The sequence below is a fragment of the Callorhinchus milii genome, unplaced genomic scaffold (assembly GCF_018977255.1).
Source record: "Callorhinchus milii isolate IMCB2004 unplaced genomic scaffold, IMCB_Cmil_1.0 Scaffold6, whole genome shotgun sequence".
In the NCBI taxonomy this organism is placed as follows: domain Eukaryota; kingdom Metazoa; phylum Chordata; class Chondrichthyes; order Chimaeriformes; family Callorhinchidae; genus Callorhinchus; species Callorhinchus milii.
In genome coordinates, this window is record NW_024704747.1 from 23,526,023 (window position 1) to 23,598,111 (window position 72,089).

The 72,089-nt window shown below is 39.0% G+C and overlaps 1 protein-coding gene across 1 annotated transcript; it reads right to left on the reverse strand.

The window, feature by feature from the left end:
- Window positions 1–1,903: 1,903 nt before the first annotated feature.
- LOC103176588 lies at window positions 1,904–57,024 on the reverse strand. The gene is made up of 6 exons (XM_007890220.2): window positions 56,922–57,024; window positions 49,361–49,437; window positions 47,486–47,571; window positions 45,436–45,507; window positions 17,884–17,960; window positions 1,904–2,103 (listed from the first exon to the last, which is right to left on the reverse strand). Exons 1-6 carry the CDS (start codon window positions 57,022–57,024, stop codon window positions 1,904–1,906), a joined length of 615 nt encoding a protein of 204 aa, XP_007888411.2.
- Window positions 57,025–72,089: the final 15,065 nt, after the last annotated feature.

Genomic DNA, 72,089 nt, shown 5'->3' on the forward strand with positions numbered 1-72,089 from the left:
CAGGCTGCAGATCATCCAGAACTCTGCAGAGCGTGTCCTCTCCCACACTAGGCTCTCTGACCCTATAACCCCCATCCTTGCCCAACTCCACTGGCTTCCCATCACACAGAGGATACAGTTCAAGATCCTGGGCCTCACCTTCAAAGCCTCCATGGTCTTGCTCCCCACTACCTCTCCGACCTCCTAGCCCCCTACCATTCTGTTTTGCTCCCTCCACTCAGCGGGCTCTGGCCTGCTTCACGTCCCCCACCTTGCTCATCCCACTATCGGCGGTCGGACCTTCCACTACTCTGCGCCCACCCTCTGGAACGCCGTCTCGCAGACCCTCCATTTCGCCCCCTCCCTCGCCACCTTCAAGACCCACCTCAAGACTCTCCCCTTTACCGTGCTTTGAATCTCCCTGCTTCCCCCCCTGCCCTCCCCCTCCCCTACCCTGACCCTCAACTCGGGTCCGTAACTCTGTCTGTCATGCGCCTTGGGATGTCCTCCCGACATGAAAGGCGCTATGTAATTGTAATTTTGTTGTTGTTGGAGCTCAGCGGTTAGAGCACTCACCTCGCAAGCGAGAGGACCTGGGTTCGATTCCAGGCAGGGCGAAACATTGGGCAACTTTCCTTACTCCACACGCCTCTGTTTACCCAGCAGTGAGCAGGAATCCGGTTGTTAGTCGATCAGCAGAAAAGTGCTTCACAGAATATATTGTAAAGTGAATTGACTGTATACTTTGTGGGCAAAACACCAGCAGCCAATTACGCACAGCAGGGTCCCACAAACAGTCGTGGATTGAAGTAACCAATTTATTATAAGGTCACAGTAATCCTGCAATCTACATCTGATGCCTAGGAGCAGGGATCCCATGAGTCAGCCATGACACACTGCTGGTTGCCAACAGGATTCGCCACAAGGGATTTGGAGATGCTACTAAAAATAGTGAACTAACAAAAAGTTGAACCGCCACTTTTCCACTCCCCAACGGGAAAAAATAAAGAGGTGTAATTATTACAACATAGAACTTGTCAATCTAGGACTGGAAGGTTGCAGAATATGTGAAAAAGCAAACGTCAGAATGTAAAACTGTAAGAATTAAGATTTGTCATTGTTGTAATGATCAGTGAAATGCACCAACACGTTGACAGCAGAACCTTTTGATAATCTCAGCATTTTAAAACTAGTCTCCAGTCAATGCAATGAATGATGACTTAAAAGGGAAAAATTTTGCTCTGTCTGCAATCCTGCTTCTCCTACAGTGTCATTGCTAGCTTTCCCTTTCCATTGATTGCCCTAGAGAGATCCCTGCTGTGGTATCTCTCCTTAGAAATACAATCAAGAGATAGATATTTAAGGTATCTGTACATTCCAACTAAGATCAATAATCTTTTTGTGTTTCATCTAAACTTTTAAACTCAATCCGTGCAATCTAACCTTGCATATCTCATCAGAAACCAGGTGATGCTTACTCTATGCATCGAAAACTAATACATGAAGGATTCAGAAGGAATTTATGTTAGACTGAACTTACATTATAGATTTTGGCTAAACTCTTTCATTGTTTGATGAACAGAATTGAAGTTCACGCAGTGCAACAGTAAGACATATTATTGTAAGACACCGTCTGGCGTGGAGGGCGCTATATAAATCCAAGTTGTTGTTGTTGTATTGTAATGTCAGTGGCATCAAGGACACTTGTGAGCTAAGCCACAGGTGCAATCTGACGCCTTTATGAATCAAAGCCCAGGACAGAAAGACATTATGGTCATTTATTGTATCTTACAAGGCGTATCTGTGCGTGTGTGTGTGTGTGTACGCAAGTGTGAATATATTAAAGAAGGACAATAATTACCAGATAAACTGCTTTTGAAACAGTTTTAATCATTGTGCAGTTATTAAAATTAACATCAGCAAGTTAAGAGGAAAAAGTCTGATATCTTATCCAGACAGCTGAGGAATTGATCTCATCAGATTTTATAGCACATTTGTGACCTCTGTAATAATAACAACATGTACTTTGGCAGGTCCTCACCAGACCTAAATGTGGCATAGCTTGATGTGCAAATGTCAATGGCACTGTTCCCAGTTCTGATTGTTCAGAGATCCTGGATGGCCCTTGAAAAGATTGGACGCATAAACAAGAGCAGGGCTTTCAACACTGACAAAAATCTTAAATAAGCAAGTGACTGAAATCTCACTTCGTTCTGCTCAGCAAAAAATACGGAAAAAAAAAATTTTGAAGCGTGGGATACATGCTTTGCTCAGCAAAAGGAAATGTCTCTTCAGCAAGGCAAAGAGATTGTTTTTTTTAATGCAGCTTTATCTAAACAAAGTACTGAAACAAACCAATATGCACTCATGAAATGAGAAGAAATGCAACACAAATGTGTTTGGGTTAGTTTGAGTTCAGGCTCAGCTGAATGTTTAATTCCTGTTGGAAAACAATCTTAAATTTTGTTAGAGCAACACATTGCATTTATTTTAAAATGGAAATAAATGAAATCAGAGAAGTAGCAAGATAAATAGTTCCAGTCACACCCACAAAACACACTACACTTTTACAGTATATTGTGTGAAGTGCTTTGAGATGTCTCAAAGACGTGATAAGGCTCTATATCAAATGTAAGGATTATTATTATTATTTGTGCATTATCAATCCAACAGATGAGAGAAACGGGTTTTATCATATTATACCTTATCGTACAATTTGAGGCTGTGATGACTTAGTTTCAATGCTTCAGAAAAGATTAACCATGTTTACAATGTGAAGGACTAATGTGTTTAAACAATAGGCAGAGGTACTGCAGCAGTAACATTCGGTTTGCGTGCCGGAAACCACTCTCTACTCATCTGTCAGCTGAGGTGTTGAGTTATTTCTTGAACAGCAAAGGTGGGGTAGCAAATAGGACACACTCCACCTCAGTGAGAAACAGCCTTCATTTCCTCTCTCACAAGTTTCCCTTCTATTGGCTGATCGCAGAACAGTAAGTGGTCCATGCCATCTGCCAAAGAAGGTTGTGTAGAGACAAGCAGAAGAATGGAGCAATGTTGATTTAATTAACAGCAATCTCAACTCACTACAGAGCTGTTAGGTTTACGCTGGACTTAAGTGCAGTGTCTTTTAAAATCCAATATCCCGTCAATAATGAGGATAGAATAAACATAAGTAATGTTTAGTTGTATCTTTACAATTCACCCTGCGATATTCAATAATGCAATTGAGATTTTAGGGAGTGTACTTGTCACACTTCCAATTTCTTTAAGCAGCTGCATCCCAGGATTACAGAGAACCGGCTTCCTTAAAAACTGTGCCAGTATCAGTCTCTGCTACATGTGAACGCGTTGTGCTGTATTCCACTTGATCATTCGTTCAGCAAATATTGTGCCATCAGAAACGAAGATCGAAAATGTTTAACAAAAAATATTTCAAAGCAAACGGTATGATTAATGTGGCTTGTTTTATCCTACTTGGTATAATATCCCAAAATACAATCTTATTATAGCTGAGTCTTCCTTTATGCATTAGTCGGGAATTAATCAGGTGAGGACAGAATTTGAGCTTCACGCACCTTGTTTGTTTTCTTTTCCTCACACACCACAAACATAACCAAGATCATGATAGTTCAATAGCTGAATAGCTCAATAGAAAATCGACATTCTGTCTAATAAATAGGAAACACAGACGGTATGGTAATCTCATGAAGGGCACTGGCTAATAATGATATCTATTTAAATCAAACAATGCTAATCTTTGCTTGGTTTTAAAGCACATGCATTTCTATTCACACTTATTACATATATATTGATGAAATTGATTGCCTTGGACACCACAGTATTACAGAAATCTCAGAGGATCACATACACAGGTTATGCATGATTGTTTCTGAATGAAGATTAACAGCACAGATGTTTTTATATGTACTCTGATTCTGTTGTGGGAATGAATTTTAGGGATTACAGAACCTTAGTAACTTTTGCTCTGTAAAATAAACTAAATACACAAATGTACATATTTAGATACAATATTTCTATTGGTCTTGCTTTGAAACACAGTGACCCAATCATTTCCGTGTATTGTGTAAGGCCAAATAAGGGGTAACATCATTCAGATATGTAGCTACACTTGAATGTTTTGATGTTCTTTTGCTCAAACATTACACAACAATTATTTTCTTCTTCATTTTTCTTATCTTATTTAGCTTTCTTATCTTTCCTATTTCCTTTTGATTCTCACCCTTGAATAAAATGCTAAGCAGGAGATCTATTCCTATCTTTCTCCAATGCTTTCAAGGACATGTGTGAGATTAACCCAAGATGGCAAGCTTTCTGATGTATTCTATGTGAAAATTCTTAGCTTCCACTCAATGGGCCTCCCGCGATAGGATGGCTAAGATCCGAATCTTACTCTAAAATCTCAACTGACTCATATACACAGCATGCACCCTGTCACATCAATCACCGTGGGTTCCATTTCCCCAGGGCAGATGGAACAGTGAGCACCATAAAACTAAGTATTCACTCTTTTCATTATTCACTTCTGTAAGTGTTACACAAAAGATTATGTTCGTAATATTAATGTGAACTTTTAGTTTAGACTCACTTGAAAGCAACTTTTGAAAGTCTCTCTTTTCTATACAAATGTTAACCCTGAAAGCGAAAGCCTTAACGGGTAGGGTGGTCCAAGCAGCGGAAAAGGCAAGCTATGTGTTTTTAGTTGGTTAGGCTCCAGCAGTGCCCCAATGCACACTCTGGGGTCCCCAAGCCCTGGTTCTTGTCGAACTGCGCATAATACTTTGTGGAATTAGGTAAGCAGGATGTGTCCCTCCAGGGAGAGAGTGTGCATACTGTTCCAACAATCTATCTCTGGAAATCTCAGCTTGGTTTGGATTTTCTTAAGCATGGTAATGAGTTTCCACAGGTGTCAGACACCTGGCTGACCAAAGGAAAGCCAATGTTGGACCCTGATGTTGGCTGGTATGTCTCTTATGTTCTTATTGGAATCCTTGAGCTTGGGAAGAGGAAAAAATAGTAATAATAATAAGTCATAAACACGATAGTTTCTAAATTCTCAATATATTCCCAATATATATTTGTATTGCCATTTCAGGTGATTTCATTCATACAACGTCAACTTTAAAGTTATTCATATGGCTATACGAAGATATCATTTATTTGGATATTATTAAAAACGTTATAGTGGTAATTTGTGTTCTACTTTTATAGTGATGTGATCTTAACATTGATCTGAATAGGCAAACAGTATCCCAGTTTAGCATATCTTCTGAAAATTATACCTCTCCAACAATGAGACGATGAGCTGAAGTCCTGATGTGGAGCTTGAAAAATGCTACTACCTACGACAAGCTAACACCTTAAGCAACATTATAAACTTTATTCAGTGATACTGCATTATAAGATTCTCAGATTCCCTTCCTTATGTTTCGGATTAATTTGTTATGATTGACACTGCTATGTAAGTTAAATTTTTCTTCAAATCCTATATCTGTACAGCAGTAATTACAGGAAGGGCATAGAGTGTCGAGGGATCACTGTATTGTTGGATATACTGTCCTTTGGATGTTAAAGATCCCATGGCACAATTTGTCAACATTGGCCAGTTAAAAGTAACTGTTTGTGGGGCATTGCTGTGCGCAAATCAGCTGCTGGTTTTGTCTACAAAATACAGCCACTACACTTTACAGTAAATCCTGTGAAGTACTCTCGATGTAAAAGGCATATATATCAATTGCAAAGATTATTATTAGAAATCAGAACTGCTTGTAGCATAGGCTATAGGAGGGGGGATACATTCAGTTGAACCAAGTTCCTCGAAGCAATAAGAAAGAAATGAAATAGGCTTTTACAATTGTATTGATTGATCTTTGAGTGTGAAGAAAAAACACAGATTGTTGAATCATGGCGAAAAGTACCAAATGAAACATCTTATCAAAAGATTTACAAGTCATTACAAGTAATTGAGGATTTGAAAGTAAGAAGGGGCTGGGTACTCAGCAGTGAAATTAATGGTCAAAGCTGCAGTAATACGCTTAGACTTTTAGATGAAATGGATGTTCCTGGCATTTAAAGCGATTTGGATCATGAGATGCAACTGACACAGCTCATTGGTCATTAATGTAGCACATATCTAGGAATCTGGAGGGAATACAGCGAGATTAGCAGAGATGAGCCAGAAGATTTGTCTGCCTGCAAGGATATAGATTTTCATCTCAAAAGCAATGATGCTTATTGATTTGGAAATAAATAATCACAATGATATGACCAGGAAAAAGCTGCCCTTAGAGAATATAAACAATGTCTCAAATGTTTCCTATAAGCCTTTATTCCCCTCTCGAACAGCAAAAGTCATTGCACTATCAATTCTGTGAACTCCTACGTTACTCTAAGCAGGTAGGTTTTCGGCAAGTATAATGAACCAGCAATACGAGCGCTGAGTCCAAGTTTTCACCACATAGCAAGGATTCTACCTAACATAGATCATAACCTTTATTCTGTTACACTATCCAAAATTCCCAAATTGTCACAGAAAGATGAACCCAAATTTTACCATAATATTTCTGATATGAAATATTGTGATAGTGAAAGGCACAACAGGCTGTGTGAAGTGTTCAGAAGTTTGGCCTATTTGACATAAAGGTTTTATAATGGGCCATGCGGTTCCGTGAAGTGCTTTGAGGCATTGGGACAACTTGGTAAGGCGCTACATCAAATGTAAGGATTATTATTTTTTATAATAACGTATCTGAAAGTGCATTTTTTAATTTAGGGAAGGGAAAACAGTAATTCCTCAAGGAACTGCTTCAGAATCAATACTATTCATTTGCCTCATACATGTTCTCCCTAAGGTGTGGCCATGCTCCAATGTAGTTTTGTCTGAGGAAGCCATTCTGCTCGGACAAGACAACAAAATATTAATGGAGGAAACAATACAAGCTTAACATTTCCCACTTGAAACATGAATAATATTAAACCCATTTAAGTCTCTTCATTACAAACTCTTCACAACAAGCTTAAACAGACTCCGCCACTGTGAAGTGCTTTGGGCCACTAATCCGTGTGAAGAGTGCTGTATAAGTGCAAGTTGGTTTTTGGTAGGACTCTGCAAATAATAGCAATGAGAATCATCCAACAAGGCACTCCTTCCAAATATTACTCTATATTCTTGGAATTATTCTTAAGGGACTTCAGTGATGAAATGTGTATTAATCGAAGAAACTGACTGCAACAACAACAACAGATTACACTTGTATAGCACCCATCACATTGGAAAGATGTCCCAAAGTGCTCGGAATACCTAAGCTGGACATCTAGCATTTGTATCAATTGAGTCCATATTCTTTTGATTATTACAAGTACAGAAAGACAAACACAAGGTAAATTACCAAAGAAAGCCTGTTTACTCGCTGTCAGCTCAGAGGCTGCAGTTTACCTGCAAATTATAGGACAAACATTGCTCACAGAGAGATTGCCTCGTGCTTTTCAATGAACATGTCAGGATTAATAACTGTCAGATGACAGTGTAAGAGAATGGTTTTGACCTGGTCATGAATCACGCGGATAGAAGTATACAGGAGGAGGACTATAAGTCATGACACAAATGTGTTGCAAAAACAACAATTAACCCTTCTTAAAAATATTCTCAGGACTTTTGCGACCTGGAGTAAAATTTAATTAAGGATTATATATCTTAGACATTTAAACGGATGTGAAGATTCTGCGCTAAATTAGCTGATCCCAGGGTCACTAACTCAGGATTCCAGGTTAGACTGGGTCGAAATCAACCATGTGGGCCGAGGCAAATGTGATGCATCTCCTATCAAAATCCTGCCAACATTCACTTTCCCATCTTACACATGAAAATTAGCAGCAATGTATGGGATGTACACCTGTAAATTAATTGTGTATTACGGTCAAACATTGATTATACTGCACTCCCTTTTTGTTAACAATTGCTTTGCTAAGCCTCGAATGGCAATCGATATGAATAAGTGTGAATTAATGATATGATTTGCACCAGTTAATGTACAGAATGCATTATGCATTTACATAATACTCAAAAGCATAAAACACCGGCTTTGATTTATCAAAGATCTGAATCAACAGGGCTCTCCTCAATAAATTAAAGCAGCCACAGGGAGTGTGACTTTGTAGATATAGAGGAGAGTTAGCGGTTGAACTCAGCAAGCATCATCTGGGATATCCTCACATAGTAATAATGTTTCCACTGGTTTGGAGTTTATTATTGCTCTGGAATAATGTGGCTAATTCCACCTTCCCCCTTATCCCATCTTATCTCATAAAATGGATAATGGATCTGATATTATTGTTGCTTTGGCCCCATCTCAATTAGCTGCAGAAAGGGAAAGCAATATCTGTTAAATTACTAGTGTGCTTTTATAATAGGATCAAGTGCACTGTAATTCTGGGGATCTCTCTCAGCTTAATGCTTAATTAGACTGACTCAAAGAAAAAGATAGTGGAATTTATGTTCGGTGGTTACCAGAGCAGGACTGGAGCTGACTTTCATAGCGCTGCAGAAATGTTGTAAGATAAGAATTGCCTTTCATTTTCCTTCATTTAATTGACTATAAACAATATCCTCCGCCTAAAGGCATCTGACTAAAGCATCCGACAGCAGAAGGCCAACTACGCTGCTCATCATCCAAATGGTGCAGAGATCACAGTTGATAATTAACTGCTGGAACAGATTTCCAGGGAGGGTGGTAGAGACAAGACATGGGCTCAAAAAGAAGTGCAATGGGAGGACAGTAGGGAAGGATAAGACGAAATGGGATGGGCCAAAGGGCCTTCTTCATCTCAACCTGCAGTGTAAACTTATGAGTTCTTGGCTTCCAATCTTACTTTGTTGCTGAGAATGCAAAAGCTAAGATTTTGATTAATTTGCACTCTCCACATGCTGTTCTTTCTAAATTAGTTTGAATTCAGCATCCAGCAGCCAGTAAAAAAAACAATGGCATAGCTGATTAATTTGTATTATTGAGTCACTAAATTATACATTAAAAACAAAGCTGTTGACATCCAGTGTTCCAGTTTATGTCGGAGAAGATCAGACCTATGGTGTTAGCATGACAAAATATTTAAAATGGTAATCATTCTATGCCTATATTTGTGAAATGGAGTGACTGTGCATTTGTAGGGAAATGTGATAGCACAATTAGGCACAGCAATGTCCCATAAGCAAACCCAAAGTGAATGACCATTTTTTTTTATTTGGGGTATTTTTGGATAGGAGTATATGCAGAGATGGGTGTTTTACTCTATGAGGATTTTCATAGCAGGTTTGGCTTTTGCTGCCTGGCTGGCGCTGTAGCCTGAAAGGCAGATCGATTATAGGACAAGTACCCGATGTGGTTATATTAATTAAACCAAAACAGGAACTGCACTCCAAATGGAGGCTCAGACAAAATGAAGACTGATGATTTCAGTGGAAAATAACAGAAATCGTAACTGAAGATGTGTAGGAGGACATATGTACAGGGGACTGAAGGCAATCGAGTATTGAAGTAAAATAAAAAGGGTATAATTATAATGTTAACTGGAGCAGAATGACGCATCCAATTCAATGCGGCATGAAATCAAAATAGAAAAATAAAATCATGTTTTATTGATTGGCGCAAAAAAACATTAAATCCTTGTGATGAGTTTGAATCTTCTATAATGAATTTTCTGTGCATGATCCCAACTGATGGATGTAATCTCTTCTGCCTCCCATTATATGCCTATGTCAAGAAGCTTCTTTTTATTAAGAATTGTGGATCGGTTATCAGATCAAATAGCTTTTATGGACCATAAATTATATGCGTCAGAGGAAAAAAATCTAAAATATTCTTCCAGTTTTACTGTCAATGGAACATAGACACTATAGGCTATCTGGCCTGTTGGGTCTATTCTGCCATTTTGTTCATTATGGCAGACCATTTATTAACATAGTCTATCTCTCTTAAACAACCCAAATAAATCAGAATCTACGGCTTTCCGAGATAGTGCATTCCACATTTTCACAACCTACACAGTCACTAAGAATAATACTAATCTTGCATTTGATGTAGCGCCTTACCACATATTCGAGACATCTCAAAGCACTCCACAGAATATTCTGTAAAGTGAATTGATTCCACATTTTGTAGGCCGCAGCCAATTGCGCACAGCAATGTCCCACACACAGTCGTGGATTGAATAACCAATTTATTATTTTTTTAAGGAATTATTATCCCTCGAAATGTGATCTGCCAATCGACTAACAACCGAGTTCCTACTTACTACTAGGTAAACAGAGGCATGTGGAGTAAGGAAACTTACCCAATGTTTCGCCCTGCTGGGTATTAAACCCAGGTCTTGAGTGCTTTAACCACTGAGCTACAGGACTCCACTACCCTTAACAGTATATCCTGTGAGGTGCTGAGCAATGCCTCAGCAACGTGATAAGGCGCTCTATCAAATTGCAATAATTATTATTAACCAAATATTAAGACCATGTCTCCTCGTTTTGGATTCCTCTACCAGAGTAGTTTTTAAGGCAATTTAAAAAAAAACATTCTGGATACTAATGGATCTTAATATAGAAGTTTTCTCTCATCTCTGGTTTACTGTCACATTTTGTGTGCCCATTTTAAAAATACTTATATAAAAGTACACTGGCAGCTTTCTGTGGAAAAGCCAGCAGATTGAAACTAAGTGTATTCAGGCATATTTATGATGGTACAGATCAAAAGCTTCTTGGATCATTCTATTTTTAAATTAGTTTGGAGTTTCTTTGATATCTACTACTCATTTGGTAATTTAGGAGCCCAAATATCTGTAAATAACGTGAAGTACAGTGTTAGGATGGTATCAGGGATGAGGCGTTACAGTTCTGTGAAGACTAGAAAAGTTGGGACTGTTTTCACTGAATTAGAGAAGGTTACGGGGAAAATCTGTGTTTTTCAACACTATGAATAACAAATAGACAGTATGATTACTTTAATGAGGTAAGTGATAGCAATTTCCATCAATTGAAAAGTCAGTAACAATGAGGCTTCAGTAGAAAATAGAACAAAAGGAAAGGAGGTATGCCTCATCACAAATGATGGATATGGGAATTTAGGAAGTTGGTTTGGAGCAGAAAGCTCCAGTTGAGGGAGCAAACATCAGCAGACAGTTTGGATGATTGGCCCATTTCCGTGCTGTAAATATTCTGTGATTCATTTTTGATAACTTTCTGATAAACTCTTGACAAACTAGGCACATGAGAGAAATGTCAACTTAGAAACATGAACTGGAAAAAAGTTCTTCATGTTTGCTTCGGGTCAAACAAACTCCAGGTTTCTCATCACCTACAAAGGTTCTTGCTAAGAGCAAGCTAGTTATACAGTTTTTGGAAGAAAGACAAACCAAGGAATCCACTGCAGACATTATTATGTTAAAGCAATGAATAATAATAATAATAATCCTTGAATTTGACATAGAGCTTTTCACGTCTTCTAGACGTCTCAAAGCACTTCACAGCATACACTGTAAAGCGAATTGACTACATTCTTGTGGGCAAAATTCGGTAGCCAATTGCGCACAGCAGTGTCCCACAAACAGTCGTGGATTGAAGTGACCAATTTATTATTGTTTTTTTTCTTGAGGGATTATTATCAGGCGTGTGGAGTAAGGAAACTTGCCCAAGGTTTCGCCCTGCCGGGAATTGAACACATATCTTTCGCTTGTGAGGCGACTGCTCTAACCACTGAGCTACAGAACTCCCCCTCCATGAATGGTGAAACCAGTTATAAATCATGCCTCATGAAAGAATTGACCATAAATTATTACTATTTTACAATGCAATCTGCTAGTCTGTACAATAGTAGCCATCTTCTGAAAGACAAAGGCAAGCAGAAAGTATACATACTTGCAATAAAACACAGGTTTATTTTTCCCCTGGATTTAAAACCATCTGTTGAAATATGGACACAGATTTTAGATGCCTAACAATCGTCCAATCATAGTAAATTAACCGGGGAGACAGGAGAGGAAAAATAATATTAAAAAAGACTGGAGTATTTAGTATTCAGAAGGCAACAGTATATGTTGTCAGAACTAGGCATCCTCATTTTGCAAACAAGACATTGCTTGTATTATTAAATTGATAATTTCTAGTAATTTCTCTTCTGATAGGAACTATTTAATTTCACTTGTTTAGTACCTGATTAATAGCCTTGGTTGGTGCAGATCAGATTGAACTGAGTATCAAAAACTAATGTTGACTGATTTATCTCCCACTCATTTTCCCTTGCACTTCTGTACACAGGCTGGTTTATTGTGAATACTATAATTCCTTTCGTAGATAAAATAATTCTCCTTTCACAGTTTGCAAAACAGCACAGACATTTCAGTAAATTTCTGAGAAAGGATCTTTAAGAATAAATCCCCAAATCTAATTTTAATACCCTGAACTGTTTAATAACATCTAGTTTCATTACCATACCTTGAACAGAAATTGGCATAAAAGATGGATATCTGAGGCAGTGGATGGAATACTGATTAAGTTTTGCGTGACACTACCCCGCATGAAGGGCGCTATATATATGCAAGTTATTGTTGATGCGCTATGCTATGATATGGAAATGATTGCCGAGTTTCCCTTCATGGGGAGTTTATAGTCTCAGCCCACCAAGACAAGCTACTCTACAGGTACAGAATAAACTCTGGAGGATTCTTCAACTGATGGTATTGTGGTCAAATCTAAAGTTGCTTTGTTGAGACAAGATAATAGTTTCACTTGCACATCATCTTAGTTGAAAAGGCACACGACAGACAGTGGCATAAGATGAAAAAAGTGCCATTAATCTGCAGAAAAATGTCTGCAATCAAACCATTTGCATGTTCTACAGTGCTGTGTGCAGTCTTCAAATATCCGGCTCAATTGAAAGTTTTTCTAGGACGAGTAGATATTTTCCCCTTGGCAGCGGCAATCTTTGAGTCAGTAACAGATTTAATTTGCCTTGATCTTAGCCCGTACATGTTGCAGTATCGACTTAATTGAGAAATAGCAGATAGTCTCAAAGAAAATAAACTCAAAGGGTAAGACTGTGCAGTTTGGACGTACTATGCACAGTTTCTGTGTAAGTTGCTTCAGTCAACCCCTTGGGTCCTGATATGTTACAGAATTGAGTAAAAGGAAGCTGCTGGAAGGTATGAAGATTGAAAAACTTTTGAAACATTCCTTTAGTAACTGAAGACAATACATTAAGTACTGCCCAAAATTGGATTACCTTTTTACATAGATATAGAATCACTTGGGCTCAGTGATTTATTTATTTCTATGACTTGAAAGGCCAACTATCAAAACTGTCCAAGACCTTAAAGGCAGAGTTTCTTTGGGTACTCTTGTATAGTATTCGCTCAGGACTTTAGACTCTACACGAAGATGACACAATTGCCAAACCCAATTCTATAGGAATTATAGTCAAATATTGCCAGCAAAGCAGGAAACATTTCTGCTAATTGAGTCTATGCCGGTTAGGTCCTCTATTGCAGCTGTCCACTTCAATCCTAATTCCTTGTTCTTTCCGCACTATTTTTGTTCTTCCTTAAATACTCATCTCATTTAAAAAAAACATTATGAGCTTCAACATTTGTTGCAAAGCCTTCCATATTTTAACAAACCTTTGACAGAGAAGTAATCATTCACTATTTATCCTCCCAAAACCTTTCAGAATGATTACATCTCCAATTAAATGTTTCTGTTCCCTCTCCTTTTTTCCCTTCTCTGTTCTCTCCAATCATTCATTTCCCCTTTCCAAAATAGAGGAGAAGGAGAGCATCCCAGCCTTGCCTTTTGCACCCCAGGTTCCTACTGACAGCCAAGCAAAGCCTGTTGTCTAATTATCACTTTACTCTAGTCAGATGCTTTACCTCCTACTGCCATCCCTACTCTGTTTGCAAATTTGCCAAGTGAGGCTATTAACCCGTAAAGTAGCTCTAACTTTGAAAATGAACACATTTTCAAATTGAAACCACCTTTAAGAACTGCAACAAAAAAAACAGCTTCCAACTTAAGGCTGAATTTAAGAATTTGCATTGATTATGGCAATCCCAATTTTTAATATAAAATGATCTTACAGACTAGATTGAATTTCGGGCCTTTTTTCAGATGAACAGTGAAGCAGGGATCAGGATACATCTACTCTGTTAACTTATTCCCAATTGATCTTACCCAAGGCTGAAGAGAGCTCAACGCACGCACAGTTAATGCTACTTTTACATAACATTGCCACCACCAACATCACTCATACAGTAATAAGTAAATAATCCGTACATTTATCACCTTTCATGTCAGAAGGACATCTTAAAATGCTTCACTTTTATACTGTAAAACACAATGTATTTTGTAGGTGAGCAGAGCAGCCAATTTAAACATATTAATGTTTCACAAACAGCCATGAAGTAATAACTAGTTATATTTTGGGGGATTGTTGGCCAGGACACCGGGAGAAATTCTCTTTTCTTTTCAAATATTGCAATAGGATCTTAAATGTCCAGCTGAACAGATAGACATTACCTTGGTTTAAAGTCTCATCCAAAGGACTTCATTCATATGTTTCACATTGAATGATCCTGGTGTTTTACTTCGGGCATGAACAGATCCTGTGCTCCTTCACACGTATGATAATGTTGCATGTTCTGGTGCTCAGCTACTAACAGTGGAGGGATCAGAAGAGAAATCCACTTTAGGATGACTCCAGCTCTGAGCTACAACAAAAAGAATAATGCACTCTACTTCAGAAAACTGAGCACTAAAAGCCACTTGGATATACTTCAGGAATCAAAATAACATGTGGCTAATGGGAAGCCCTGCAGAACAGAAGTTCAGCCAACCATCCCTGCTTCTATTACACTCAGTTCCATCACAGAGCCTGAATTTTTTTTTAACGCAGAGTAACAACACTCACCTCTGCTTCTCACAGTATAAATAAATAACTTAAATAAATAGAATAAATGCTGAATTTGTACATTTGTAAATGACACAAAATGACAGATATTTGCAAGGACAAATATCTGTCAGTCTCTAAAATGGAAGAATTCAGCAGTTGGATTATTTAAGTGCTCCGAGACACCATCCAGTGTGAAGGGCGCTATATAAATGCAAGTTGTTGATAGAGTAGGGACACAGTGGCTGAAAGCTCGCTCACCAATGTCGGGGTGGAGCAGGTGGAAAGCAAGAAGCATGAAGCAGGAAACCTGAGGCAGTGGTGTCATTGTCGTACTCTTATATTGCAAATGAAATGAGCTTCATGATTCTTAATATTTTAGCATTCATGCCCTCTTCTGACCATGCAGTTAGCTGGAAGCGTGTACTGAAGTAAATTGCTAATGCCTTATGAGTGCCAGGTAACATAAAACGATAAAACGATGCTGAATGCATTTTCTGTGGTGATGGTTGGAAATTTGATGCAAAAAAAAACTGCATGATTTGTGACAAATTCCGTATCAAAACCGCTGAGGTTATTTACCAGCAATTATACATCGGAACATCATTGTAAATGACAAACTGCATTGTGCTGAAATACTGTGATTCATCTCGACTGCTTGAATATAAAATGAATTCAGGTTGTTATTGTCATTGCATTTCGACATTTGTGCTCTCCCACCCACATTTCAATCTACCGAGTTAATTATATTTGGGGGAATGGCTGGTCAGTAGCTATATTAAGTATTTTTGGCTGATACAGTTTAGTGACTCATTGGAGACTATACGTACTCATTAATACAGCACTTTGTTGTCCATATGATAAGAAGGAAGATTCCTTCTGAGGTCTTTCTGATAAACCAGTGATACATTTAAATTTGATTTGACTTGAATCAGATACCACCGCTTGCTTAATGTGGCATGGAATCAGACTGGCTTCAACGTTTCGGCTTTTCTATATCCCTCCTGAACTTTCCAATATCCCCTTTGCAATTGTTTTGTTTACAGCAACAAAAAAATAAATTGAACGTAAATAAAACCCGAACACAGAACTCATTTTGATTGTGATCTTAAGTTTGACTTGAAAGTTAATCTCTAAGAAATTCTTACAAGTCTTGTGCGCTTATATTTGACCAGGTATTCATAGTGCCAAGGTAGCCCATTACTTAAAGTGTTACGGAACTAGACTGATGTTTATAACTCACATCATGTTTAAAACTCATACTGATGGTATCCATGGAAGTGCCAATGGGCTTGACTTTTCCAACTAAAGAGGACAGTATAAAGCATTAAGATTTAAAATAAGAGTAACAAGGGATTTGAACTGATCCAAACAGCAGATTTTCCCTTCCTCTCATGCTTTATAAGAGTTCTGTTTTCTCAACAAGAAAACAGTGAACTGCAAGGATAAAGGTTGTAACAGGCTCAATTCTTACAATTCACAATGAATTGGGATGTGAAAACAATCATTATTGTTGTTGTTGTTGTCGTCGTGTAGATGAACTAGGAGTTTGGTTGTGTTTCAACTTTTAGCCCATGATTTGGAGATTCTCCAGAAGCTTGTGAACAGCAAGTGTTGAACATTTGTGAGCACCTTTGGTCCAGTCTTAATACAACTACTACTAATAATAAGACTTCTCAAAGCGCCTCACAGAATGCACTGTAAAGTGAATTGAATGTAAATTTTGTGGGCGAAAATTTATATAACAGTATAGGGTTATTGACATTCACTACAGAACACCTCAGCATCAATTGGAAATGTTTAAATTGGAAGATTAATTCTGACCTTCTTATAAACATATATCATAATTATAATGCTTTATTATTTTGCAGCATTTGACTATAGTAATGGTGGCTTGTCTTGCAGGTACTCAGACATCGGTCATGAGGACAAACTTGTGACCTTATTCCCCTGTTTAATGCAACTCTATGATAGGAGCATCGTAAAAAGACCAGGACAAAGACGATGACAGAAGCACCATTCAAAGGCCACGGTAACATCTGTGGGGACAGCAGGCAAGTGGGTGGGGGAAGAGGAGAGGAAATGAGAGGGAACATTTGAGCAGCAGTTGTTTTCCTGAAGTGGTGAATGAGGCAGTAGGGTCGTGCACTACAAAGATGTGTGCTGCATGGATTTCCCAGCAGTAGAGTGGAGCACATGAATTGGTTTCATACTGCAGGCAAAGTTTGCAATTATACAGCAGTGAAAAGATTCCAGAAGGCTCTTATTAACAAAATTAATTCGGAGCAAAATTCTATCCCATTAGTATATCTACCTGGAAGTATTTGACAAGTGCAGTACGCATAAAAAGGAACTAGGTGCAGGGAAAGCAAAGCCCTACAGAAGACTGCTGATTCAAAGTATCTTTCAAATCAAATTTAACATCAATGGTGAAATCTTTATGGAGATCTGATTTGGATGTAAGGCACACCATTTTCGAAGGGTTAATCTATTTTGTTGAGCATCACTGGGTTTGATTTATTTCCTGTCCATAACAAACTTAATTAAGCATACGGCACCTTTTTGTAAAACCTTCATGCACCATTAGAGACATGCCTGCAAAATTATGGGGCTTGTTGAGAGAACAGCTTGGTTCAATGGCTGATTCACAGCTGCACATGAGAAAAAGCACAGCAATTCAAAAAGACCTCTGCAAATATCAAACAGCATCGAATTAATTTGCATTGTGGCTTCTTTGCACGACTGGAATGTAACTGCATATCAATCATCATGACAATAAAGGAATTTACAATGATATAACTGAGCAATTAGCACATCAAAGCTGACAAACAGCTGCGACCTAATTTGTGTAGCAATTAAGCGCAGCACAGCTAAATATAAAAAATTTGCACGTGAAACCAAACTTTTGATGTGCACTGCCGAGACGCATTCCACAGCACAGAACGTTGAGCACAAGTTCTACCTTGATTTTCATCTGTTTGTATTTGTTCCGGCCTCGTTCTGAACGTCGCTGCACTCTGCTGCTGCTTCGTCAGCAATCTATTTTGCCAAATCATATGTTATTCATTTTGCTTCTCAGCCACCCCTTTAAACAGTAAACCGACTTAATTTACGGACTGGATTCTGGCACACATTTGAAAAGTATGAGCCCTGAAGGGGAAATGCAGACCTAGAAATGGAATTTGCTCTTATCAGATATAAGTAATCTGTCAAAATTCCTGTTGAAATAAATATCATGTAAATCATAGTCCTTGTATTTGACATAGCACCTTATCATGTGTTCAAAACATCTCAAAGTACTTCACAGTATTTTCATTGTAGCAGGTCATTTGTGCTCCACAGTATCCCATAAACAACCACTAATTGAGCGAGAGTATTATTGGCCAGGACGCTGGGAGAAACTCAATCATCTTTCAAATAGTGCCATGCGATCTTTAAAGTGAAAACACCTATGTACGTTCTTATCACAGCATAAATATTTCACCTTTAGAGTTTTTTTTACAATATCTGAACAGCTATTTGTTTTATAAAGATTCGCAAAATCAGAATAGGCTAATTCTCCTACTTTTTCTAGACAATTGATCAGTGATGATCCTGGAATCAATCTGCATTGCACAATAGAGTACAAGGAACTATTGAACACATTTAATTGAATTATTAGAATGAATATCCACATAAATAAAACAATCTGAATGCAAAGTCCATTGAGGGGTAATTTATATTTCACCAATAGTGCTGGTCGAAACTTACACACAATTTCACCACACATAGTGATCCTGTTTAGGATATGAATCATATCCTATCGATCTTCATATCCTTTATTCTTCTTCAATCAGCATCTCTCCACAATACTACGCCTGTGCCAGGACTGCAAATGTAGGTGTATATCAGTGGAGTTGACACAGTTGATATGCTTTTGATTTAGTGGCTCTGGGCTGGAATTCGAACACTATAATCATTGCTGTTAAGTTGTAAGCACATTCCCTTTTTAACAAGGACATCTCTCTATTTTTATGCTTTGTTGTGTCCCTGTGGTTTTATAGTTATCAACAGCTAATTCTCACTAATGTGGTAATACTAAACCAATCCCACAAAATGTCTTTCACTTCTATTCAGAGGATTGGATTCCTATCCCGGATCACAGAACCAAAATAGGAAACGTACAGGAACCAGAACAGGAAGAGGAAACAACAAGTGTGCAAGCTCAGTCCTTTCTACAATCCCACTCTTTAGTATTAAACAATGGACCTATTTATATGGTACAACTGGATTAGGAAATTACTCTTTTCCACTGCATCAGAATTATATTAAAAAAGATCTGATTGAATAATGACCATGTTTTGATGTAAAGCTAATCAATTCAAAATCCACACGTGTTCTGAACTTTAAGCGCCAGAATTATTCCCGAAAACATTTTACTGTTAGATTTGTAATGAAATGATACAAAACAAATTGAAATGGTTTTACAAGTGCGTCCAGAGATCCAGAATTATTTCTGTTCTTCAACTAAGTGTTACAAGTTGGAAAATTTGTTGCACGTTACAGGTTTCCTTGCAAAAGGTTTAACCTCATCAGAATCCAAATAGAAAGTTTGTAATAACAATCCTTGTATTTGATACAACACAAAAAATACAAAAATTGCTTTTGTACAAAGCCTTTCACATTGGGAGGACATCCCAAGGCCCTGGACAGTCAGGGATTTGGACCTCAAAAGCAATTCACAGTTTTCTGTGAAGTGTAGTGACTATGCATAGCAATACACATAGCAATATCTCACAAGTGACCGACTAGTTGGAGGATTGTTGGCCAGGATACCAGAAGTTACTTTTCTTTTTGAATAGTGGCTTGGACAGACAGACAGGAATCAGTTTAATGTCTCATCCAAAGGATGGTACCTCCAGCTCCACAAAGATCCCCAAATACTGCACTGGAAAGTCAGCCTAGCCCATGTGCTCAAAGCCTCCAACTCGAAACTTGAACCACAATCTTCTGACCTACAGTTGAGAATACGACTTGTTAACCCAAGATGCGTCTTGTACAAACTGCTAGAAAAACATAACTTCAGTCTTTATCACCATTAACTTGAACTTCAGAGTTGGATTAAACTTGCTGCTGATGTCAACTACAGTGCAAATTTCAATTTAGATCAAATTGTCAGTCACCAATAAAAGACTAAAAGTAGCCTCGCCAATCAAACTGTAAGTTCTGTGATCTTGATCAAACGATATGTGAAGACCAGCAACGCGTTTGCTTTGACTCAAAACTAATTTCAGAAGTCTGTCAATTCACACTGTCTTCTGCTACAGGCCACCAGAGATTTGGTGGTTAACAAGATGGTCGGGTGTATTGACACAGAAAAACAAGGAAAAACATTTTGGTTTGAAAAATTCCGAAACCTTGTCAACTGAAGGAGGGAACTAGATGTTCTGGGAACTGACAAGAGTGCAACTCAAAATTGATAGGAGAAATCTTTAGCACCTACAAGCAAACAAACATGAGGGATCAAGCAAATTCAAGAGAGAATCAAAAGGTCTTAAGCATAGAGGGACGTTCGACTTGCAAAGGGTTGAAATATGTATAAATCGAAGCATAGAAATCCAAAACAAATGAGCCCAAGAACTCTAATGTGAGGCTTGAACCTACAACCTTCTGTCATGAGATGAAATGTCTTCAACTGAGACAAGCTGACAAGAGCTGTGAGAAGCTACCCTGCGTGGAGGGCGCTATATAAGTGCAAGTTGTTGTTGTTGACACCATCTGATACTATTACTCAAGGTTATAATTATACCATTTTGTGGAAGCAACAAAGAAAAGTTGGAAGCCACTGAAGTTTATAAAATTCACATTTATAAATCCCTGGAGCTGTTTATGTGTGTAAATTATTACACACCATCAGTTTCCTCCTTTCACATTGAGTTACGGTAAACTGTCATCTCTTATAGCTTGTCCCTCCTGATCTGTTGAATATTTCAAGATTCCACTGTGTGTAATGATTGTGCTATGAATGGAAAAACAACGTGAATTTTAACGACAGAACAAATCTGAAAATATAATTTATTCCTTTATTGCAGCAGCAGAATTTTTTTTTAACGATCTTAGCAACTAGATGGCTATGAATGGTGTGGATGTGTACAGAATGAAAGGCAGCTCTAAGTTCTGATTTTACATTCGACAGATAGCTTCAAATAACTGTGACCATTGAATTATCTCCAAAAGATAATGCAGCAGACAAAACTGCAACTCCCTCCGCTGGAGACCTCTATTAACGATTCAACTTAGTGTATTGCAAATAATTGCTATAGTTTCAGTCAGTGCATGGACAAGTAAATATTCCTGTGTCTGCGTTGAATCATTTATAATAATCAAGCCCACAAGGACACTACAACAGATATTCTATCAGATCTCGTTTTGCTTTGTGCCAGAGTTGCACTGTCATGAAGGTGAAATCTTGGCGTCCTGGAAGAATGCTCTCAAGCTTGTTCAAAATTCGGAGAACACAAATACCTCTGATTAAGAACCAGGACCTCTCCAACGGTGATCTGTTGCGGCTTCAATTTTCAAGCAAGACTGAGAATCATTACATATGGGTGTCAATTTTTTGAGATGTGCAGGAGATTTAGACTTCCCTAAATGGGTAATCAGATTTTATTTCTACGGCATTAGGAAATGGAAATGATGCCTTACATCTTTGAAAACTTTACAATAGCCATCTCCAGTGTCAAGAGAACATTGCAGAATGGGTTCTAAAATGCAGCAATTTCTAATGAGATCCCTTAACAATAAAACCAGAAGTACTTCACTCAGACCCATGGGACCTCCATTCCACCACGATCTTTTTCACAGCGGAGTTCCCAAAAGTTGCTGCGATGTTCTTCACGTTTCTGGAAGGTATCCCCACTTGGGTTCCTTATAAATGAAATCTGATAGGAATTAGCACAAACTGGTCCCCAACAGTAGGTGATACAGTTAATGACGTGCAGTGTATGTGAGCTGTACAGATTGAATATTCTTCTGCTAGCTGCTGAAGTAATGTATTTGCATCTTCTGATTTGCTTTAGCAGAGGAAGAGGCACTTTGAGTTCTATACTATTGATAATTTAGGCAAATAATATGAGATGAGTCTGTTTCAGGGAAAGAGTGAACATTAGCTGCAGTGTTTAGTTACAAGTATTGGCTTAATTGTTATTTTTTCTTAAAATCACTTAAAGACTTTCTTTTAATATTACGAGGCAGCCCCAATGGTAGTAGAGACTAGTAGCTCACTGGTTCGAATCCTAGTTTGTGCTGAGTTTATTAGTTTCAGCCAGGGTTGCAAGGGGAGGTTAAATTGTACATGGACTTAACAATAATAATAATAATCCTTGCAGTTGATATAGCGCCTTATCACATCTTCGAGACGTCTCAAAGCATTTCACAGAATATACTGTAAAGTGAATCGACTGTATATTTTGTGGGCAAAACGCAGCAGCCAAAACAGCCAAACAGTCTTGGATTGAGTGACCAATCTATTACTGTAGAATTGCACCTAAACACATTTAAATTCATTTAGAACCGACACTGGGAGACTATTCAGAGACTGAAATAACAATTTTAATATTATATGACATAATATCCCAACAGTGATTTGCCAAAAACACAGACGAGTAAAAAAATCACACTTTTACTGCTTTTAAAAAACTTGGGCTTTGTGTCAATGTGAGTGCTCCCAGTGCAGGGAACAGTTTCACTTTCACCCAGTGACAGAAAAGAAGTCTGGTTTAACCAGTGCAGAAACTGTCATCCATTACCTTAGAATATGTCCCAGTCAGAATCTCAGAGAAGCACTGTCCTGCCAGCAGGACCTTTTCCATTTTCCACCCTAGGGCTCAGCGCTCGGAATGAGATTATGATCAGCAAACCTCATTTCAATTAAGACAAAAAGTCATCAGAGGAAGAGACAAGGCTGTAATGCTAACTGCCTGGCCTAGATTCAAAACCAGGACTCTGTGGAGAGAAGAGGAAAGATTGTTTTCCAGCACACCACCTAGTCTCCTGAAAGAACAGTTTTAATGAGCAATGACTGCTCCTGATTAATATCACGAAAGGCTGCAATGGCTTGACATCAATGACTTAGTCAGAGAAGAGCTGCAGAAATCCTTTTTTTTTAAATGAGTGTTAAGTTAGTTCAGTCTTTTCCCAGTTTCACAATGATCTTATAATAGTAATAATGATAATAATCCTTGCATTTGATACAGCGCCTTATCACATCTTCTAATATACAGAATATACTGTAAAGTGAATTGACTGTATATTTGTGGTTGAAACGCGACAGGCAATTGCGCACAGCAGTGTCCCACAAACAGTCGTGGATCGAGTGACCAAATTATTATTGTTTTTTTAAGGATTATTATCCCGGAAAAGCAACTAACAACCGGGTTCCTACATACTGCCAGGTAAACAGAGGCATGTGAAGTAAGGAAACTTGCCTAGCATTTCGCCCTGCCAGGAATAAAACCCAGGTCTCTCGCTCGCAAGGCGAGTGCTCTAACCACTGAGCTACAATAGTGAAGAAAATATTTACTATATGACATTTTAAGCAAATCAAAGTGGAATATAAGGCTTGGATTGGATGAACCCACTTTTAGACTAAACTTTCAGAAGATATTCTGTGCTTGGATCTCACTTGGTGGTGTTAAGGGTTAGTTATATTTGTTGTGTGTATTACGTGATTTGTTGTATGATTCTGGAGGATGGATCAGTGCTCCGAGACTCTCTCCTGGGTGAGGGGCAATATATAAATGCAAGTTGTTGTTGTAAAAAAATCTGATCAGTTTTCCTGCGTCTAGTTCTGTGGTCTTCATATGACTGCTGCTCCCATCAGCACGTACACAGTTCAAAAGCCATTCTCACTTCTGGATGTGATTGGATTGTATAATGGGAGTCTTCTTCAAACAGATAGTTAAAAGACTGACAGGAAAACTCCTGTTAGTCTTGGCAGATAGTGAAATGTAAACAGGAATGAAAGCTAATTGGGAGAACTTAGAAAATGGTGTTCCTCTGCCGCACTGATTGGATAGGAGGTAAGTCAGAGTTCATCGGTCAGGAGAGCCTCACCCATGGAAATGAAGCCATAGATTTATTCAGTGGGCTGAGTCACTTCAGAAATAATTACGCAATTTATTATCCTTGAAGCTCACGTGATGCTTGAGGCTTTGCACAGAGGATCTCTGGAGGATGGGTCAAAGGTTACAGCCAATAATCCAACAAAGTCATCATCTATGTTATTCACACATAAAAAAAGGATTGGTTCAATTTGCTGTGTGTTTTGGCTGTTTAAATAAAATTATGGAACTACTCTTCTATCTCAGAGTTTGAAACAAAAACAGAAATGAAGTGCTGTATCTCCACATATGACTCACTAATGCTGATAATTCTATCATTTCAACCCACACGATCAATATCTACCTTGATGAAGCCTACTAATAGTCACTCAAATCCATTCTAAGTGTCTTATTTTGAAGATACAGTCAACCGAGATATTCTGCTCTGTCCCTTTGTCGTGTTCTGGGGGTCTGTGAAGGGTTATGCCATTGCAGTGCCGGTGTTGTTGACTGTTCTTTGATCCCAAAGATTTCTGAAGATATTTGTGATTTATTTCCTGTGAGCACACTCGTGGTTCAAACTGTGAGGCACGTGAAGCTTGCATGTGATTTCCCTGTTATGTGCAGCTGCTTGTTGTTGGAAGTGGCTCTCAGTGCTGCTCCCATCACATCCATTCATTTTGGCAGTGTTCTCCGCCCAAGCCATAACACGTAAATAACATTGAACACCACCTTCATTTTGCATGTACCACCAAGTCGATTATATCTAACCCTACAGCTGCATGCTGCAGTTTAATATATCCTTGAAGCATTTCCTCTCTCCATCTCTCAAACATTTGCCAAGTCTGATCTCACTATAAAGAACCTGGAGGTACTGACAAGAAATGGGTATGGCAGCCAGATATTGTGTCCATCTGGATTCAGATTTGTAAAAAGAGCTGAAGCTGCCTTTGCGTCTTTGACACTGAACGTATTACATTCCACATCAACTATATTTGCATTGACAGCTTCAAATACACAGGAGGCCAAGTCAGAGTCCATAGAAAGACTATGCAGTTTTCTATAGTACATATTTGTAAGGGCTTTTATTAAAGACACCTCAACATCTGATAATAGCTTCTCTGGCTCTTTCCAAGGTACCGAGACTGCACAATTTTCCAATGATCAAGAATGTCTTCAGAACTGGTAGTCACTTCATCTATGGAGATGCTGCTGGCAATTCAATGTGACCTGTTCTTTCTAAAGGTATACTGATCTTTACAGGTTCATGAATATCTATGACTATTGTGTGACCCTGTGATACTTAGAAAAGCATAAGCCTCAGTAATGCACTCTGATGATCAGACATTACACGCGTGACAGTAAACAATCATAATCCCGTTGACTCTATTTTATTAATGTGATCATAAAGCACAGTAAGCACTGGAAAAGCACAACACTAATAAAAATGAGATGTACAGAATCCGGTGGATAAGATCTTACGCCCTCCGCGCCAATCTCCCCTCCACTACCATCCATAAAATTCAGGTCATACAAAACTCCACCGCCCGCATTCTCACCCGCACCAAACTCCGCTCCCCGATCACCCCAGTCCTTGCCAGACTGCACTGGCTGCCTGTCCCAGAAAGGATTGACTTCAAGATTCTCACCCTTGTCTTCAAATCCCTCCACTCCTCTGCACCCCTCGACCTCTCTGACCTCCTCTCTCCTCAGCACAGTGCCCGTTGCCTTCATTCCACTGGGTCTGGCCTCCTGCTTGTCCCCAGAGTCCTCTGCTCCACCCTCGGCGGCCGTGCCTTCAGCCGCTACGCCCCAAGGTTCTGGAACTCCCTTCCTCTCTCCCTTCGCCCCGCCCCCTCTCTTCCTATTTTCAGGTCTCGGCTGAAGACCTTTCTTTTCGACCGCGCCTTTGGTCATCTTCCCCCCCACTCCCCCGGCTCGGTCCCGGGATCCATTATTGTGAAGCGCTCTGAGACGCCGTCCGGCGTGGAGGGCGCTATATAAATCCAAGTTGTTGTGGTTGAAGTTGTTGTTGTTGTATCTTTGGCGTGTTGTAATAAGAGGTACGATTAAGAAGCAACTGTTTTACAGAACTTAGGAGAAAGATTATTGAGGACCACAAGAATGCAACTTATTGTCATTAACAGCAGTTACGACATCTGGCATCTGGTATCTGGTAGAAATAATCATCACCTACAAAATACGCAAGGTGCTGTAAATTACAGTTAATGTACTCTTTACAGTAAAATCCTCTACGTGCTTTGAGATGTCTTCCTGACAGGGCAAGTGCTTTATCAAATGCAAGGAATATTATTATTCTTTTACTGCTACATTAATTTTCATTGCTGTAATAAATGCTGTGCCTTTTAAGAAATGGATAAACATCACTTGGATTGATCAAGCTGTGGAAACCAGGGCAATTCTTTTTAACCGTTGCCTCCTCTGATTGCATCAAGCTCCCTAACAACAGGTTCCAAGTCCAAGTTCACTGTCTTTATGAGTTGATCCCAGTCTCAAATAATCATCCATTCTGCAAACAGACATATCCATTTCCCCAACAGTCACTCTTGTTAGTTTCCTTCACAGAGACTGATAACAATTTTGAACCAAATGTAGTCTGAAGACCCTTTGATTCTTATCATGATAACGAATTGCTAAATTATTAAGTTACTTTTACTGAAAGGGAAATTCAGTAAAAGGGCTTCACAGGTTATTCTATAAAGTGTAGTGACAATGTTTTTATTATGGGCGATCCTTCTTATCCAGAGACAAGAGAGCTGTTAAGTGAGCCAAACTGACATACAATATGGATTCACACTTTACTCATCTCCGTGAAACATGTTAAAAAGCTTGTTGATTGTCAGTTCAGACCAAAGACAAAGAGGTGAGTCGTATTATTGATTGAGCACCATAAGCACTGTGGATAAAACCTCTGTTTATACTCTGCAGATTATCGATGATTCACTACAAGGTCCTTCGAACCATATTTTCATTTCATTCATTGACTTGTTTCCTAAAACTTCCAGGATCGCAGTCACTGAGCCAGGAACCAACCGATTGAAATGGTAAAAACAAACTATCGAATTGATGTTGATTTGTCCATTAGCATTCACTGTTGATGCATGTTCTTGTCAATTTATTTTTATTGAACACAAATAAAAAAATGGACTCCAGCCAACATCTGATAGAAAGCTCATTCAGTTTGTTATTAAAAAGCCACCAACAATTAATCAATTTCTTCACAACTTGTGTCCTTAAAAGATTTTAAGCTAAATCGCATTTGTCAAATGATTTACCTCTTCTTTCCAAACTATGTGAGTTATCTGTGCCAAGGAGGCAGTCTTCTCAGTGGATAAAATAAAGGCAACATATCATGCATTAACTCAGTGACAGCAAATCAACTTGGTTTATTCTTAATTTTTTAATCATATTGACACAAAGCTACCTTCATTTACATGATCGTCTCACTGAATCACTATTCCCCTTATGAGCAGTTCACATCTATTCTCAGTTTCAAGCTGCCTCCGAGGGATTTAAGTATTGAACCATGATTCACGGGCTTGACAGATTATACTACTACGGTCTGGCAGATTATCTGTTTGTTCTCAAACACTGGCAGTCCTTCTCAAGCGTATAAGCAACGTGCTACGAAATATTCTAAATTCAACAGGAATTAATGTTAAAAACTTGGCCTATCAATCATTAATTACACACAGATGGTAGTTCCCATCAACATTACAGCAATCTTCAAATATTTAAGATGATTTACAGGCATTAAATGCTGGTTAAAAGTCCACAATTACTTGCCACTTGGGGGTTATGGAAAAATTTATGATGTGTCCTATTTGTGAACACCTTCATTGACTATGTAATCTGCAGCATTACAGGTAATAAAACTGAATGTTAAATTCCAACCATAAATTTCTATCTCACTTTTTCCCTTCCTTTTGACTATGGGAGCCAGAAACGACAAATGAATAGCTCATATGCTCTAAAAACAGAAATCGCGGTGAACACTTAGCAGGTCAGGCAGCATCTATTGAGAGAGGAAAGTGAGTTAACATTTATTTTGATGACCTGACAATAGGTTAACTAACTTTCCTCTCTCATAGATACTGCCTGACCTGCTGAATGTTCCCAGAGGCTTCTGTTATTATTTCAGATTTCCAGCATCTGCAGTATTTTGCCTTTAGCTCGTATGCTCCATTTGACAACTAGTGCTTGATGAGGACACTGGATGGAGAAAGATTTTATTTCCATTACATAAATATATCTCTCACGTTAGTAGAGATAACCATCACCAACTAATGAAAATTACAGTATGTTTTGTGCCTAATATTAACAGTGGTGATAGTGGTGGCTGTCATTTGCCATGCCATGTTAATCCTTAGGTTTAAGTAATAGGAGCAGGGAACTCTTATTCTCTGACCGGACAATATTATTTTACCAGATCAGCAATTCTTACTGTAGTCACCAGTCGGTTAGTGTCACAAAGCCTCTTCAAGTGTGCACAAAGTCATTCATTCTCTTTGTCCACATTTGCTGTGTTCCGAGACACAAATAATAATAAATGCTTTCAACACCGAACAATAAATCAGTCAATTGTTAGAATTAAACTCAAGAAAAATTAAAAAAAATAAGGATGTAGAAAAACCATCAGTCTCCAAATCCCTTTTCCTGGCATTCATTGTCACACATTGGAGTGGTTAATTCAGTCTCCGTAGGGAATATTTGACTCACAGGCCAAGTCTCTTAGCTGATGCAGTAGAAGTTCTACAGAGATTTGTTTTTTTTATATATCAGGAAAGTCTGTGCTTAACAAGAGTTGCACCTTTGGGGGTAAACTTCCTTCCTAAAAGTAACAGTAAAGAGAATCCTACTGCATATTTATTTATAATAAATGTTGACTATGCTTTTCAAACTTAGCTAAAATGTGGTAAGTTAGAACAATTGTAGCTACCCAGTGACAAATACACTCTTTTCTATAACTGATCTTTTTTAGCAGTCACTATTAAAACGTTCCCAAGCACAATATATTTAACCCATCTTTAACAGTGTTTTTTTTGATGGAGTGATAGCGGGTGCCAAACTTACCCATTACTACAGTCAAATATATAGCAGTAAGTAAAAGCGACACAAAATCTATTCAAATATCACCTTTATAGTTGCTAACACCTTGAGAGATTGATTACAATGCTTCAGATAAAGATTCTACTTCTAAAGCACTTTAAACTATCTCTATAGACTCAACTCTCTATTCGGATTTGCGATGCTCCCTCTGGCAACTTGCCTGCACTTTTGTTTCCTTTTGTGAACTTCATGCACTCATCCAGATGAGGCATGTTCGTGCTGGGAAATGAAACTCTTCCAAATTTTGAGTACCCGGTGCTAGCATCATGCCTGCCAAGATCAGAGAAACGAGGTTAGAAACAGAATAAAGTTACCTCCAAACTGCTTCCAACAATAATGTGTCTGTGCCTACACCTCTGGAGAGGTCCCCTCCCCTACTGTACCAGTATAACCATTTCCCTTTTCCTAAAGGGGAGAGTTGTGCTTCAAACCCAAACACACTGGGAAGAGACTTGTTTTATAAGAGAAGATAGGAAAGTTGCTGAGATTACAATGTGTTTCAGTAAAAATGTTTCAGTGTGGGTAATCAGCTCTGAAGGTACAAATGTTATCTTTTCATTACACTGCACTACAGATGTCCAGGTACATTAGAAAATGAATCATCGCACTGAAATGAAATAAATCTTATAAATACCCGCAGTGTCACCTTTACCTAATTATAATTCAAACCTGGCACCGTTGTTGCTTCTTATGAAATGTTTCAGTATGATAAATGGATTTCAATAATTTTGAAATTCACGAAGCACAAAACTGAACTTTGCAAATTGACAAACCTTTCCCATTTCTGTCTAGAGTGTTTAAACTTTCAAAACTGCTGTCTTTGGACTTTTGAATCTACTTCAAAGATACTACCTATATTACAATATTACCTTTTCGCCCTCTTTTAATAGTTCAACATCATGAGATATTTGCAAACAATGTCACTTTAACCAGAAACTGATGAGAACAAAGTTCAGAGGGAGTATGGTCACATGGAGCAGATATTCCGAATACCAATGAGTCCTTTTCGTCTTTTTTTTTAGCCTTTCAAAAGATTAGTTGAACATACTCTATTTTGTTACTGTTTAAGTGATATTACGGTGGAAATTTGATTTCCACTGGTAGCTTTTCACCCAAGAGTGAGGGATATAGGAACAGGAAGAGGCCACACAGCTCATCTAACCTGAAGGTTCACAATCTAAATCTTTCACTTAAAATGTGTGATTTTTTGCAGCTGGATTTAATCATTTCCTCTGGTATCAGTGGCAAGCGTTCAACTCAACGTCTTGACATTTTCAATGTAATTACCTGCCTGCTCGCCCAGCTGCTTGGTCAGCAAATTAAAAGCCAGGTACAAAACATCAGCAACATGTTAGGCTTCAATGGAGACAGGGCTTCCAAAGTAAATGATTAACCCAGGAGTTAAAAGCAGACATTAAGTGAGACACCCTGATTTCTAAAATACTATTTAATATTTTATACTTTAAAAGTGGCTTTATAAAAATGGGAATCAGTGTGGAAGCTACATTGCCAGGCAGATAAGAATTTCAAGTTGCAGGTGTTGGTTCATACCGTAAAAGACATCCATGGTCTTGCACCATGGAATAATACTTTGGTCACTCAATCCACGACTGTTTGTGGGACACTGCTACTATTGTGCAATTGGCTGCATTGCATTGAGTATTGTATAATTCAAATGAGTATTCTTTGATGTTCAAAAATGAAGCGTTACATTAACACCATTAATTATTAGCAGGCTATAGTTTCTGAATCTGCTTGAACTTTTGTGCCAATGAGAAAAGAGCAGCATCCTGGGCTGCAGTGTCTTTCAATCGTTACTGTGCTGGCAGATTTAATCAGTGAAATAGAACGAGCATAAAATGTGCAGAATTGTATTCTGTGTGAATATCCAGCCTGAAAATATTGTCAAGTGCTTTACTTTTACCCAACAAATCAATCATTTTTGAGAAAATTAACTTTATAAACTCACATTGGGGTTACAGGTTGTTCACAAGAAGATTACAAAGATTGGAGCATGCAAAGAAATGAACCTAAAATAAAAAGTTCACTGCTACTTTTTCTTGGGCTCTGTGAACTGATTATATCGTACAAAATTCAGAAAGCTATTTAAATTGCTATTCTTGGCTATCCAACTGTGACATTATAACAGGGGCATTAATGAAAATGCTTTCTTTTTGACTTTGTTGCAGTTTCCTTTCTTTGATCATTGATAATACTGTACATTGATTTTTCTCAGGATGAATCTTATTATGTGACAAAAAGGTATTGTATGACCGAAGAGAGAAGATACAAATAATGTATTTTTTCAGACAGAAAATTGAGCATTTAGGTGAAGTCAATTATTGATTGTGACTAGGTACAATATGGGATACACAGCCCTGTGTATGCTGAATTTAAAGGGAGGAAACCGTCACCAGAAACACAGAAAATAATAATAATAATCCTTCCGTTCAATATAACACCTAGAATTTTCAAAACATATAACTGCTTCACATAACTTCTGTGTGGTAGCCAATTTACACACAAATGGTTGTGAAATCCAATGCAATGAAGCGATTGAAAAATTTTAGTTAGTCAGGACACCAAAAGAAAATCCCATCTCTTTTTGAATAGTGCTGTGAGATCTTTAACGTCCACCTGAACAGATGGCTTAGGCATCAACTTAACTTCTTCTCTGAAAAACGCTATACCTCAGCACTTGACTACCAGCTCAAAGTGCCGACATGGGGTTTGAACCCACAATCTTCTGATCCGCAGCTGAGAGTTCTACCAACTGGACCAGGCTGGCGAGTTATAGAAAACTTTTATTATGTGTCTGCACATTGTGAAATTCTATAAATACAAATCACGTTTATTGCTGAATCAGAAGTGTTCGATTTGCACCATTTTAGCAGCTCCTGGATTGGCATCCAGCTGAAGTAGCACAGTTCATTATCACCTATTACCTGAGCTAAAAGTAAAGATCAATTCCATTTACAATAACTGTCTGAGCCTCCGTCTGCAGAGATTTGTCACCCGGCTGAGGCAGAGATGCTATCCAAGGGAGTACAGAGGACACATTAATAATTCTGAGCAGGTATAATCAAAGGGTAGTGGGCCTAATGCTTGATCTTTAAAGACCATAACACATAAACCAATATCTAGTATTTTTCTTTCAAAGAGAACTTTAAAGTTGACTTTAGACATGGAAACAACACATACTGTATGTGGAACTTTCAGTAGGTTTGGTTTGGAGACATTTAAGGTTTGGTTTGGAGACATTTATTTTTGCACACTTTCATTGTTTTAATTTTATTTGCTCAACACATGTACCAAATCCATCTCTCTCTCTCTCGCTATTGTTAAAGTTCATCCTTCACCATATGCTGTGAAAGATAATTATTCATGCCTCAGCAAGATAGACTGCTGTATAAAAATCATTTTATGATCTGTAAATTGGATACCTGCAGGTAAGTCGGTTGTTCAAATGATGACATTAAGGTAGAGAATGAAATGAGCAGAAATCACTGCAGATATTCAGGTTCCTGATAGCCTGGAGTGAGTGAACAATCTTTCAGATTCTTGATTCTCTATTAAATATTTTACCTTTTTGATGTTAGATGGATCACTTCAATGGAGGTGAAGTTGCCTTTGTGGAAAGATAGGATCAGTCGGTCGGTCAGTCAATCAGTCAATCAATCAATAATAAATGCTGCAGTAGTAAGCGTAAATGATATAATCATAGAATAATAGAAATGCACTGTGCAGAAGGAGTCAATTAACCCATTGACAGTCCTGCCCTATCCCTAAAGCCTCTAACTTTCGGATACCTCTCTGGTTCCTTCTTGAAATCCAAAACGGACATCGCCTCAACCACACCATTTGGCAGGGCATTCCACATCCCAACAACTCTCTCAGTGAAAAAAAATCTCCCAAACTGTAAGTATATCTCCCAAATATTCCCCTAAATAGTAAGCTTATAATATTTACTACCAGCCAAATAATTCTATGCTGCATATGATGTACAGTGAGGAAGACAAATGCTAAACTGAAACCACAGACGGTAACATTCAAGCTGTTCATTCATCAGTTATAAAGTTATGCCACTTGCTGGGTTTGCCTATGTTTAATTATATATATATATATATATATATATATACAGACACATATCAAATAGAGAACAAAGCTCTATTAAAAGAGAGCTGGATTACCTCAAATATTTCAGAGGCTGGTTGATTCAAATACAGGAAGCATAGGTAAATTGATACTGTCATAATGCTATCCTAACATATTAATTTCAGATATCAGTGTATACCTCAGCAGGCAATACATAATACATTTCATCTTTCTGCATTGGAATATTTCTGCATTTTAAATCATATAAAGTTTCAAAAGGGGAGAGAGAAAGAGAGAGGCGACTGCGGTATCTCAGTCTCAGTATAGTTGTAACATGAATAGCAGGCTCAGTATAGATGTAACACTACCACAATTGCTTTTTATACATCCAAGATCACTTTAAAAATGCATTGCTAGTGAACTATTCACTGTGACAGCCAGCTGGAACAGCCAGCTCCAGAAAAAACACTGGCATCTGCAATAGCTTCTTTGAACACTACTCATATAAACCAACAGATTAATAACAGCTAGTCATTTACTATAAGAAATATACATGGTCTTATGAAAAACAATTTCTGAAAGGGAGCAAACAATTTTTTTAATTGTTTTTTGCAACAAATGGGTGTTTTGATCCTCAGCCTTGTCTTCAAATCCCTCCACTCCTCTGCACCCCCGACCTCTCTGACCTCCTTTCTCCTCACAACAGTGCCCGTTGCCTTTGCTCCATTGGGACTGGCCTCCTCCTTCTCCCCCGAGTCCTCTGCTCCACCATCAGTGGCCGTGCATTCAGCCACGATGCCCCGAGGGTCTGGAACTCCTTTCCTCACTCCCTTCGCCTTGCCCCCTCTCTTCACACTTTCAGGTCTCGGCTGAAGACCTTTCTTTTCAACCGCGCCTTTGGTCACCTTCCCCCCCACCCTCCCTCTGGCTCGGGATCCGTTACTCTGAAGCGCTCTGAGATGCCGCCCAGCATGGAGGGCGCTATATTAATCCAAGTTGTTGTTGTTGTTTTAGTTCAGGATAATACATGGAGGTCACAAAAGAACATGAGAGGGACAAGAACTGACAGTTAACTTAAAGCCAAGTCATATAATAAAATACTACAGCTTGGTCCAACTCCAATTCATTTACAGTTATTACAATGTGTAACTTATTGCGTCCATCGTCATTTCACTATGGACCAAAAAAAGATAAAGCAGAATATTTTCTTAATGGGGAGAAATTAAGAACAGTGGAAGAGCAAAGAGATTTGGGTATCCATATCCACAAATCACTAAAAACTAGTTCCTAGGTGAAAAAAGTAATCAAAAAGGCGCAAGAACTGTTGGCTTTTATCTCAAGGGGCTTGGAATACAAAGGGGAAGAAATAATACTTCAGCTGTATAGAACATTAGTCAGACTCCATCTGGAGACTGCATTTGGGCACCACACCTCAGGAAAGATATATTGGCCTTGGAAGGGGTGCAGGTTAACCAGAATGTTACTAGGACTAAAGGGGTTAAGTTACGAGGAAAGGCTGCGTAAACTTGGATTGTATTCCCTTGAGTTTAGAAGGTTGAGGGGTGATTTGATTGAGATGTTTAAGATGATAAAGGGATTCGATAGGATAGATACAGAGAAGCTATTTCCTCCAGTGGAGGAATCCAAAACAAGGGAGCATCGTCTTAACATTAGGACCAGACCATTTAAGAGTGAAATCAGGAAGCATTTTGTCACTCAAAGGGTGGTAGAAATCTGGAACTCTCTCCCCAAAAAGGCCGTGGATGCTGGATCTATGCACATCTTCAAGAGTGAGGTTGATAGATTTTTGGTAGGTCAGGGTATTAAGGGATATGGGGAGAAAGTGGGAAATTGGAATTGAAAGGATTAGTTGAGGTACGGATCAGCCATTATCTAAATAAATGGCGGAATAGGCTCTAAGGGCTGAATGGCCTCCTCCTGTTCCTATGTTCCTAATGCACATCTATTAATTGACAAGTGATGTTTTGAACATTGAAGTACATTGAGAATTTTCAGTCTAAGGCTTTGGTTGATCTATAGGAATTGAATTAGGATCAAGTTGACTAAATGCAGCCTTTCCTAGTGATGACTAAAATATTCAACTGGGTCTTGCAAAATTATATAGGATTAAATGCATTACGAACATGTAGATTTCTGGCCAAAAGCATTGTTTAAAAATAAAATCAGTGTTTCAGAGCTGTCATTATGTTCTTTGTTGTGGTTGAAGCACTGCTGAATATAGCAATTACTGTAGATATTAGGACAGGAATAAAGCGATAGATTTCAGCAGTGGGAAATACTACAGCTCACTGGTCACGACAGTGATGTTAAACGATTGCAAAATAGCAAGTGTGAGTTCAGTTTTTTATTCCAAACCTAGGCCACACTGTAATGCTAGGTTGTCAGCCTGATATCCAGAATAGAAAATACTGGTGTTCAATTTAAAGAAAATATTCAACATTAAAGACAATAAATCCACACCAATTGTGTTAATGGAGACCGCAACATGCTTAACAGATTTATTGCAACTCACTATGCTGTAACAGTGCTGCAGGAATAAATTAAGATGATGGAAATCTGACATTCTCAAAATATTTGATAAGATTTCTTAAGGTATCTATCGGGAGGTTTATCGTCAAAAAATCATCGAATCGCTCTATTACCAGCAAACTCCTCTGGAGCCTGATCCCAAGACCCTTCTTGTCATCATGTCCATTTATGACTTTTGATGAACAACTTGAAGTAGTGATTTGGGCTCCAGGTAGTGTGGGTCAACAGGAGCTTGTGAGAAGCAATATCCCCTTGAGGAAACCATGACTGGAAGAATTTGTTTGAGCTGCAACACTTTATATTTTGGCTGGGCCATCACTGTCAGCGCATGACATGAACGATCATAATTCACATCTACTATGATTCTTCCTCAGATGGGAGCACAGTGTGCTAAACGTGAGCAATTACAGGTCTATTACATTTATAAAGGTCATTTTTAAAATGGCAATTTTTAAAATTGCCAGAAACAATTTAGTTACAGTTAAAGGTTGGACAAGACATCTATGTTGTTCAACAGAAACAGCTGTTGGTTTCTGTAGAAACAACCTCAACCAATGTGGCCCAAGAATACCAAATTGTTATCTAGTCGCATGAGTTTTAGCTTTACTCTTGACTGGAGATCAATCAACGTTTCAGTAAAAGCGCTTTGTTTAAATGTATTTACGTGCAGTGGTGCATTCTTGACACTGTCAAAGCCATTTTTTGTATTTAGCGGGGACGATTGGAATACTGGCAGATATTCTCAAAAGCAGGAGAGGTGCTCATGGTATTAGGTTGCCATTGGCCCAGATTTGTTGAGGTTTCATTAAAGGAACAATACAAGTTTTATTGGATTGTCAGGGCAGAAGGAGCATAGAGCACCCTTACTTCTTAGGCTTACATTATCATGATCTCAATACCGGAACCACAGCACACCACCAGGCATTTAATCATTTGTGCTTTCTCACACATATACTTCAGTGCCTCACGGAATCAGGGATCCATTGCATTCCTTTTGTATAGAAGAAACAACAGCAACTTGCATTTATATTGTGTCTCGGGGTGCTTAACGGCAGTATGTCTTGATGCCAAGCCAGAAAGAGAGAGGAGGTGACCAAAGGCACGGTCGAAGAGGAAAGTCTTCAGGTGTGATTTGAAGATGGGCAAAGAGGGAGCAAGATAGAGGGATTAAGGCAAGGGACATAGTGGCTAAAGCATGGCGGCCAATTGTGGAACAGAGGAGACGAAGGACGTGCAGAAGTCCCGAGTCAGCTAAGCAAAGGCGGAAAGGACAGAAGTCACATTTGTTTAGCTCTTTATCACTGTAGAACATCTCAAAACATCACATAGTAATTATTGTCAAGTGTAGTGACTGTTTTTTCTGTGGGGAAAATATTTTCTCCCAATAACCAAATTCTGATGGACTCAATAAGGTTGCATTCAGATCTTCTAATGTTGTGGCTACATTCTAAATGAAATAGCTTTCTGAGTCAGGATTTTACTTGAGTACATCCTCGCGTGTAAAGTGATATTGAAGGTTTACTTTGACTTGCATATCACATGCTTGACAATAGAAATCCTTTAAACGATCCCTTTAAAGGAGGAATCTCTTTGAATAATCCATATAGCTGCATTGTTGCTTGAGTTAGCATTTCATCTACTGTACTGTCTGATCTCTTTTTAAGAGATGCTGTCGTGCTCATGATGGAGAGCATCATCTCTTGATCGATTCGAGTTGAACGCTCACTTAATGAAAGTGAATGAAAGGGTTGAAGATGATCCATAACTCTCTTCATCATAAAGTGTTAGTCCACATGAGTCAATAATAGGTTTTAATCCATAAGAAGAATTCTATCAAAAGCTTTTATGAGAACTAACATGAGAATAATTCCTTTGCAGTTTGATATTAAATAATGATTCCCCTTTTGGGTGCTGGCATAATTGCCTTTTTCTTTAATTGTTTGGGTATATCATGATGTCCAAAGATGTTAACTTTACTGTAACATATCACTGTCATTTTCAGGAATTTGTCTTTAATGGGACGGTGACATCAAGCAGTGTTGACATTTTTTCGCTGTTCCGTTGCCTTCTTTATCTCAGATAATGAGATTGTTCCATTGTTAAAGGCTGTATCTTTGATAGCTTGTTCAGGATGGGAAGCCATTGTGAAAGAGCAAGTATTTAGCAGTTCAGAAGCAAGAAGCTTTAAATAACAATAGAGTATGTGGCTTTTAATCATACAAGTAGTGAAGGATTTCCACTCAGTTCTGTAATGTGCTTTGAGATGTTATCCTACATGAAAGGCACTCTATAATTGCAAGTTGCTGTATATATAATTATACAGGGACGCACTACATCACTGTATCACTGCTAAATAGGAATTGCATCCAGCACAGATAAAGCTTCTTCCCATCAATGCATTTCATTTGGCTTCCAACTTGTGACCTAGTGAGATCTTGCTAAGCGTCCTTGCATCCTTGAACTCGTCTCAATTGCTATTTCAAGATTTAAAGCAACTTATCACTAGTACCGTGGCTCTTCATCCACTACAGGCTCCAATATAATAATAATAATAATAATAATCCTTGCATTTGATATAGCGCTTTTCACGTCAGGAGGACGTCCCAAAGCGCTTCACAGAACACACTGTAAAGTGAATTGACTGTATATTTGTGGGCGAACGCGGCAGCCAATTGCGCACAGCAATGTCCCACAAACAGTCGTAGATTGAAAATGATCAATTTAATTATTGTTTTTGTTTTTTGGAGGGATTATTATTAGGCGTGTGGAGTAAGGAAACTTGCCCAAGGTTTCGCCCTCTGCCTGGAATTGAACTCAGGTCTCTCACTTGCAAAGCGAGTGCTTTAACCACTGAGCTACAGGACTCCAATATGAGGTTTAAAGAGTAAAAATAAAGCCTAGGATTTATGTAACCCATTGTTAGTATGCAAACCGTAGTAAGAAGCATTCCCTAAATATAATCCTCTCTAAGTTACAGTAACACCTTGGAGTACTATGTATAGTGTATGAGAATATTATTCTAAATACATTTCACATCTATTATTAAGCCTGATGTGATTATTATGGTTCAGATAGGGTAAATAAAAGCTTGCTTTACCATACAATGCTCAGAAGTTCTGTCAGTTTCAGGCCAGTTTCCACATCATCAATTGGTGAACATCCCAGCCTAACAAATGCCATTGGAGAGAACACTGTTCAAGGGTAGATCTGAGTTGCATTGTTAGGACAACTTTGTTACAGCTTACCTCATTTACCTGAAAGAATGTGGAACTGTAACAATGTCTTAAGCAGGAATTACTCCAGTTTTTTGTTCCAACCACTCAAATAATTGTGTTCGGGATCAAGGAAAACTGATCAATGGTGGGCTATGAAAAATAGTATGTAAGTCTTTTGCCTTTTGGTCTATCAGTACTGAAGTGAATGAGAGCTCCGTGAGCATTTGCCTGTTAGTCTCCTTCAGAAAACTCTCAACATGTACCAGCAGGACTGTGAACTCTATGGGGAGAAATTCCATATAAATAATAATAATAAATTGGTCACTTTAATCCACGACTGTTTGTGGGACACTGCTGTGCGCAATTGGCTGCTGTGTTTCGTCCACAAAAAAAATATACAGTCAATTCACTTTACAGTATATTCTGTGAAGTGCTTTGAGGTGTCTCGAAGACATGATAAGGTGGTATATCAAATGCAAGAGTTATTTTTATTATTATTACTATAAATCATGGCAGTTTCAGGGACATTTCTGTGAGCAAATGAGCTGCCACGTTTGTCTACAAAATACACAGTCACTCCACTCTACAGTATATCCTGTGAAATGCTTTGAGACATCCTCCAGTCATGTAAAACACTACGCCAAATGTAAGGATTATTGTTATTGTTATTGTATAGCTTTCCAACCATATTTTTCCAAAAGACCAACAATACTCCTATGAAGCTCAGATCTCTAAAATAGGACATCTTCATGCTGTTGGGAATTGTCATCAGTAAGCAGATAAGAGAGAAAGAAATATAGCACCATCAGACAGCTGTAGGCTGTTGTGCAGAGATGAGAGAGAAAGTTTTGGCCTCTCTGTGAAGCATGCTCTGAGTTCTTCATTCTGCTCTCATCCCAGACACCACTTACCCAAGAGATTTTCCAGGTTTCGGTTTAATTGGCCTGTTAAGTTTTGTATCAGAGGCCATAGTAAACCTCTGGCTGTGGGCCTTAGAAATATGTCTGATTCACTCAGGCCTGGAGCTAAAAAGTCTCATTCAGTTTTACAGTTTATCACATCATCTGAAGACATCAACAGAATTACTGGCTGGTAACTCACTCCCAAGTGTCCAATTCTCTATATGTATTTTATTATATCTGTTGGGTTTTATGCACTTAATAAATCAAACTGGGAGTGAACCTGAAGGTTTGATGATTGGAGTTCTCATTATAAAGTTGATAATAATCTGTGTCCCTTAACTGTGTCAGACTAAGTTCAGCTGATCATTAAGGGCAGGGTTCTGGGGCTGAGCTAAAGAAAGGTAATTGTATTCCATTGTAACTCATTAAGTATAATGCCCTATACCCAAATGATCACTAAAATTGACAACTTATATTTTTATTCACCATTAAAATGATAGTACAGTATGATTAAAGTTTCACTGGTGGCTGTGGAAGTGTTGAATGTATGACTCCTGCATCAATGTTATAGCATGGACCATTGCTACTCACTTCTTTCAAATGTAATGCTGATACAGGAGTGTGAAGAGTTGCAACTTTCCCCACATGTAAACTTCTTCTGACACCACAAGTGGTCCAGTTTGACAAGGAATTCAATGGTGCTACATTAAATGGACTAGACTGAAGAAGAAACAAACTAGCAGTGATTTCCCAGGGAGCGGCAGAGGTTTGAACTTGAGGCAAATCCCCACAGTCCACAAAACAGCTGCTTGAGCTAAAGATGGGATGAATAAGGTCAACCATTTCAAACTTTTTAAAAAAAAATACAAATTAATACTAAATAATAGTACAGTAGCAAACTATCACATACTGTATATAATGGTAGTTTCAGGTCAGATGTGCACCTCTTCACCTCCCCTCACACACACACACACACACACATTCTTCAGTTAGTATTCCCATGAAAACAGAGCCAGAAAGGTAATTAAAAATGACATCATGTAAACTCGATAGCCAAGTAATGAACAAGTGCTCAAAACTAAATAACTTTTAATTAGATTTCCCTCAGGATTAGACAAACCCATGTCATCCTAAACAATAAATCTAATAGTTTGACATAAAATAAAAATGTTGTTCTCAGCCTCACAGAACTATCAATTTCCCTTCTGCTGAAATGATTGTTCAGAGAAAAAAATAAAACACAGTGTAGCACCATTACACGTTGGCTTAGCACACCAATTTCTTTCCCATCTCCCCACAGTGCCGAAATTTCCGAAAGCAGTTAGAATGTATGAAAACAAAAACATTTGTGTTTTGCCCTGAGACTTATTCTTTTGATGTGAATGAGGGAATGAGAGCCCCTGAGACGCGTTTTTTTTCTGTTTATAGCCTTTTGCCTTCGTCGCTGGCTGTCCCTGTTTATTTCCTTTTCAAGCCTTCTGCAACATTTTGTGTAATGGTCTCCAGCATCCTGTGTGAGGCCAATGGGTTCAGTTTTATCACAGTTTTCTGTTTCTCTTCCTTCTGCAGAAACTGTCTCGTTCAATGGCTGGTACTGATAAGATGGCCTTATGCAGTACATGTATAAATATCAACACCTCACACTAAAATTAAAAGCAGTACAATATTCTACAAAACATATTAAGTCTGGAGCAATATGCACCAATCTAGATTTTCTGCCTTTGATATCAATTTAAGCAATACATAGGTTGGGCTCATTATTGCAGCATAATATGTTTGACCTCTTCAATCTCACCACATAAGATCCTTACTTCATTAAACTAGCATTAAAGTTGGTTACGTAGGTATTTACATCTGCATTTCTAGCTCCATATGAATGTAATCGTTCGAGAAATACTGGTCCTGTTTTCTCATGTCTGTATTCTCATACTTGTATAATTGGTTGTTGAAGTTTGGTGTTGAGGTATCAAACAGAACCTTTAGCCTTTGAAAAAGCAGGTCTTTATCTCAACTAAAAAAGCAAGGAAGCGATTCTTCAGTTCTACAGAGCCTTGGTCAAACCCCATCTGGAGTACTGTGTTCAGTTTTGGGCACTGCACCTCAGGAAGGACATATTGGCCTTGGAGGGGCTACAGCACTGATTCACCAGAATGATACTGGGGATGCAAGGGTTAAGGTCGAATAAACTTGGTTTGTGTTCCCTGGGGTTCAGAAGGTTGAGTGGTGATCGAACCAAAGTGTTTAAAACAATAAGGGGACTCGATAGGCTGGATACAGAGAAACTGTTTCCTCCAGTCAGAGAATCCAGAATCAGGGGACATAATCTTAAAATTAGAGCTAGGCCAATTAGGAGTGAAACCAGGAAACATTTTTACACACAAAGGGTTGTGAAAATCTGGAATTCTCTCCCCCAAAAGCTTGGAATTTTCAAGACTGATAAATGGAGGTAAATGGAGTTGAGGAACAGATCAGTCATGATCTAATACAATGGTGGAACAGGCTCAAGGGGTTGAATGGCCTCCTCCTGTTCCTATGTTTCAGATACAGGGACCGCTCAGGATCTGAGAAGTTTCAACTTTCCTTCGAAGAAAAAATAAAACAAATAAAATCCTTCGGAGGACACTGATTGCAATGTTTTGTTTCATTAAATATTAATCCTGTGAAGCACTTTGAGATGCCCTCTGGATGTGAGAGGTGCTTTATGAAATGCAAAAATTATTATTTTATTATTATCATATTAAAGTTACAGTATTTAATGTAGAGATATTTGACCTTTTAGCTGCTTGGCGTCTTCCAAGATAAGTGTATGAGATGAGAAACTAGATATCGAGTTGCATTAAACTCCAGTTCACCCCAACGTAGAATGGCATACACCAGCCATTCCCCAATAATAATAATAATCCTTGCATTTGATATAGAACCTTATCAAGAATATACTGTAAAGTGAATTGACTGTATATTTGGTGGGCGAAACGCAGTAGCCAATTGCGCACAACAGTGTCCCACAAACAGTCATGGATTGAGTGACCAAATTATTATTACTATTTTATTTATTGGTTTATTTGAAGGGATTATTACCTCCAGAAAAGCATTCCACCAATCGACTAACAACCGGGTTCCTACTTACTGCTAGGTAAACAGAGATGTGTGGAGTAAGGAAACTTGCCCAACGTTTCACCCTGCCGGGAATCAAACCCAGATCTCTCGCTTGCGATGGGAGTCCTCTCACCACTAAGCTACAGGATTCCTCTCGTTGGTGGTAGCTTCCTAACACCAGTGCTAAGGTTGCCACAGGTGTGTGTTTTATACAACTGCCAAGTATAAGTCATACAGATGCATGAAAAAAAATCCACCTTTTTTTTGCTAAAATACTGGATTTTTGGCTCCCATTTTCTTCATGTTCTAGATTATGCTGCTGTGTGATATTCTGCCACCCTATACATCTCAATTGAAAATTCTCAGCTCCCAAGGACTCTGTTATAATGAGGATGAAGTTCACTTATTAATGATTTGAGATTTCACAACCAAATGTATTGTAATGATTCACATTTACATGAGTTGAAAAGGAAGACTGCAAGGTTACCCAGTAGAACATATAATTACTGAAGATGAAGAGAGCTTCCTGCCAGTTGGCAAGCGGTAGAGTCATTACCAAACCCATCAGTATTGTTAATTATGTTGGACATATCAGTTGCCAAATTCAAAAATTATTTCTACTTATCAATGCAATGTTTTTGTTCCTGACTGTAAAACAAACTGTAAAAGTGACTGCAGCTGAATTCTTAAATACACCTCACCCTTTTTTTGCAGATGAAATCCACAGAATTATTTTTAATCTTAGCAAAATATGATTTTGAACCTGAAAGGCAATGATACACCCTGAACCACCCTAATCTGGCACCGCAATACTCTTAAGAACTTTGAAGGGATGTTTACTTATGTTTGATAATGTCTACGGAAAAAAAGAACCAGACATCATCCACAATGAGCACACAGTATGTTTTCCTTTTTCTTAGTGGCCACTGCATTTAGACCAAAGCCTTTCTGAGGAAGTAACTATTTCTAACTTTTGAAGGCATAACTAGCTACCAAATTAGCACTTAAAACTGAAGGACCATTTGTGATAGTTGTGGTCTTCTTCCTTACCTATCACCTTTTGTGAATTGTGAAAGGGAATTGGTTAAACAACTTCAGATTGTTTAAGATCCTTGTATACTCTCTGCCATCTTATGAATCAATTTATGTCCATGCTGGTTTCTTGCACTTTGACCCATTTAATTACTATTTTCAAGTGAATTTAAATTGAATTGTTTTGTTTTACAAAATATAAAGTTCTGCTTTCTGATGCTGTCAACACCTAAGAGCTGTGTTATCAGATTTTGTGTGACCTGTGATTATTTGGACACTGCCAGCTCTGAAATGAAAGCAAAGATCCCCAACTCCCCAACCTACTTGTTCAATAAGTAATAACAACACAGCATTGCAGAAATAAAGTAACCCCTTCACATTTACCTTTCACTTGGTACCATTGGCTGTCTCTGATATAATGGCAAATACATTAATTGATGAACTAGTAGTAATAGTCTTTGCATTTGACATAGCGCCTTATCACATAGTTGAGACGTCTCAAAGCGCTTCACAGAATATATTGTAAAGTAGAAAATAAAAGGCAAAATGCTGCAGATACTGGAAATCTGAAATAAAAATAGAAGTCGCTGGGAACACTCAGCAGGTCAGGCAGCACCTATGGAGAGAGGAAAGTGAGGGTCATTGACATTTAACATTAACTCACTTTCCTCTCTCCATAGATGCTACCTGACCTGCTGAGTATTCCCAGCGACTTCTGTTTTTATTTCAGATTGTAAAGTGAATTGACTGTGTATTTTGTGACCAAACCCAACAACTAATTGCTCAAATAACTCAAAGTATCTGACATTCAATTATCTTTTAAAATGGTGTAATAATTTTAGTTGTTTTTGAAGAAGCTTTTCTGACAGTGTACCTTAACTGCGATTTTTCCTTGGCACAGATTCTGGTGAATAATAAATTTGGGTAGCCTTTTGTTCGGTTACCTTTTCATCTCCTGTGCTTTCAATCTGTGAATACCTCAGCACTGTCACTTTTCACACTACTCACATAACGCATATAATGATATAATAATAATAATCCTTGCATTTGATATAGCGCTTTTCACGTCGGGAGGACGTCCCAAAGCGCTTCACAGAACACACTGTAAAGTGAATTGACTGTATATTTGTGGGCGAACGCGGCAGCCAATTGCGCACAGCAATGTCCCACAAACAGTCGTAGATTGAAAATGACCAATTTATTATTGTTTTTGGTTTTTGGAGGGATTATTATTAGGCGTGTGAAATAAGGAAACTTGCCCAAAGTTTCGCCCTCTGCCTGGAATTGAACTCAGGTCTCTCGCTTGCAAAGCGAGTGCTCTACCCACTGAGCTACAGGACTCCACAAATATAGGGCTGTTGCATGTATTTCTGTTAACACTTGTAGTGCCAAAAGGGTGATACAACTATACGACCTGCATGAAAGTTTGATGAGTCTTCTACCCCTTTCAAACTCTCCCTCATGTTTAGCTTGGCCTATTTCTTCCCTAGAGAGAAAGGAAAACACAAAGTTGGCAGTGTATACTTGTAATCGTATTCCTATGATATTGATGTGACATTTTTTGATAGCAAATAGATCGAGATGGCTGAAACCTGATAAGCATGCAGTTCATCTGCCACGAAATGTTATGTTTCAATCAAAATTTCTGGAAACGGCTTATAAAAATGACCAATTTGGAATCCGTTATTGTACTTTAACCCATTGAATCGCTATTTTCAAGTGAATTTAAATTGAATTGGTTTGTTTTACAAAATATAAACTAGTAATAATGGTACTCAATTGTAGTAATAGTCTTTGCATTTGATAGCGCCTTATCAGGCAGTTGAGACATCTCAAAGCGCTTCACAGAATGTATTGTAAAGGTGGAAAAAAAAGGCAAAATACTGCAGATGCTGGAAATCTGAAATAAAAACAGAAGTCGCTGGGAACACTCAGCAGGTTAGGCAGCACCTATGGAGAAAATAAAGTGTGTTAACATCTCAGGTCGATGACCTTTTGTCAGAACTGCTAGATTTCTGTTTGTCCCTTACTACCAGATTTCTGCTTTTCTTTCTCTCTCTAGAGAACCATCACTGACGCACGGGGGAAAAAATAAGTCTGGTTAAGAGTGAGTAGCACACCATCCAATGTTTCCCTTTATAATGACAGTACATAGTGGGTGGTCTTGCTACTTCCATGGAACTTGCTGGGACATCCAAAGCATTGTCATTCTATCCCCAGCGAGTCTGGAATCCAGCCTTGTATTCCATCAAAAACTGCTGGGGCCAAAAAAAGGAGACTTGAGGGAAAAAGTAATATCTTTTCTACTGACAGAGCAAGAAAGTAAAGATAACAAGAAAAACTGAAATGTTGGGAATTTGAACTAAAAACAGGGCAGACTTTTCATGGTGTGGGGGCCACTATAATGGAGGGGGACATTAAATGAATGGTAAATCTTTTTATCAATGGTATTATCCATTTAATGTTTCCCCTTAAGACACAGCTAATTTATGTTGCAACATGTACTTGTGGTGGCATTGATAGAGTTGCCGAATCAAGGATATTTATTCTTCGATCTTACTTTAGTTTTACCAATTCTCCAAGCATTTTCTAGGTAATGCAATTACTCTTTTCTCCCTAGTTTAAGTAGACTGAGACTCACGTGGATTACAATACACTTTATTACAGATACTGCACTTGTCTCTGCTGGAATTGCAATTTAAACTTCAAATCAACTACATCTGAATTAGTATGAACAGTTTTGCCCAAAGCTATTACAGCATTTTTTGTTCATATTGAAGCGACAGTTCATATTTCTGAGTTATCTTGCATAAACTATGTTACTAGAACAATATTAATGATAAGTTTTGCTTTCCCAGGAACCTAACCAAACCATTTTCCATTCCCTAAACCATGAGTTCTTTGTGGATTTGCTGCTATCTTTCACTTCTCCATCTGATCTTCTCCTGGCATCCACTGGCTTTCGTTATTCCATCACTGGGGCTGCCCAGACCCATCTGGTGCTTTGTTGACAGCCTTGAAATTGGTGGAGAGTGGAGTCCTTTAGCAAAGTATTGAGAGCACTCGCCTCAGAAGCGAGAGGACCTGGGTTCTATTCCCAATTAGGGCCAAACGTTATGCAGGTTTCCTTACGCCACATACCTCTGTTTACCTAGCAGTAAATAGTCGATTGACGGATTGCTTTGCTGGGGGTAATAATCTCTTCCAAAAAAACGAATAATAATAATTTGGTCATTCAATCCACGACTGTTTGTGGGACACTGCTGTGCGCAATTGGCTGCCATGTTTCACCCACAAAATATACAGTCAATTGATTAATTTCACAGTACATTCTGTGAAATGCTTTGAGACGTCTCAAAGATGTGATAAAGCGCTATATCAAATGCAAGGAATATTATCATTATATTAGAATTCACACTGTTGGTAAGTTCACAATAGATAATTACAAAAAATAACTAATAAACCTTTTGCTGCACTGGTCTGTGAGTCTTTGAGGTCCCCTAAACCGATTCTGTTTCCTTGTCTGGCCTCTCTCTTCACTTCCACTAATCTATTTCATAACATTCCTTTCCTGGATGCCCCCTTCCCCCACCTCCAACTCCCAAGATCCCTTTAAATCTCAACCCCTTGTGTTATTTATAAATCTCCACATTCTGGGATCATGTATCCAACAATCCTGCAGCAGCTGTTGTAGTGTGTGCTCTCCCAACGAAAGGATACCATATGGAGACCAGCCAGTAGGTGAGGAAAAAAATAAAAAATAAAAGATGAATGTAAAAATGAGAGCAGTGTCAACTCATTCAAATCGCAAATGTTGACTATTCCAGTGTTTGCAATGGGCACACTTGACAAAATGCCTAGAATCCATTGGTACTTTCTTCCTTTAAGCACAGCTACAGGAATGTAGTGTAGGATACTTCAGTAATTTTGTTACAGATATTGCATTGGCATTCAGCCAATGCAATAACTGTAACCCTGGATAATTCACTCATTCACTGTGAGGATGGGAGAATATGTGTAAAAAAATGTCACAGACAAATAGAATACGAAATAAGTTCTAGTATTTCTTGCACTGGCTGTTTCCATTACTCATGGTTGCTGATGGACGCTCCATTCTTCTGCCCGATTTGCACGATTCAGCTCTAGTGACATTGTTGACTGGATTATATCTGATACATTTGGAAACTCAATATTATAGCCCACTTTCATTTTTTTTCAACAGGCTTTCACATTTGCCCACAAAATGCAGTCTGACCACTTACGGTATATCCTGTGAAGCACTTTCACCTTGTATGTTGTCCCACTTATTTATTATTAGCAAACAATGTCAATTTGGTATCACACCACTGGATTGATATTCTGGTCATTTGTGGGAATTAGCACAAATTGGTTGCCACGTTTGCCTACAAATATGCATTCACTACACTTTGCAGAAAATTCTGTGAAATATTTTGAGACATTTCGATATGATAATGCACTTTATATTATTACTTTTTAAAAAGTTTTTCCGCTATGGGAATTAATATTAATGGGCTCTAATTTTGTCTTTATTGCCCTCTTAGGACTATATATAATAGCAATCCATGCATTTCTCTCTCTATATATATATATATATATTTTAAATGTATAGCCACATGTATAATCAAACCTAGTAAGTATCACAGTATTGAAGTATTTATTCAGATGCACTATTTTGGGGAGATTGTTCTTGTGCAAGAGTTGATTTTCTTCCAAATGTTTTAGTCGGACAGTTGATTCAGCTGGAATTGGGTGAGAATCAACAATGTATCATTTGGTAAGGTTTCCTATTTTCCCACCAGAACTCGAACCACTAGAGATTACGGTTGGTTGTAATGGTAAGATCGTATGATAATCTACATTCGCTTCCTTTTTAGACAGAAATTGCAAAAAATTGTGAAGATTACGAAAAATCAACCAGGGATTTTTTAAAAAAAAGTAATCTGAGAAATGGGTAAATGATTTGTAACTTTAGCGATGGCTCATTATGGCCAATGGGAAAATGGTATTGTTTTTATTAATACCTGCTGGGAGGAAGTTTGTTATGTGGTTAAATCAACTACTTTTTGTTTCTATTACAAATATTGAATATCTGCTTCAATCTTTCTGAGCTCAGGGGGAAGGGTTCTGACAAATATATAAACGAATGGCATTATGTAAACTTGCACATAGCAGCGTTCACTCACCAGCTCCAGACCCACTAACAATGGGTAATGCAAGAAAGTGTTCAGTTTCTAAGTACAATTGTCTCATTGAGGCTCAAGAGGCAGAACACAATGAACTCCAAAAGAGCCACAAGGGACTACCAATGCTTTTCCAACCTTTTCTCCATCTTTTATTTCAGTGATACTGCACATAATGCCAATGGCAATATCTTCTACTGATTTGTCTTTATCTCCTTAAATATCATATCATGTGTTGGATCAATAGAAATGTTCACAAAGGAACAAAATAGGTACCTGAGCAGCAACATCAATAAGGTATGTGGAAGAACGGATGGAACAAGGCAATTATTTGGAAAAACAAGTAGTAATAGTACAGACTTAAGGGATAAAATTGTCCTGTTTTGTGAAAGAAAATGTTTTTGTTTCTATTAAGTAAATATTAATGTTAATAATAATATATATAACATTTGATATAACACATATAATGATAAGAACATCTCAAAGTGCTACTCAAAGTTTTCTGTAAAGTGTAGTGACTATGCATTTTGTAGGCAAATGCGCCAGGCAATTTGCACACATCAGTGTCCCACAAACAGCTATAAAGTGAATGATCAATTGTATCTGGAGGATTGGTGGCCCAGGACATCGGGAGAAACTCCCTTTACTCTTTTTAAATAATACCATGGGATATTTAACATCCACCAGAACAGGCAGCCAGGCATTTAGTTTGTTCCGAAGTGATGGCACTTCTGAGAATCCAGGGTTCCCCAGCACTTCATTGCAGGACCAGCTCAAAATGTGAGCTTTGACTACGAGACCTGATGTGAGGCCTGAACTCACAAGCTTCTGACCCAGAGGTAGGAGGCTATCAACTGAGCCAGGCTGATTTAAAAACAAATCTTTTAAAAGTACAAAAATGAATTCTGAGATTTTACCATACTGTTCACAAATATCACACACAAAGGCTATAGAAATGTAATGTTGCTGTTGTTTGTTGTTGTTTAAATTATTGTAAAAAAATTCTAAATTACAGAAGCGTATGATTCGTGTTGCTTTATAGAGTTCGATGGGTATTATTTTTTCATTTCAGGAGAGTGAAATGTCTCAAGGTGAGATGGTAGCAATTAAGCTGAATCCGTTCAGCGAGTTGCATTCAGCCGAGATGACCTAACCTCATGTAGCTCTCCAGGAAGAATAGCCCATTGCCACTGGGGAATGGAAGAGAGGAAGAGAATCTCCGTACCTTCTTTTATAGTTGCTTTCTGGAATATGCTGTCTGCTACATACCATAACTCCTCACCGAAACGAGGCTGACTGAAATCAAGTGATTCCTAACACGTGCAACTACTTCGATATTCTGGCAGTTTCACAAATCTGATTATCTTTTAAGTTCATGTCTCACATCACTGTATAAATGTATAACAATGTGTAAGGTATAACTGTTTCACTTCAAACCCGTGCTAGATCAATAAAATGCATCAGTAAGTTTCTTTACTAATTTACATGGTAGCTGTTGCCTCATCGAAGCTATCAAGTACATTTGTCGATTTAATATGTTCTGTCATGATACCAACTTGTTAGCTATGTACATTCAGATATTATCATAAAGTCAAAGGCTAAGTATTTGTCAACCATAATCCAAACATCATGTAACAAGCAGTTTCAATAAGAGCAGAGCAAAATGGAACACAATTTCTGACAGGAGTTAAAGACCTGTATTATGATTCTTACTTTTTCTTATTAATGTTTCCACCTGCATTAAACAATTGGGAGTAATCTTTGGTTTGTTTCTGAGTGCTATTCAGGTTCAACACACTTCAATGTCAGCACATCTGCGGCTCCTGTTACTCTGTCTTTCCAGTGATGCTCAGTTAATGTATTGAACTTGATGGTTCAGCCTTTCTCCTGAGGATACTTGCAATCTCTAAGGTTACTAGCTAGAGGATCAGACCCTATAACATATACTGGGAGCATGAGTTCGACTGCTCTGTTGGATGCTTCCTATGAATTGAATGTGTGTCAATTCAACAGGATATGTTTTCAGAAGAGACAAAAAAAATCTTCCTGTGACATAAACCACAGTCAATCTTCTGCTTCTCTTGTGTATATCTTTGTTCATATCCTAGTGGGTTTTTTTACGTTTGCTACTGCTATTTCAGAAAGTAGTATAGGTCCTGTTGCCTCTATTTTCACATTTTTTTATTCCTAATCTGTCAACTAATCTGTCAAAGAGTAAATAATTTTACATACTAAGCAGGAGGGTTATTCAAATGTTCAGTGAGCACATGGTTATTTACTGACAGATAGGCAATTGGCTCTCCTCATTCCTATTTTTACTTTGGGGAAAACACTTCATCAATTCTAAGATCGATATTATCCAATATTATCGCCCCACTTGTTGCATAAGTCCCTGTATGTTTATTTTCAGACAAGCAGACTGACTGTATGCCTTCTCTGAATCAGATCATGGTGCTAAGTGACCTACTGTACATTGTATCCCTTAGGAAATCGGAAAAAAAATATAGTGGACAATAACGCAAAATAAAATCAGATTATGATCTCCCTTCATAGAGGCTGAGAAGCCTCACATACTAACAAAACAGAATGCTTAACCATTCTGATTTTGAGCAATCAGTTGGACCCTCTGTCTCTTCCTTGTCTTGCAAGTCACAGAAATCGCTGCTATGTCTCCACATTCTAAACGATCTGATTAAACTGACTGCTACAATGAAGATGCAGTCACATCGGCTTATTAAAATTCTGTCTTTACTGCCATTCTGGGTCAGCAAAGACTTCATAAGATTAAATATTGTACCTTAATTATGCCGGCCTCTAGCTTGGTCAGTTAAATTTAATCTCGACACCCAGCAGCAATATTTATTTCCTCTCATATTGAGGCTGTAGAAAGATAAGTTAAAGTGACCTCTGTGATTCATTTAAAATCAAGATGCAATCTAATGCTTTAATTATATCAAAGAGTATTCGGACTTATTTTTAACATTATCTAGCTATCTCTCTATTTTTAATATCACTGAGCCACTATAGGAAGCCTTCATAGAAAACAATTTAATGATATTAAAGCTACAGGGAAAGTCAGGGAGAACGGGATTAGAATAGACAGATCCAGATCTTTTCTTCAATCCAAGTGAATGAATAGGATCTGGAGCTAAAACTTTATAGACACCAAGTAAAATTCGGGAGCTCAAAATTATGATTATGACACTGGGTGCATTTTACAAGCTCAAGAAATGAGGAGAGCTCTCCCTTGCAAATGAGACACGAACTACATTATTGTTATTGTTCAATGCCAACACACATTTTTGAGTTCATCACTTGCATGTCTGCATATGAGCAATAAAACCCTGAGATGTGAACATGTGTTGAAATTCAGTCACAGAGAGAAAGAACATTATATTGGCAAGCACTTAGGAAAGTACCTGTGACTCTACAAAGTAAAGCGAAAGAAGAGTTCAACTGGGTGGAGAAGCTGAAAATAGCCTTTAAAATTGAAGAGTGGAAATAATTCAGGAGTGATTGTTAAAAAGCTAGATTAAACCTTCTGAAGTTTCCTTGACCCCCAGAGACATATATAAAGCAATCAAGCAAGAAGATTACCACCTAGCTGCTGGAGATGAGATAGATAACTTCCAGGCCAGCAAACACAAAGTGTTTCAATATGTTTGGATGCTAGCGGCAACTCTGAGCAAATTAAACTTGCTTAGCTTGGCAGCAAGCTGTGCACTTCCAATACACCTTTTGAAATGTACCAATCCTTAATAGTATCCTTTTGGAATAATTTCAGGACCGAAAACTTAATAAACTGAAAGGACTTCATATTGATTAAACACCTGAACAGACTAGACAGGTCAACATTTGCAGCACTACTGGAGACGTCCAGGCCAGAGTCAAATTAACAGGTAGCTAGCTCATGGCAATGATAATAACGTATGTGCCTAAATGTCTTCCTAACGTTACAAAACTGAGTGCATTACATTGCGAGTCACGAACACAAAATTTCAAACGACATTGGAAACACCTTTTTTCAATTTTACTGGAATCTACTTGAGTGAAGTATTAGATTTCCTGTTCACTTTGGTGTAGGCAGAAAACTCAAAATGAAAATGCGAAATTATTGCTTAGCTGAAAGTGATTCCAGTTCATTCTCAACTGAATGCCAAGGAGGAGAAAGAAACTGACAATTATGGCAAAATAAGCTTTATTCTCATTTGTGCCAAAGATGAGGATTCAGGCGCATTCGCACCACATGTACTATGTTACAAAACCCCGTGTCGGTAGAAGGAACTCAGTTATACTTCTCGTCTTGAGCACAACACATCCTCAATACAGTTTTGCTGATCAGCCATTCAGGAACATTTCCTCCGGTCCTACTGATAATTACTTGGCAGAGTGTAAGAACACCATCTCCACAGTGAGGTGTTGTTATAATAATAATAATAATCCTTTCATTTGTTGTAGCTCCCTATCACGTCTGCGAGACATCTCAAAGCACTTCACAGAATATACTGTAAAGTGAATTGATTGTGCATTTTGTGGGCGAAACATGGCAGCCAATTACGCACAGCAGTGTCCCACAAAGAGTTGTGGATTGATGTGACTGATTTATTATTATTATTTTTTTGTTATGTTATTCTTTTTTTAAAAAAATCACAGATGATCCACTGAATTCGCTTTCTATTTCTAGTAACAGAAAGAAAGGACGATAGCAACGAACACACAGCGAGTTGTTCGGATCTGGAATGCATTGCCTGAAAGGGTGGTGGACATTGATTCGATAACAGCTTTTAAGAGAGAAGTAGATAATTATTTGGGGAGGACAAGTTTACAGGGCTATGGGGAGAGCGCGGGGGAGTGGGATTGATTTGGGTAGCTCTTTTCACAGAGCCGGCACAGACACGATGAGCCGAATGGCCTCCTTCTGTGCTGTATAATTCCATGGTTCTATGATTCTATGACAACCACGTATTCGTTTCTGCCATTATATGAATCAGTGGCAGACAGAAGCTGATAAACAGAGCTACGTATTTGAGATTACATGTCAACAACAACGTGAGCAGGCTGCCCACACACAGTGCTGTAAAAAATATTTTCTTGGGCAGTGAAATGGGAACATCACTTAAAGTGACATGTTTCAGAACGCAATGTAAAGCCCAAGCATGAAAGAGAGTCAGATTAAAACAATTCAAAAGCAACTCTAGAAATCAACGGTTCCTGGAAAGATGTCATTATTAATAATAACGATCCTTGCATTTGATATCGCGACTTATCACACATCAAAATATCTCAAAACTTCTCACAGGATTCACTGTAAAGCGTTGTGGTTGTGTATTTGTAAACAAACGCAGCAGCCAATTTGTGCATAGCATTGTCCCCAAACAGCCATGAACAGACTGTGGTCGGTGGTGGTAGGAATCATTTGGTAGAAAAACAAAGGAGCAAAAGGAACACGACATACACTCTCTATCTGAAGACATTTCATGTAATCTAGTAATATATTTTTTAATAAAACAAATTTATATTCAGTATTAATTACTTGCTGGAGGTGGTGAGGGATGATTTTCGTAGACATATGGTGTGTGGTGATGCCATCTAATGGTGATTGCATATAACGTAAACATGATGATGTGAAAAAATCAAATCAAGTTAAATGAAATAAATGCAATTTGAAAATAATTCATTTAAACCGAAATTAAACACTAGTAGTTAGTAATTAATAGGCAAAAGCAACATTTAGAATGAACTATTGGTAAGCTATTGTATTTTGAGAGTATCCATGGTTGCAGACTTAGCCAGTAAATGGGTTAAAAGGAGCAGTTTGACCATTCTCGTCGCTTGTCCTGGACACACTAGATCTCACACTAGGAGTAATGGCCTACTCCTGCTCCTACACGTTATGTTATCTCAGCCACAATAAGCACAGTTGCCAATCACCTCAGGATTGTGATCTCCAGTGACAAAGGACTGTTGGGATCCAGCATTGTTATAAGGGGAGTTTGGATCACACACTGAGAAATAAAATGTGACAAGCATCTGCTCCTCCGATCAGCTGCCCAGGCAACTAGCAACTTGTGCCAGGAGCTGTTCATCGAGGATATAAATTTGGTTGACAAATGGATACAACTAAATGCTACTTTTAATCATTTTGAAAGGTACAAGTTGAAAAGGATATAAATCGTGTGCAATGTTTGCTTTTGTATATTTCAGTCTGAGACAGATGATGTTTTTTGTACATTTTAAATCTACAGCTTCTGCGTTGAGAAGTTACCTCAGCTGAAAACCTCACTGAACAATTATAGTTTATACAGCGCACATTCTCTCCTAGGCTCTACACATCGATTTGAGGACGGTTAGTGAATTGGGTACAGAAGAATAAAGCTGTGAAGAATTCAGTCATCATGAACCAAGATTATTTGAACCTTCCCGAAACACACATGGGTTGCAAGAAAATCTGACCAACTCTTTGTAATGATATTCCAATTTGACTCATGTGAAACTCTGAAATATAATTAGATTGATTTTTGTCTGCTCGGTTATTTATAGATTTTCGATTGAATTTTTAGGTTGTTTTTTTTCAGGCTTGAGAGTAGAACGGGAGAGGCAAATGAGAAAATAATTAAAGGTAAGTGCACGTTATTTCAAAGGTGAACAAGAATACTGCAAACACGTAATGAGCGAGTAGCCATGTTTTGTATCGGGTACGCATACTCTGAACTTTGAAGGCTATCGTTTGTCTGTGAAAGATGCTAATAATGGCCTTCATGTATTGAGACATAAGGAGATTACAATAGCCTTGGAGCTTTGAAGAGTTTCATTAAAAGCTCGAAGTGACAGGAGAAGAACAGCTCTATTCATGTTAAGATCTTAAATGGCCACTTAAGTCAGGCCAGCAAAAATAATTTAATATAACCTGACAGTGCAGCTGAATTCTATAAATGACCCTGTTCCTAACTCCCTCCAATTGTACTAAATGTACACGTAAAAAGTAACTGATATGCAGCAACATTTAATAAATTATCTTGTTCCCGGCTTTATTATTTTAGTACTAAATGTACATAAGCAAACCAATAGGCTCTTAGAAGTCCAGCCTTCATTTATTTCCTAACGTGAAAGCCACAAGTCCAGTTAACTTATAAAACAGGCTTCAAGCAATTTAGATATAAATCAAAAAGCACTCCTCCAATATCCAGTTCCCAGTGCCAATTAATGTTTATCAATCCATCTGTTCAATGACAACGAGTTTCAAAAGTGAATGTTTTCAATCTTTTCTTTTTAACCAAAAATTACGTTGGCTCCTGCTCCATGAAGAACATACAGTTCAGATTTTTACTTTTTTTTAGAAGATTATAAGGACCACCATCACACACAAACATCTTCCATATAAATACTAAAATAAATGAAATCTTCTAAATTTTGAAGCCTTCAAGGTGCCCATTTCTTAAGCATTGCAAATTGGGACAAATAACGTTACCATTGTGCAAATGATAATAGAATCCTGCGAATGGATGAACCGAAAATGACGAGATTACGCCTTAAAACTAGGTTTACATATCTTGGAATGTTTAAATCTGATTTTCCCCCAAAATAAGTTATTAAAATGATCCTTTACATCTGGACAGCTGGCGAGGCTAACTGGAACCACATCAGAAGGCACAGAATGAAACACTCTGCTTGGCTAGCAAAGCCTCTTCCTACCACATACCATGCATGGCTTGTACTATCAATACACTGCCCAAAGCTCCATTTTCCTGAGGGAGGGAAGTAACCACAACTAAATCGCCCAGAAAGATAAAGCTCTGTGACATTCCTTCTTGAGCCTTTGCAGTTATCAAGCAAACCCCCAGGATACCAGTCTAAAATTATAATTAACATTATTCAACCATGAGTAAAGGCTCCCACAGAATGGCATTTCCACTCGGCCCCACAGAATCCACCGTCTTCCAGAGTATTTGATTGCCTATGTGATTGAGCTTCAGTGTAGTATTTAAACCACATACATTCAGTTCTTTTTTAAAGGCCTGAATCAACATAACTACTGTTTTGGGGATTACATCCCACATACAGTGTCTATTACTTTACAGGACAAACACAATACTTTTAATCTTCAGTCTCGCTTGAGGCTTTTGATTGCGTTTTAATTTGAACAACCTGCTTAAGTCTAGAGTAGGCATTTTAAAGGCCTGGATCTCGTACCACATAAAAAATATGACAGTGATATTAATAAATGCAGTAAGAGCCTAAACATACAAATCTTTTCTGGGTCCAATCTTTGAAAGATATTGCAAATTGAGCCAGAGTGAGCAGCTGTTCCATTTTTTATATCGGTGCTAAATTTGTCATTTGTCTGTTGCCATCTACTGCCAAGACTAGAGGACCTGGATTTGTTGTCTGTGCCAGCACAATTCTAATCTCCTCAAATGGCAGAGGAGAGGTCAATGCTATAACATTGTTAACCAGAGCTTTTGTTTCTGTTTCAGTGGTTCCCCAGCTGCCTCCAAACCAAGAATACCATGTTCACACGCGTGAAATCACGTATGACACTCTGAGTGTGCAGGGAATTGGAATTTAGTCTAAATCACCTGCTGCACACACTCGAGTCACTGTTTGCTGGTTTAAGGTCTAGGTGGAAACGTGAGAGAATCACACAGGAAATAGATACAATAAGTCATAGAGTCGGGACAGTATAATATTATGACATGCATTAGTTACTGATTAGTTACTGATCAAAACACATCTGTTGCACTATAGTGTACAGCTGCAGTGCAACATTACCCACAGTGTAAACAGTGTAGAGTTTATAGGGTTACCCGCAAAGCACAGGACTATCCAGAGAGTGCAGTGACATCCATAATATACAGTATTAACCAGAGTGTGCATCAATACCTGTACTGTACAGCATTAGCCAGAATGTACAGTATTACTGACAATGAATGTAATGTTACTACCACATTACCCGGAGTTGTACAATGTTATTTCAGCCTCAGTCACTGTAGTTGAGTAACGTTACTGAAGTTTGAGTACTTTACTTGAATTATAGTGTAATTGGTCTATTCAATATTAAATTATTCATTCAAGTAACATAAATTTCCTACTACAGCAACATCTTCAGTCTCTTGTGAGCATCAAAAGGTCCATCACAAGCCATGTAATCCGACAATATACATAGAATCTATAACATCAAAACAGGCCATTGTAGCCCAACAAATATGTTTATACTCCACGTTTATACTCCAGCCCCCCACCCCCCCCCCGAACCGTCTAATTCCCTTCACTCTCATGCGTACATGTTCTTTGCAAACTCTGCAGCTCTGTGCTTGTACAATGCAATTTCCTTTTGCTGAATTGGAAACTCTATTGACCTGATCTTCCTTAGTAGGATACAGTGAGTTTTCCTTTCCAAAACACTTAACCCCTGTACCAAATTTTCTCTTTGCCTCTTTTATCTGCCCTTAATGTTGCTGACTGGATCCTCAACTTTATGCTTGCTTCTCAGACTTTGTGGTTAATATAATCTATCAAACTCAGTGTATTTTACAGTGTAAGATTGCTATTTTAGAAGCTGTCAAAGTAGTGTGCAGTTAAATAAGCGAGAAACAACTCAGGTAAATAGCAGTGCTGTCAGATGATGCAGAACCTATTTAATAAGGACTCAGAATCCCCAAAGCAAATATTTTACTGAGGCTTTTTCTGATTGAAAGGAAATCATGTCAGTGACCAGCAGTTATTGTCGTGTACTTTCCTTAGAGACTATTATTCTCCAAGAAATCATTTGATGAACCTACTTTATTTTAATAACAAATTTGTTACGAAGTATTTAATCCAATCTTTTTCAGGTTACTCTTAGCTCTGGTGTCCAATGCAATGACCAGTGGATTGGTGGGGAAGCTCTGTATTGTCAGAGGTACCATTTTTTCGGATCGAGACGTAAAACCAAGGCCCCGGTTCAGGTCTGTTCAGGTGAACATTAAAGATCATCCTGCAATATTCGAAAGAGAAGGGAGTGTCCTGGGTGCAAATCAGCTGCCACAAATTGGTTTGCCTACAAGTACACAGTCACTACACTTAACATTAATTACTGGGAAGGTTCCATATCAAATGCAAGCAGCAATATTATTTTTCACTACTACTTCTGTGCAGAAATACTGAGGCCACAAGAAGAATGGGTCAGCAGTTAAAGGCGGACTTACTCATCCAACAGAATGTAGGAACTTCGGAACAGGAAGAGGCCATCTAGCCAATTCTGAAAGTTTATGAGATCATGTCAGATCGTCTAATCCAATTTACCCACCTGTTCTTTATACCCCTAATAACTTTATTTCCCAACTAGCAATGTAATCCCACATTGTGCTGCAAGGTAAAGTATGCCCTTAACCTTGTGCCGTGATAGTCATCATCATGAATGTTGTAAGTAAAATCCTGTCTACCTTCTAAATAAAGGACTAAATGTGGTTAAGCTATGATTTCACTGTATAATGTGTGTCATTTGAAGTCCCCGTCGGCCACTATTCTGTTCACTCAGTTGCCAATTTAATTTCTTCCAGCTTTACACAAAATTAATGCTGTTTAAGCCCGATTTGCACAAATCTAATTTTCAGCGCCTTGGGGCATCCTCCTGATGTGAAAGGCGCTATACAAGTGTAATTTGTTGTTGTTGTGTGGTAAGAGTGATCTAAAAATAGGACATGGGAGAGGAGAAAATGAATGGTTTGTGATTTAGGTATACTGCAAAACCCAAACAAATTCCCACTTTCTGATTGAAATGATTTACAGTCACAATTGTTTGCACTCATATTGCACACGTTCTATAAGAACTTGAATCAAAATAAGTGTTTGGTTGGTTTTCTTAATCGTTCACTGCCCTTATTCAGCCACAGTAAATGTCACTGGCAAACAGGAAAGGATGTTTAATTTCCAGATTTTAAATGGGTCAGTGGTTTAAATCTTTTGAGATACTTCAAGCCATTGAGAGCAGCATATGTGCTGCAAATTGGTTTTGTGAACCATCTCGGTGCTATTTTTACAGGCAGAACATAGCAGAGTAAGAGTAACTTGTGATGGTTAAGGTTAGGCAACCTAATCAGTCATGATGACCCATCAGTCATTAATCTCTGCGATTGAGCAACTTACTTGGTATTGTTGTGAGTTACGTATGTCATCAGAATATTCTATCTGAGCCGGTTCCCTGGAGGCTCCCTGGCAGCTCAGTAATGTAACGGGACATTTATTTTGTTGGAATTTATTTTGTGGAGCACAACTCCTTCCACCACCAGGTCAATGCATTTGCAACCCTCTGTAGCTGTTATGTATGTTAGACCTCAGTATAATTATCGCTCATCTCTCTATGAATTAGTCACAGACCTGACATTTGTGACTCTGCTTCAAAATGATGACTTACAAACTCCCAGTTTTGCCAGACTGCACCGAGAGAGCTGACAAAGAGATGACATGATTGCGGTATTTTTTTTTGCATTGAAAAATCATGCCCTCTGTTCAGATAATGTGTCAAGATCCTTTGAGGGCGACAAAAGCATAAATGCCAGCTAACCTTGATGTGTCTGAATAATTTCCATATAACCTTAATTAAGTGTGAGCATTTTTCTCAGAAACCGGCTGATGATAACATGCTGCTGCTGCTGCTGAAGGAACACCATTAATAAGCTGTGCTTCACTGATAAATCCAATTCCACGACTCTTATTATCAAGTAAGTATTTTTGTCCAATTATTTGATTGCAGAGCCCCGCCAGCATATGCACAGCTTGACATTTTCCTGTATTTGTGTACAGTTAAGTAAAGGCAGGTCAGTTTTCCTGCTGAGTCTGATTACATTACGGACAGCTGGAGTGCATCTTCCTGGACAAAGAGACACTTTCCTCTGACCCATTAGAATCTGCTTCTGCTTATCAGATGCTTCGCAGATATTGAAAAGGGAAATGGTTAGGGAGAGGCAGCCGTCACTAGGAAACATATATAAAAATCTGTCAATGTTAATCACTTTGCATTGTTAAACCACAAATGAGCAAACGAGCCAGAGAATTTGTAGTTTGCAGCAGTTTAGGAGCAAGATGAGAAGTAGGAGAAATGCAATTATTAGGGATGTACAATCTGCCACAGTACAACATAAGGATAGAGAGGGCAGGGATGTATTAAGATAAAAGTGAATTCATTGAAATAAAATGCAAAGTAATAAAGAGAATGCAGAGATATAAAAGGAATTGTGTGTTGTATAAGTCAGAGAGGGGGAGAAACATGATCAGATTTTCTGCTCAATGAGCCTGCGTGGAGCTGCTCGTATCTGGACCCATTGACCAACCTTGAAACCAATAGCCCTGCAGAGCAAAAGGGTCACATATAAATCTCACTACATTGAGAATATTTATTTTTAGATATAGCCTGTGGGTTAACACCATGAAACTAGGGTTGTATACGTGTTGATTTCAGAAGTTTTAATATTGCATGACAACCCCATATGGAATGGATTTTTAAGATCAGAGTTTCTCAACATTCTGCAAGTCACACTTCTGTTCACATTCATGCATTTTAGGATGCAGTCAGTGAGGTTGAAAGAACAACAAAATTACATTTATAGAGCTCCTTTCACGTCGGGAGGACGTCCCAAGGTGCTGGACAGGCAGGGGTCAGGACCCGAGCATGGGGGAGGGGTGGGGTAGGGGTGAGGGAAGGCAGGGAGGTGGGAGGGCGACTGAAGGCACGATTGAAGATGAGGGTCTTGAGACCGGCCTTGAAGGAGGCAAGGGAGGAAGCGAGGCCAAGGGACTGTGGGATGGAATTCCAGTGTGTGGAGGCAGAGAGGCTGAAAGCTCGGCCACCGATGGTAGGGTAGGTCGGGCGGGAGACATGGAGCAGACCGGAGCCCGCTGAATGGAGGGAGCGGGCAGGTTGGTAGGGAGTCAGCAGGTCAGAGAGGTGGGAGGGGGCAAGGCCATGGATGGCCTTGAAAGTGAGGACGAGAATCTTGAATTCGAGTCTCTGAGGGATGGGGAGACAGTGGAGTCGGGCGAAGGTGGGAGTGATGGGGTCACGGAGCCTGGTGCGCGAGAGTACACGAGCTGCAGAGCTGCAAAAACACACATTGCTATCACATTTTAGACTCAAATTAGCTGAAACCTATTGAAGGTACTGTAAACATATTCTTTCGACTAGTATCCAGTCAACCCTCATTATCTCAATCCTCATATGGACTAAGAAAAATTAAATAGGACTTTTTCATTTTATGGAAATTTATAGTCTAAATACTATCATGATATTTTAGACAGGGCCCAGAAAGGTGTTTAAAGAGGTTTAATACACAATTAAACCACTGTACAGTATATCCTGTGATGTGCTTTGAAACCTCTTGGTGACATAAGGCGCAATATCAAATGCAAGGATTATTTTAAGGTCTCATACATTGGGTCATTTAAACAGTCATATTCTGCTGAACCCTATTACTTAAAAAGCTTGTGCAGTGTGCAATGCCGATGTTGTAAAATTCTCAAATATAATTTCAGCATCTGTTCAATGTATTTCCATATTCCTGGGGCACTTTTGCTTTCTGTTTCAGTGGTATAGTCCACTTCCACACAGCAGTGATTTTAAAGGATTTTTTTAAATCATGTTTTTTTAGAGGTGGTGGTGGGGGGGAGAGTGTGTGGATAATGGAACACAGGTGCTTAGGAAACCAACAGAGCAGCTGATAGTCACAAACACACAGCTCATTGCTGTTCTACCCTGACCTGGCAGTGACACTATTGACAATAGGAGATAGGCAATTTAGCGGGAAAGTGTTAAGAACTATAGAATGTTTGAATGTACTTATTTTCATCTGAAATATCACACAATCTTGCAAGCACTGTTAGAATATGCTACAGTAATTGGGCTGTTTCGTTAGTATATGAGGAATCCATGATTTTAGGCTATGGAATTACATTGAGGTTTTATTATCAAATTAAGCGTATTTTATATTGAGTCTCTAGACATACATAAACAAGAGTTCCAGTTCTCTCGTTTTAAATTTAAATATTCTGTGAAGCGTTTTGAGAAGCCTAGAAGACGTGAAAAGCGCTATATTAAACGCAAGGAATGTTATTATTAAATGGAATGTGTAAAGGACAGATATGGTCTATTCTTATTTTGACTCATTATAAGTTTAATGTTCTAGCTATAATAGAGTTCTATTCATTGGTCTCATCAAATAATTACTTTAAAACTGCACAGTGGAATACACCTTTCAGATATAATCATTGGTATGCTCTTGGTTTAAGCAGGTGGCTGTTTTCAATACAACATTGAGAACAGTGTCTCTAATCCTACCTTATTGTAGAGTATTGAGTGATGGACAATTGAGCTATCGGGTCAATAGGCATGTGTGCTGCCTATGGGCATAAAATACCAATAAGCTGCTGGCATTTCTAGTTCCGGTAACATTGTCAGTTGGCATAATAATAGTAATGATAATAATCCTTGCATTTTACTTAGCGCCTTATCACATTATTGAGACATCTCAAACAGCCACGTTGTGCACACCAATACCCCACAAACAGCCATGCAATCAATTTTATTTGGGGGATTGTTGACCAGGACACCAGGAGAAACTCCTTTATTTTTTCAAATAGTATTGTGGAATCTTTAAAGTCCACCTAAACAGGCAAATGGGACCTCGTTTTAACTTCTCATCCGAAAGATGACACCTCCAACAATGCAGTGCATCCACAGCACAGTCGGAGTGTCAGCTTAGACTATGCGATCCCAATACCCTACATGTGTTTTGAACCCACAACCTTCTGACTCAGAGACGAGTGCTACCACTGAGCCAAGCTGACACTGACATCTCTAGCATCTTCAGATTCTTGACATCTCTAATAATCCTGGTATCTCTATGGTGTCTGTAATTTACCACTGGGTATACTTTTCCTCAGAGAAATGAAGTGAGTGGGTGTTTTATTATTGTGAACAAACTAAGAGGGATCTTAATGTACATCATCAAAATAATGGAATTAATGGACAGGGATAATGTTTATTTTAATACAGTTCACCCACTTACCAATAAAAGGTAGTAAGACAATTATCTGAACCATTACACCCTATCTTTAGCAAAAGGAGAAATTAATCTCTGCTTAGTTTTATGGCATATAAATATTCTGTGCTAATGTTCTCTACACAAGACCCCAGAATTTCCAGTGAAGGCAGAATATATAAGAAAGAACAAGAACATTTTTGTAAGTGAGCTAAAAATTTATAGGCAGAAATTGTACCAGACATTACAAATTGCGGGAGCCCGTGAGTTGCATACAAAGCATATCATTACCGAACATGGCCATAACAAAGAAATGTATTCTGACTCTGAAAGGTGGTTTATTACTCTACCCAATTGATTCAGCTTATTTTGCACCCTTATTTATCAGAAGCAATGACAACAGACTCAAGAGAATCTGACTGGTAAATTACATAACCAGCCACTTGCCTAATTCAGAGCACATCTAAATTTGCTTTGTTTGGAAAAGTAATTGGTTAATAAATTATGTTTCATAAATTATATTCATTGTCATTACTTAACCATCTCCAACGATAGTTAACAAATAGTTAACACTTTGATTGCACAATGTAGTGAAAAGCAATTTTGTTTTCATTCCATGTAGCATACCTTAAAATGGATGCATTGCTCTGCATCCAATCATTTCTAGGTAACTGAATATTTATAACGCCTAGAATGTCAAAGCTAAGCAAAATAAGAACAGAAATTAGTCGGCCTGCTTTCATCGTTCTCTGGGATCGCGAAGACAGTTGTGCCAATGCACTTCAAAGGAAGTTGTATATCTCAAAAATCCCTCAGGTCTCATGCAATGCGGAGCTCTGCATATTTATTGTATACATTATGGTACTCTACAAAAAAAACAGCCTTACATTTGATACAGTACTTTTCATGTCAGGGGGATACACTGTACAGTATAGTGACAGTGTATTTTATAGACAACCGTGGCAGCCAATGTGAGCACATCAATGTCCCATAAACAGACAGGAAGTGAATGATCAATGTTAAAGTTCTTCTGATTGGGATAAAAATGCCAAAACTCAGTTTTGGATTTTTTTGCAGGTTCAAATCCCAGTCTGCGTCAAGTGAGCTGATTTTAGCTGAGGCGGTAGTTGGAGTGATATAAAATCAACCAGGGTTCCAACACCTGAATACTAACCAGAGACCTTAATGTGTGGACATCAGATGAGGCCGTGATTGGGTTAAGATTATACTCCGGAGATTAAATAACAACTTGCGTTTTGATAGTGCACTTCATGCAGAACTGAGTCCTGCAAATCTGGCAACGTTTACTGTCAACATTCATGCATGACTAATGGCTAGTTGGGTGAGGTTCTGATGGGTGACCAGTGGCTTTGGGACAATAAACAGTGTAAGGATAAATTGAGTCAGGGAAGGGAGAAAATTGGAGGAAAGAAATAAAAAATACACCAAAAAATATATCACAGGCATATGATTTGATAAACAATACAAAATATTATATAATACACATTTATGATTGTGATGCAAAAAATCTTCCAATTCTGCTTTCCTTTGGTGTACAATAGCTGCCTCAAGTGAAGATCAAATGTTATCAGCAGATGATTGTAAAATATGCTTTAGCCTGTAAAGTAAGATGATGTTATGCTTATTAAGAGGGATTCAGCACAGCACAGGCAGTGTGGCCACAGCTAAGCTACTGCTGAAACCGACATAAACAAGCAATAGATTACTACCACTAGGTTGGAGTTTGTGGAATGCTATTGTTTGCAGATTCTCCCACCATTGGTATCTGTGATCTTCCTGACCTTTTTTTGTAACTGCATTATATTCAGCAATTCCAACAGTTCCAAAGCTATGCCAATTAAAGGTCACCATTAGAATTAGTCACCCATGCTTTAATTCCGAATTCCTTTATGTCAACTCTACCATGTCAAAACTTGTGCACCATCAAGTCTATCGATACCACAATATTACACAATTCTCCACTGTTTCTCAGACTGGTTGAGAAATAAACTGAGTGTTCAGTTTGGTCTCTGAATAATTGTTTTCTTTCTGACCTGCAGCTTTTACAGTATATTTTCTGGGTGTTATTTTTGAACCAAAATCATGACTCAAAGTGGCTGATGGAGATATTTGAGACTAATATAACATTGCTTGTCTATCATCTATTTCAGAAAGTTTCAGGTGTACATATCCAAAGCAAACTGTCATGTTGTGAGACATCACCATACATAACATTAGCCTGATAACATGGCAGACAAAGATTGATATTGTATATAAGGTTCTTGTCCATCTAAAATACCCTTTTGAAAGAGGAAGGCAAGATATTTGGCATCTGCCAAAGGCATCTGCCAGTAAAAGGTTTTTATGTAAACTAAAAAAAGGCAAAGGTTCCGAGTAAGTATTTGATGAGTCTGAAAGCAAATTCAGGGTTCTCTGTAACAGAATAAACTCTCATTGCTTTGCATATTTGGTGCCTTTTATACCACATAGTTAAATAAATATAACACTGACTTCAGAGAGGCTGCTTGAGAGGATTTGTTTTAAGTAGGAGTTGACATCTCAGATCGTCACCACACAAAGCATTAAGAATACCAATACCAATGAAAGCATTAAGATAGATAGATTTCTTATTGTAAAAGGGATTAAGGGATATGGGGATAAGGCAGGGTTATGTTATTAGCTGGAGTTTGATTAGAAGATCAGCCATGATTGAATGGCGGGGCAGACTCGAAGGGCCGAATGGCCTACTCTTGCTCCTATATGTTATGTTACAAATTGTAAATCAGTCCAGTGATGGTAAAACATGGTAAAACCCAGTTTTTTTCAAACACTGAATTTAAAAATGTTCCTTGAATAAATACATAAATATCAGGAAGTTCAACGTTGCCCACTGTAAAAGGGAAAGGCATTTTGCGCTGAATACAGTTTTAGAAAGCAAACACTGACATTAAAATAGACATTTAATTACTTTCCAAAATAAGCAATAAAAAAACACTACTAACTGGTGCAGTAATTTTCTCACAAAGATTGAAAATGGGAGGACACAAAAGAAATGAAGATGACAAAACAAGGGATGTGTTTTCAGAAGATGTAGCTTGGGAAGGTCAAGAGTTTAAATGTGATCCTACCAATGATATACACATCATGACAAAGGAAGCATTTCTTACCAGGCTAATGCTCGATCGCAGTTCTCGGGAGTGTTATATTGTTGGAGGTGTTGTCCTCCAAGATGTTAAAAGATGTTAAACTGAGCTCCCATAGATCTCTGTTCATCTGATTCATTCCCATTCCACTATTGCTGCCAATATTTCTCCAGATAAATTGATCATTCACCTCATGGCTGATGTACAACTTTACTGTGCACAATATGGTTGTCACAACAGTGCCAACACTGACAGTAATTATGATGAAGAGAGTTGGGATGTTTTGACAAAGGCGCCATGAAAAGGAAGTTAATTCTTTCTTCCTTCATTTTTTTGTTTCCAATTTATAACAAGGAAGTAATAACCTAAGAAAAATACATCAGTACAATGTCGTGACTTAATTTCTTCATACGATTTACAAAAAGATTTAATCTAGTAAATTATTTTGTAAACCAACAGTCCTGGAAGTCACTTGTGATAATAACCCATATAATTTTCTGTATATAAACTGGGTTCTCAACATGCCTAATATGCAAAAGACATGCGCTTCTGGATAGCTCCAATCAACTGATAAAAATTCAGTTCCCAAGTGAATTGGATACGAGTAAATTCAACGTGGACAGTAATGAACAACACTCACAGTGAAGGACATGCTCCTAGTAGGAAAGATAACCTTTGTTTAAGCATTGAATTCCCTATGCAGTTTAATTGCAAACATCTTCTAGTTTATTAGAACAGTACTACTGAGCTGGTTGCTTAATTAGCAATTCAACTGGCCCATTATGGAATAATAGATGTCAGTAATGTATGTTTAAATAAAAGTAACAGCCAGATTCATCTTCACAGTCAGTCAAACAATAAATCCCTTTGAGAATGAGAAATGATTCGCTTATTTATAATTAACAGAATTTTAGATGCATAACCAGCATATGGCAAGTAGATTTTGCATAATCTTTTGGAATTGATAAAGAATAGACAGTCCTACAATATTTAATGAGCCTGTCTTGTTATTTAAAACAGGGCTGATACTGTTAGGTATGTATGTATTTTTGGTTTTGTGAACTTATGTCAGGTTACTGCCAACTCCAGTTTTCTATATATTTCTGTGTTATTATGTTTTCACGAGGCAGGCAAATTCTTGTAAAACTGGCCTATACATCATATCTGTATGTACTTACTTACAACAAAGAGAAACAGAGAAAGTATATAATCTATCTTCAGCCTCTGCTTCCCGTAAACTGCATATCCATCAGATTAGACCCTCAGTATACAGCACACCCTTCATTTGCCATCCGATGCACAGCAGTCATCAAAACGGAAGATTAAAAATGCCACCAAGCCTGGCGCAGGGACCACTACTGAATGTGCCTGGTGTGATAATGCCATTGTATCCAAACAGCACAAGTTCAGATATTTCCGTCTTCATCCTGATTTGCGCCCGGACATCAATAGGAAGTTAATATCAAAACAAGGTCTCAAAGAACACCACCCAAGCAAAAATGGTTACAGTAAATTATTGCAGGAATCAACATCAATAGCAACAACTTGCATTTATTTAACCACTTCCAAAATAATTCAGATTAATTGTCTTCTAATCTTTACTGCCTTACTGGTGCAGATGTCACGTTTGCCTAGACGATGTTGATTTCATTTCTACACGCTCTCATCTTGTGACGTGCTTCAAGGTGTTCATTTTAGATGACCAGTTTGTATTTAGAAAAAAACACAAGTTGTTTGTGTCATATCTGTAACTGTTTTGCTGCAAAACCAAACACTGCAGTGCGTGGTATTGACTGTAATAATAATCTTTGCATTTGATGTCGCGCTTTTCACATCTTCTAGACGTCTCAAAGCGCTTCACAGAATCGACTGTAATGTGAGTTGACTGTATGTTAGTTGTAAACGCCAAGATGTATGTAGAAAGTATGTGACGCGAGCTTACCGTGAATCAACAAAACTTCTGAGATTTTGTAATAAAAAACAGATTCTTTTGTTGCCTAAAATTTGCTTCCCGATGTTTAGAAAGCTTTATCCACAGAAGGCAAGGACCAATTTCTGGAGGTCACCGTTTCACTCATGGATGTTCATTCATTCTGTGCCTGGGGGGTGGTGGGGGGGGGGATCAGAATCCTAGTGAAGTGACTGTTTTTTAGTTTCCTAAATCAGTTCAATTCCTGTCTCTTGTCACTCCCATATCATAAAAATTGCCACTTATTTTAATTAAACGACACCACCATCTGCTGGACACGCCGTGAAAGCTCTCATCTGATCCGAGAGAGAACAAAAACACACTGTGCGACAAACTCACTGTAATGTTCTGGACAGAAGTTCATTCTGAGACATTAATACCACTTGATTTCCTTCACATTCATTTCTTTTAAAAAAAACTCAATCGTGTGTGTGTGTGTGAGTGAAGGTGTGCGTGAGTGAGTGTGTATGACTTTGAGTGGGTGAGTGTCTGTGAGTGTGTGTGGGTATGAGTGAGTGTGTGACTGAGTGTGTGTGGGGGAGTGAGTGTGTGTGTGTGAGGGTGAGTGTGTGAGGGTGAGTGTGTGTGTGTGTGTGAGGGTGAGTGTGTGTGTGAGGGTGAGTGTGAGAGGGTGAGTGTGTGTGTGGAGGGTGAGTGTGTGTGAGAGGGTGAGTGTGTGTGAGAGGGTGAGTGTGAGGTAGTGTGAGGGTGAGTGTGTGTGAGTGTGTGTGAGGGTGAGTGTGTGTGAGAGGGTGAGTGAGAGGGTGAGTGTGAGTGAGTGTGAGGGTGAGTGTGTGTGAGAGGGTGAGTGTGTGTGTGAGGGTGAGTGTGTGTGAGAGGGTGAGTGTGAGTGAGTGTGTGTGAGGGTGAGTGTGTGTGAGTGCGGGTGTGTGTGAGTGAGGGTGAGAGTGAATGAGGGTGTGAGTGTGTGAGTGAATGAGGGTGTGAGTGAGGGTGTGGTGTGAGTGAGGGTGTGAGTGAATGAGTGTGTGAGTGAATGAGGGTGTGAGTGTGAGTGAATGAGGGTGTGAGTGAGGGTGTGAGTGTGAGTGAATGAGGGTGTGAGTGAATGAGGGTGTGAGTGTGAGTGAATGAGGGTGTGAGTGTGAGGGTGTGAGTGTGAGTGAATGAGTGTGTGAGTGAATGAGGGTGTGAGTGAGTGTGAGTGTGTGAGTGAGTGAGTGAGAGCTCATTTACTGTGGCCATCAATTACGCCGTCAAATTTTGTTGGAAGTTTTGAACGTGATCTCATTTTCCTCCTTTCTCGCTTCTCCTCCTCCCCTCCACGTCTCTCTTTTCTTTTCCTCTCTCCTCCCCTCCACGTCCCTCTGTTCTTTTCCTCCTCTCCTTCCACCTCTTTATCTCTTCCTGTCTTCTCTCTCTCTCTCTCCCTCTCTGGATGGAGTGAATGGGCGGGAATGCCGCACTGGCTGCCGGGACTCGGCGTCCGGTCTCCATGGTAACCGGGCCCTGAGCCTGAGCTTCAGCCCCACCGCGGCCTCCGTGTCTCCCCCCATCCCACCCCGAGAGAGAGAGACCCCCCCATCCCACCCCGAGAGAGAGAGACCCCCCCATCCTACCCGAGAGAGAGAGACCCCCCATCCCACCCCGAGAGCGAGACACCCCCATCGCACCCCGAGAGAGAGAGAGCCCCCCCATCCCACCCCGACAGAGAGAGACCCCCACCCCACCCCGAGAGCGACAGACCCCCCCCACCCACCCCGAGAGAGAGAGACCCCCCCCATCCCACCCCGAGAGAGAGAGACCCCCCCATCCTACCCCGAGAGAGAGAGACCCCCCCATCCCACCCCGAGAGAGAGAGACCCCCCATCCTACCCGAGAGAGAGAGACCCCCCATCCTACCCCGAGAGAGAGAGACCCCCCCATCCCACCCCGAGAGAGAGAGAGAGACACCCCCCCATCCCACCCCGAGAGAGAGACCCCCCCCATCCCACCCCGAGAGAGAGAGAGACACCCCCCATCCCACCCCGAGAGAGAGAGACCCCCCCATCCCACCCCGAGAGAGAGAGCGAGACACCCCCCACCCCACCCCGAGAGAGAGAGCCCCCCCATCCCCAAGAGAGAGACTCCCCCACCCCCCGAGAGAGAGAGACCCCCCCATCCCACCCCGAGAGAGAGAGACCCCCCCATCCCACCCCGAGAGAGAGAGACCCCCCATCCCACCCCGAGAGAGAGAGACCCCCCATCCCACCCGAGAGAGAGACACCCCCCCATCCCACCCCGACAGAGAAAGAGACCCCCCATCCCACCACGAGAGAGAGAGACCCCCCATCCTACCCCGAAGAGAGAGACCCCCCCATCCTACCCCGAGAGAGAGAGACCCCCCCATCCTACCCGAGAGAGAGAGAACCCCCCCATCCCACCCCGAGAGAGAGAGAGAGACACCCCCCATCCCACCCCGAGAGAGAGACCCCCCCATCCCACCCCGAGAGAGACAGACCCCCATCCCACCCCGAGAGAGAGAGACCCCCATCCCACCCCGAGAGAGAGACCCCCCCATCCCACCCCGAGAGAGACAGACCCCCATCCCACCCCGAGAGAGAGAGACCCCCATCCCACCCCGAGAGAGAGAGACCCCCATCCCACCCCGAGAGAGAGAGACCCCCATCCCACCCCGAGAGAGAGAGACCCCCATCCCACCCCGAGAGAGAGACCCCCCCATCCCACCCCGAGAGAGAGACCCCCCCATCCCACCCCGAGAGAGAGAGACCCCCCCATCCCAC

What these genes read in the sequence shown, in the direction of transcription:
- LOC103176588 (XM_007890220.2), bottom strand. Translation starts at nt 57,024, where the DNA reads ATGTCACAGAGCTTTATCTTTCTGGGCGATTTAGTTGTGGTTACTTCC. An exon ending in AAATAAAAGATGGAGAAAAG is followed by an intron (nt 47,572 to 49,360) that starts GTTGGAAAAGCA and finishes GTTATGAAATAG; the next exon opens with ATTAGTGGAAGTGAAGAGAG. An exon ending in CTCATCAAACTTTCATGCAG is followed by an intron (nt 17,961 to 45,435) that starts GTCGTATAGTTG and finishes TTGGCAAAATAG; the next exon opens with ATTGCTGACGAAGCAGCAGC.